Raw genomic sequence first — 72089 nt, 5'->3', positions numbered from 1 at the left:
ATGGACAGCAGTAGTGCATCCAGTTGTGTGTACTGTACCTCTCACCCCTCCCCCATTGCCTCATTACAGCTGCGAGCAGCATGAATCCGGGTACGTGCTGTGGAATACAAATAAGCCCCCTCCCCCTTTTTTCGAAACTGCGGCATCTTGTCTCATATCAGTAGAGGGGTCTCCACACACACAGACCTCTAGTAGTCCAGCACTGCTGCTCTGCTAAAACTTAGTCTGCAGCACCCTCAACTTCCGAAGAGCTGGCATCACTTTCCTGCATTATGGGCACAAGCATGTAGTCCCTGAAACTCTCACCCAATTCAATAACGTCTGTCATTTCTTTGACTTTAATGGATAACTTAACTATGCTGACATTAATATACAACTATTACCATATCTATCTATCTATCTATCTATCTATCTATCTATCTATCTATCTATCTATCTATCTATCTATCTATCTATCTATCTATCTATCTATCTGTCTGTCTGTCTGTCTGTCTGTCTGTCTATCTATCTATCTATCTATCTATCTATCTATCTATCTATCTATCTATCTATCTATCTATCTATCTATCTATCTATCTATCTATCTATCTATCTATCTATCTCATATCTATCTATCTATTTATCTATATCTATCTATCTATCTATCTATCTATCTATCTATCTATCTATCTATCTATCTATCTATCTATCTATCTATCTATCTATCTATCTATCTATCTATCTATCTATCTATCTATCTATCTATCTATCATCTAGCCATCATCACTTTATAAAAGGGGAGCTTGCTTTTTTAATGAATGTCTACAGCAGGGGTCTCAAACTCGGTCGGGTAAGTGGGCCACATATAGAAAAAATGTGAAGTTGACGGGCCGCATTACTTTCAAATTTGATACATTACAAAATTATTGTTAATTCATTAATTAGTTATTTGAACTACTATAACAATACTACATTACTATAATAATAGCGCTAGGTTTAAACTTAACGGAAATTTGTGCGTTTTCTCCACGTACTTATTTCAACAATCCAGTTTTACAGTTTAAGGGCACGGCCAAACGTGGCAGAGTTTTTCCGCTGCAAATGTTGGTGCAGTTTTGGGGCAATTACACAACGAATCTGCGCCAACATTTGCATATTTGACAGGTAATTCAGACGTTGCAGAAAAGACAGCGGACTTGCCACAGATTTCAGTTTTTCGAAAATCCGCAGTGAAATTCTGCTTCTTCTCCGCAACAGACAGTGCATGCTATGGCGGGAAAATTCTGCACCGCAGCGTATAGTCCGCAGCGGCGTTTTCCGCAACGTCTGAACTAACTTTCCTAAAAATTTATTGAAACAAATGTAAAAAACGGCCGCTGGAGAATTCCACTGCGGACTGTCCGCAGCGGAATTCCACAGCAATTCCGCCACGTCTGGCCGTGCCCTTAGTGTCGCTAAATGCAGTCCGGCAACTCATTTGGCAGCATTTGGCAGGCACACATATGACAAAATTAGGCTACCCCTTTTTAGATCGTGCCACAGAGCCCTCTATAGATACTATAATAAACCTACAAAAAACCTCTAAAAAAGGGAAGCGGGGGGTCCCCAAGAAACTATAGAGACAACCGAGAAGCAATGAAGCACGGGGGATAACACACCCCAATGAATGATATTCAAATTATAATAGTCACGTATTGTAAAAGAATATATGGGTCTTTATTAATAAATAACAATACATGGTATCACATAAAATACAATAAACATACAGACAAACATATGGAGAGCAGCAGCACGGTAGACTGATAAGTATACCAAAGGGTTAAGCAAACCTGACCCAGCTCAGAGTCTACCATCCAAAGTCAAATCCCAAAATAAAAGATAAATAATAGATATGTGTTGTAGGAATGAATATATCAAGAGATGCTATGGAGACTGCATGATATGTACGGAACAATAATCTGCTATATAGCTCTGGAGATATGTAACAAAAAATGTGAAGAGAACCAAGCAGGAAAATGGCAGTAACAACAACATCAAATGATGTCCTAATATTAAAAGAGAACACACATACCTAGGGACATGATGGGAGAGAGCTGAGATGGAACACAGGAGCAAAAACGCCTCGACGCGCGTTTCGCCACGGACTGGCTTCGTCAGGAGGCTAACGATATTAAAATAAGGGGGACTATATAAAGGGTAGCTGGCACTAGTAATGATACACACCTGTGGATGCTGCGCAGATCGACGCTCACACCGCATGTTGCGAGACACCTCATCACCAAGGGCGCCAGAGTGTTCGCATGGTGATGACGCATTACGTCAAATGACGCAGGGCGCACATCACCAAGGTGATGCGAACAAACAACGTTGGCACCATGGAATGAGATACTCACAGCGCATGCGTGGAGTAGCGTACATACATACAAACACTAGGTGAAATCAGAGGGCAGGAAAGATATATGCCGAGCAGCTCAAATTGGTAAAGAGCTCGAATGGGGACGATTTGATCAAACTATAATACGGATGACAGATATCGATGTTCAATTTATGCAAGATGTATTAAAAATAATAATAATGATAGACATGAGTGATCTATATGCGACTCAAATTAAATATGATAGCAAAAAAAACAAAAAACAAAAAAAACAACACAATAATGATATGTGTTATATACATGAAAGATATAAATATATAAACAATATATTCCTTCCTTGTCTTTTTACAGTGTCAACATTTATTGATTAATAATGCCTACGATTTCATTATAAATGATACCTATATACACTCTATCAAATAATAATAAATAATGGTTAGAAAAACGTGAAAAGTAAAAAATACGTGAAATAAATGTGGAAATATAAAAATGTAAGAATTTATTATATGAATTCTTTGTAAAACAAAAAATTTAATACAATAAAAGGTGTTTGCATAAATAAGTAGGTGAGTGAAAATAAATATGTATATACTAAACAACCAAAAGCACAGTCAGTGTTTGAAGAAATATATATCTATATGTACAATTTAAATAAATAGTGCAGAGAAAGTATATTGTGAAAAGGAATTTGGACAGAGAATACACAATGATATCACAATAGGCATGAACATTCAGATAACATGCATGTAAAGACATCTACATGACAGATATATACGAAGGATAGTAGTGACATGAAATAAAAAATATAAATCAAATAAAAATATAAATAATGAATAAAAGTGAATAGTAAATAGTGAAAAAATCATTAGTAATTAGTAAATAAGTATAACAATGAAAAATAAAAAATATGTAAACAAAGTACAAGAATTATGAAAATAAAAAATATATTTCTCTTTCCCCTTTCTTTATTGAGATAATGCATAGGAATATGACAATAAAAATAGAAAGAGAATATGCAACTAAACAATATATGTATAGACAACTATACAGCAGAGTAGATTGAAGCTATATATTCTAACTTGATTGCAGAAATCATCCCCCGATGCTCGAAAATTCATAATATATAATATATTCATGAACTGGATATTCGGCCCAAAGGAACATCACAATAGAATAGGCCAGCAGAACTATGGACATAGAACATAAAAAACAAAAATTAGAACAATTAAACAGACAAAGTCCCCCCAAAGAACATTATTGATAAAGAATAAATAATGAAGAAAAATTAAAATTAGCGCAAAAGGTGACAGTTACAGAAAGGGTTTGAAGCTAGTGGCCTCATTCAGGCCAAAAGGTGTGGTGGTATTTAAAAGTGTGATCCACTTCATTTCTTTTTTCAAGAGGGCCTTACGGATGTCACCACCCCTACATCCCAAATGGACCCTGTCAATACCCCGAACTCTTAGGCCTCTGGGGTCGCAGGCATGGAATTCTCGAAAATGACGAGGAACAGGTTGGAGTTGGTCAACACTCTGGCGCCCTTGGTGATGAGGTGTCTCGCAACATGCGGTGTGAGCGTCGATCTGCGCAGCATCCACAGGTGTGTATCATTACTAGTGCCAGCTACCCTTTATATAGTCCCCCTTATTTTAATATCGTTAGCCTCCTGACGAAGCCAGTCCGTGGCGAAACGCGCGTCGAGGCGTTTTTGCTCCTGTGTTCCATCTCAGCTCTCTCCCATCATGTCCCTAGGTATGTGTGTTCTCTTTTAATATTAGGACATCATTTGATGTTGTTGTTACTGCCATTTTCCTGCTTGGTTCTCTTCACATTTTTTGTTACATATCTCCAGAGCTATATAGCAGATTATTGTTCCGTACATATCATGCAGTCTCCATAGCATCTCTTGATATATTCATTCCTACAACACATATCTATTATTTATCTTTTATTTTGGGATTTGACTTTGGATGGTAGACTCTGAGCTGGGTCAGGTTTGCTTAACCCTTTGGTATACTTATCAGTCTACCGTGCTGCTGCTCTCCATATGTTTGTCTGTATGTTTATTGTATTTTATGTGATACCATGTATTGTTATTTATTAATAAAGACCCATATATTCTTTTACAATACGTGACTATTATAATTTGAATATCATTCATTGGGGTGTGTTATCCCCCGTGCTTCATTGCTTCTCGGTTGTCCCTCTATAGATACTGCCACAGTGCCCTCTGTAGATACTGCCACAGTGCCCTCTGTAGATACTGCCACAGTGCCCTCTGTAGATAATGCCAGAGTGCCCTCTGTAGATAATGCCACAGTGCCCTCTGTAGATGCTGCCACAGTGCCCTCTGTAGATGCTGCCACAGTGCCCTCCGTAGCTGCTGCCACAGTGCCCACGGTAGCTGCTGCCACAGTGCCCTCTGTAGATGCTGCCACAGTGGCCTCTGTAGATGCTGCCACAGTACCCACTGTAGATGCTGCCACAGAGCCCTCTGTAGATGCTGCCACAGTGCCCTCTGTAGATGCTGCCACAGTGCCCTCTGTAGAAAATGCCACACACACACCCCTTGTAGATAGTGCCACAAACACCCCCAGTAGATAGCTCCATTGGGGCTCCCTCGTTGCCGACACTTTGGCCAGGGATTCCTCTGCTGGAGGAGCCCCTGATGTCACTGTTCATACACAGTGACGTCAGGGGATCCTCCTGGACCGGAATGTGATGTCAGGGGCAACCCCAGAGCTGGTGTCCCAGAGCGGAACACTAGTATAGGTTCTGCTCCGGAACTCTGGGGAAGCAACTGACATCAGTGTCCATATATGGACAGTGATGTCAGGGGCTTACCCAGAGCTGGAGTCCTGGAGCAGAGCCACTTTTAGCACCCTGCCTGGGATTCCAGCTCTGCTCCTGACATCACTGTTCATATATGGACAGAGATGTCAGGGGCAACCCCAGAGCTGGAGTCCCAGGCAGAGCGCTACTAGCGCTCCTACTGGGACACCAGTTGTGCTCCTGACATCACTGTCCAGCTCTGGGGAAGCCCTAGACATCGCTGTCCATATGTGGACAGCGATGTCAGGGGATTCTAGGGTCCCGGAGCAGAGCCTATGCTAGCGCTCTGCCCGGGACTCAGGCTCTGGCAAAGCCCCAGACATCGCATGTCCATTCATGGACAGCAATGTCAGGGGATTCCACAGAGTCCTGGAGCAGAGCCTATGCTAGCGCTCTGCCCGGGACTCCGCTATTGGGAAGACCCTGGCAAAAACTGTCCATATATGGACAGCGATGTCAGGGAATTCCACAGAGTCCCGGAGCAGAGTCTATACTGGCGCTCTGCCCGGGACTCCGCTCTGGGAAAGACCCTAACAAAACTGTCCATATATGGACAGCGATGTCAGGGATTTCCACAGAGTCCCGGAGCAGAGCCTATGCTAGCGCTCTGCCCGGCACTCAGGCTCTGGGAAAGCCCCAGACATCACGTGTCCATTCATGGACAGCGATGTCAGGGGACTCCACAGGGTCCCGGAGCAGAGCCTATGCTAGTGCTCTGCCCGGGACTCCGCTCTGGGGAAGACCTTGACAAAACTGTCCATATATGGACAGCAATGTCAGGGATTTCACAGAGTACCCGAGCAGAGCCGATAGTAGCGGCTCTGTGTCCCGCGGGCCGCAGATGACAGCCTCAGGGTCCGCATGCGGCCCGCGGGCCGCGTGCTTGAGACCCCTGGTCTACAGTATACCTGCACAACTTGTGGTCTTTGATGCTATTCTGTTTGGCCAGTAGAAGGCAGGGCAGACTGAAATGTGAATGATCTATTCTGTATTGTTTCTTCATGATTGCTTTAATCATAAAAGAATTAGGAAACAATAGAGTACAGTTAAGGGCCTTTTAGACGAGTGATTCTTGTTCGAATAATCGTTCGATTGAGCAAAAGCGATTAACCAGCCTAGGTGTAAACACTGCAAGCGATCGAACGATTAACAATATATCCTTCGTATATCGACAATTGCATCGTTTTAAATGAGAGAAATATTATTGTTCGTCGTCACTAAATGTGCACGTTTAAACTGGTATCGCTCGTCTTTCAACGAAACAGCAGGTGCAAATGCACAAAAAGTTGCCAGACAAGCGACCTAAACATCGATCACAATAACGACTAATTCAATGATAATAGATGCAATTAAATATTGATCGTTCGCTACGGAGCAACTCGCTAACGAATCGCTAATCGTTGGTTCGTTACAATTTCTTGGCTCGTCTAAATGGTTAAGTGTACATTATATCTGCCCAGATGGCAACTGCTCACACAACGTGGCCTAGCTACAAAGAGTATTTTCTATGTAATGACATTTCGCAATTCTCTGACAATGCGCCAAACAACTGGGAAAGATTAAGTTCTCAGTGAGTCAGAGCTTATACTTTTGTCTTATTTTCTGGTGTACTGAATAGTGTAGAGCATAAAATTCTGTATTATAGCATAAGCGAGTGATACAATAATTGTACTGATTGTACTAGTTAAAGGCTATGTACAACTTTGTTTTTGTTTTTTTTAATAAAAATGTCTATCAGTGTGTTTGGTGCAACTTCCAAAATACTTTTTATTAAGAATTATTTTTACTTTTTGAGATACAGCTGCTTTGTATCCTGTATACATAGCAGCTGTATTTAGCACTGACACCTGTATCTACCAGGTCCGCGGGACTGACGGGTTCTGTGACAGCAGGTTCCCACAGGATCGAGCTGTTACCGGTCACATTTAAGTTCATAACTTAGATGTGATAGTTTACATGTGGATCCTGCATGTCAAAGACACGCAAGACCCGCTGACCCTGAACCCGTCAAATCCTACAAAGCAGCTGTATTTTAAAAAGTAGAAATAATTTTCAATAAAAAGTATTTTGAAAGCTGCACCAATCACACTGCTTAAAAAAAACTAAAAAAATAACGATTTCAAAGGTGCACATAGCCTTTAACCCAATACCAACATACCATGTACGTGGTACCCGTTAAGGGGGAGTATGGAGCGGGCTCACGGGCCATATTCAGTGGTTGGTGGCTGTGTAATACACCCGACTCCTCACTGCAACGAGCAGAATCAAAGATCACTTTTATTACACCCGTTCAAAACACCGTAAATGCCACCTAACACTTTGAAGGCATTTAAATTGCTTGAATCAGGGGGGCAGCCCCCACCAATGAAATCAGGGGGTGCCGATAGTCGTCATGGCAGCCTGGGGACCTAATGAAGGCCCCCACGTCTGCCATCTTTGTACTTCTTTGAAGCCCAGGACTTCAAAGGAGACTGTCAGTATCATGATATACTGCAATACATTAGTATTGCAGTATATGATGCAAGCGATCTAACGATCGCTGGTTCAAGTCCCCTGTTAAAAAAACAACCTTTTCCCATTTTTTTCCCTAAAGCAATATAAAAAATAGATAAAAGTTAACATAACTAGAATTGCCGCGTCCGTAAAAGTCCAAACCATCACATCATAGCGTTGTTTAATCCACTCGGTGAGCGCCGTAAAAAATATATATAAAACACGCAAATTGCTGTTTTTTGGTCACTTTAGCTCTCGAAAAAACATGAATAAAAAGTGATCAAAAAGTTGCATGTACCCCAATATAGCATCAGTAAAAACTATAGCTCGCCCCGCAAAATATAAGCCATCACATTGCTAAATTGACAGAAAAATAAAAAGTTATGTCTTTCAGAATATGGCGACTCAAAACTTTTTGTTTTACCAAATATATATTTTTTAAAAGTGGTAAAACATAAAACAAAACATATAAATTTGGTATCGCCGTAAACGTATCAACCTGTAGAATAAGGTGAACATGTAGTTTTTACCGCCTGATAGATGGCGTAAAAACAAAACCCCCAAAAAAATTGCGGCATCGGAGGTGTGCGTGCAACGTGCGTGCGGGCGAGCACGCACGCTCTCACTCACTTTTCAGCTCTCGGCAGACAAGGACAAGACTGTGTGATCTTTCACGAGAGATCACACAGTCTTGTTCAGCTTGTCTGCCGAGAGCTGAAGAGTGAGAGCGTGCGTGCGCATGCTCGCACAGCTCTGAGCTACGTGTGCGAGCGCACACGCTCTCCTCTCCCCAGCTCTTGCTGGGACACTGCCCGTAGCTGATTGGACAGTGTGACAGCGATGTTACACGCCCCTTGCCAATTACACTCCCCATTGACAGTTCAGTAGGTTATTTAAATATCGGGCGCCAAATATAACGACACCGATATCTAAATAATGGAAGAGGATAGGAAGAAAATGTTTAACGTGCCCCAGGGTTTGTGCAGCACTGCCTATTACATGGTGAAAGGTTCTCTTTTAAGGGGTTATTTTTTATTGAAGACCACCCCTGGCCATATGCCATATTACGGAATATAAACATCATAGAGGGGCCCTAAAAAAAACCCCTCAATGGCATCCAAACCACAAAATAAGTCAGCAAGGTACAATTATATAATATTGAGGGCAACCACTCATGTCCACAGAAGTATCCACAAATTCAAATAATATACATCACAGTCTACAAATCAAGTCATACCCATAAACGTCATGTGGATAACATGGAGGTGTCCCCCCAACCAGCATTTCACCACAGTATCGTCAGTTGCGCTTCAGGTAATTGTACATGTCTCCTTTTTAATGTTGCTGTTTTTTTTATATGAGTAATTAATAAAAGTTGACTTTTTCATAGTAATACTTGTATTTGGAATTCTGTTAATATACGCCTCAACTGCTTTTTCTGAAGCATAAGGCCTCAGGTACACGTTTGTAGCACCATATTTTTCCCGCCAGAACCACCACTTTGCTCTGAAGTTCAGTAACGTGATCTGGTACGCCATGAAATAAGTGAATGCATCATCAGGAAATATGTGCTGTGCTACATCTGCAGTTAGCTCAGGAAGAGCAGTGGAGTCTGTAAGTAAGAAGTGATAAATGAATAAACACGACCCTCCCTATGGAATGGCGATTGTTTATGAGATTCTCTGTTAGGCTAAGATCACGTGGCGTATTTGTTGTAGGTTTTTGATGTAGAATCCACTATGAGGCTGAGTTCACACAGGACAGAAATCACTCAGCGTATCCGTCCTGTGCGCCGCAGGGAATTACGGGCGAACAACCGCACCAAAATGATGGTGCAGTTTTTCGCCCGGAATGTCCGTTGCGGAAAATTGCAGCACCAGCCGGCCTTCTAGCAAGTCGGCCTCCTGGGATGACGTTTCATCCTAGGAGACGGCTGCAGCCTGTGATTAGCTGCAGCTGCGGTCACATGGCATAAAGTGTCATCCCAGGAGTCGAGCTTGCTAGAAGGCCGGCTGGTGCTGCAGTTTTCCGCAGCAGACGTCTTCGCCCGTAAGGACGGATACGCTGTGTGCTTTTACGCAGCGTATCCGTCCCATGTGAACTCAGCCTAAAAATAAACAAAGTACAGTGCAACGCAAGTGAAGGGCTTTTACAAAACCCAGTACATATACAGTGCAAAAAAATTGTGTTGATGATTTTACCCATTGTATTGTGTGGAGTAAGATCTGTGGCAAAATCCAAGTTAATAACAAAAAAATCTGCCTTAGGGCGGATTTACATGAAACGTGATATACGTCTGTGCAACGTGCGTGATTTTCACGCGTGTCGTACGGACCTATGCTAGTCTATGGGGCAGTGCAGGCTGTCAGTGATTTTTGCGCAGCGTGTGTTCGCTGCGTGAAACGCACGACATGTCCTATGTTTCTGCGTTTTTCGCGCATCGCGCACTCATTGAAGTCAATGGGTGCGTGAGAATCACGCGCACCACACGGAAACACTTCCGTGGGACGCGCGTTATTCGCGCAACAGCAGTCAAAAGTATGTTTGGAAACAGAAAAGCACCATGTGCTTTTCTGTTTACAAACATCCAAATGGAGTGTCATTAACCCCTTCCCTCTTTAGCCACTTTTGACCTTCCCGACAGAGCCTCATTTTTCAAATCTGACATGTTTCACTTTATGTGGTAATAACTCCGGAATGCTTTTACCTATCCAAGCGATTCTGAGATTGTTTTCTCGTGACACATTGGACTTTATGTTACTGGCAAAATTTGCTCGATATGTTCAGTATTTAATTGTGAAAAACACAAAAATTTTGCGAAAAATTGCAAAAATTAGCATTTTTCGCAACTTAAATGTATCTGCTTGTAAGACAGGCAGTTATAACACACAAAATTGTTGCTAATTAACATCCCCCATATGTCTACATTAGATTGGCATCGTTTTTTGAACATCCTTGTATTTTCTAGGACGTTACAAGGCTTTGAACTTTACAGCATTTTCTGACATTTTCAAGAAAATTTCAAAAGGCTATTTTTACAGTGGCCAGTTCAGTTGTGAAGTGGCTTTGAGGTCCTTATATATTAGAAACCCCCAAAAAGTCACCCCATTTTAAAAACTTCACCCCTCAAAGTATTCAAAACAGCATTTAGAAAATTTCTTAACCCTTTAGACTTTTCACAGGAATTAAAGCAAAGTAGAGGTGAAATTTACAAATGTCATATTTTTTTGCAGAAATAAATTTTTAATCCAATTTTCTTTATAACACAGAAAGTTTTACCAGAGAAATGCAACTCAATATTTATTGCCCAGATTCTGCAGTTTTAGGAAATATCCCACATGTGGCCCTAGCGTGTTACTGGACTGAAGCACCGTCCTCAGAAGCAAAGGAGCACCTAGCGGATTTTGGGGCCTTATTTCTATTACAATATATTTTAGGCACCATGTCAGGTTTGAAGGGCTCTTGCGGTGCGAAAACAGGGGAAATCCCCCAAAAGTGACCCCATTTGGGAAACTACACACCTCAAGGAAATTATCTAGAGGTGTAGTGAGAATTTTGATCGCACAGGTTTTTTACAGAAATTATTGGAAGTAAGCTGTGAAAATTAAAATCTAAATTTTTTTTTTAAAAATGTAGGTTTAGCATTTTTTTTTCTCATTTCCACAAGTACTAAAGGAGAAAAAGCACCACCAAATTTGTAAAGCAATTTCTCCCGAGTAAAACAATACCCCACATGTGGTAATAAACGGCTGTTTGGACACACGGCAGGGCTTAGAAGGGATGGAACACCATTTGGTTTTTGGAGTTCACATTTAGCAGGAATGGTTTGCGGAGGCCATGTCACATTTACAAAGCCCCTGAGGGGACAAAACAGTGGAAACCCCCCACAAGTGACCCCATTTTGGACACTACACCCATTGAGGAAATTATCTAGGGGTATAGTGAGCGCTTTGACCCCACAGGTTTTTTGCAGAAATTATTGGAATTAGGGCCTTAAAATAAAAATCTACATTTTTTCAAAGAAAATGTAGGTTTAGCTAATTTTTTCTCATTTCCACACAGACTGAAGGAGAAAAAGCACCGCAAAATTTGTAAATTAATTTCTCCTGAGTAAAACAATACCCCACTTGTGGTCATAAACGGCTGTTTGGTCACATGGCAGGGCTTAAAAATGAAAGAGCGCTATTTGGCTTTTGGAGATCACATTTAGCAGGAATGGTTTGCGGAGGCCATGTCACATTTGCAAAGCCCCTGAGGGGACAAAACAATGAAAATTTCCAAAAAGTGATTCCATTTAGGAAACTACAACCCTTGAGGAATTCATCTAGGGGTGTAGTAAGCATTTAGACCACATATATGTTTCATAGAATTTATTAGAATTGGGCAGTGAAAATAAAAACAATCCTTTTTCTTCAATAAGATGAAGCTTTAGTGCAAAATTTTTCATTTTCTCAACACATAAAGGAAAAAAAAAAGAACCCAACATTTGTAAAGCAATTTCTCCCGAGTACGGCAATACCCCATATGTGGTCAGAAACTGCTATTTGGGCACACGGCAGGGCTCAGAAGGGAAGGAGCGCCATTTTGAGTGCAGATTTTGCTGGATTGGTTTCTGGGCGCCTGTGGGACCAAAACAGTGGAAACCCCCCAGAAGTGACCCCATTTTGGAAACTACACCCCACAATGCATTTACCTAGTGGTGTAGTGAGCATGTTAACCCCGCAGGTGTTTTGTAGAAATTAGTGTGCACTCCATGTTGCAGAGTGAAAATGGGATTTTTTCCATAGATATGCCAATATGTGGTGACCGGCTTGTGCCACCATAACAAGACAGCTCTCTAATTATTATGCTGTGTTTCCCGGTTTTAGAAACACCCTACATGTGTCCCTAATCTTTTGCCTGGACATTTGACCAGGCTCAGGAGTGAGAGAGTACCATGCGAAATTGAGGCCTAATTTGGCGATTTACAAAGTATTGGTTCACAATTGCAGAGGCTCTGATGTGAAATAATAAAAAGAAACCCCTGAGAAGTGACCCCATTTGGAAACTGCACTCCTCAATGCATTTATTAAGGGGTGTAGTGAGCATTTCACCCCACAGGTCTTTTTTCCATAAATGAATGCGCTGCGGATGGTGCTAATTAAAAATTTATATTTTTCCCTAGATATGCTATTACAGTGGCAAATATGTCATGCCCAGCTTATGACACTGGAGACACACACCCCAAAAATTGTTAAAAGGGTTCTCCCGGGTATGGCGATGCCATATATGTGGAAGGAAACTGCTGTTTTGGCACGCTGTAGGGTTCAGAGCTGAGGGAGCGCTATTTGGCTTTTGGAGAGCGGATATTGCAAGGGAGTAGTTTTGTTTGATTATTGCTGGTGTTTCCGTTTATAATGTGGGGTTACATGTAAGCTGGGCAGAGTACATCAGGGGCATAGTCAGGTGGTATAATAATGGGGTAAAAAAACAATAAAATGATCCATAGATGTGTGTTACGCTGTGAAGCAATCCTTTCTGCACAGGCCGGTGTCGCACTGATATATGGCGTCCTTTCTTATGCCCCTTTTGGTCCACACTCCGCACCTTTGCAGTTTGTGGAATTTTGCTGGGAAAGTGTTGTCCTGGTATAATACGGGCACCCTCGCTTCCAGCGGACATGTTTGGGCCCTCCCTTTCCTGGTTCCCTAATTTTAGGTCCTTGATAAATCGCCTCTTCAAACAACTGCATATTTTTTATTTCCTGACTTATTGGAGCCATAACTAATTTTATTTTTTCATAGACGTAGTTGTATGAGGGCTTTTTTTTGCGAGACGAGCTGTAGTTATTATTGGTACCATTTTGGGGTACATGCGACTTTTTGATCACCTTTTAACCTATTTTTTGGGAGGCCAGGTAAACAAAAAACCGCAATTCTGGCATAGTTTTATTTTGTTTTTTTATACAGCGTTCACCAAGCGTTATAAATTACATGTTAACTTTATTCTGCGGGTCATTACGATTCCGGCGATACCTATTTTATAGGACTTTTTTATGTTTTGCAACTTTTTGCACAATAAAACTACTTTTGTAAAAAATAACATCTTTTTTCTGTCGATAAGTTGTGAGAACCATAACTTTTTAATTTTTTTGTCGACGCAGCTGTATGAGGGCTTGTTTTTTGCGAGACGAGCTATAGTTTTTATAGGTATCATTTTTGGAATACGTGCGACTTTTTGATCATTTTTTATTCCAATATTTATAGGTCCCACAAAGTATAGGAGCACGGCCCGTAAAACACGAAAAAACGGACATGCTCCATGCTCTACGGCACGGACACCCATCCGTAGCATTACGGAAAGGCGTCCGCAACCAATAGAACCGAATGGGTATGTAAAACTGCGGACCGTGGTACGGTCTGCGGTTTTACGGTCATGTGCATGGGGCCTAAGACAAATTATTCAGTATTTGCTGAAAACAAGCAGAGGCAGACTCAAGTAATACATTGATCATCATTATAGCCATGACGATGAAGGGATGGGCCACTGATGACAAGCCTAATACTACATAGCTCAGGGCGGGATGCAGGCTGCCAACACATGTGAGTGCTGAATGCATATTGGGCACAAGAGCAATCAGTAATTGTGTAAGAACTGAAGCTGAAACAAGGCATGTATATAATCCTGTTTATGGAGTATCACTTTGGTTAATGATAAGCTCCAGCTATCCCACAGTTTGACATTGTGGACCCCGCCGTATGACAATCCACAGCTTTTCACAGGTCATAGACATGCTGCCAAACTTATCTCTGATGATATACTATGACTATCTTGTAGGATCTCAGCCTTTAAAATTTCATAAGAATTACGGGCTGTGTCTTAAAGGTCAGGTTTCAGTCTGAGGGCACCTTTGTCAGGGTGATCACTCCAAGTTGTGACTTTAGGGTCATTACTTTTTAGGAACTTGCTAGTAATGCCACTGCAGCTCTAATTTGCTCTACATCATTGCCCCTTGACTGTACCACCCACTTCTCCCCAAATTATGGGTCAAATCTCATGATTTACCAAGAGAATCTTTTGAAAGATCTAGTAGTGCTACCCTGTTAGAGTTAGAGGGCCCCTATTTTTCACTATCCTCACCTCCCAACGATGACATGGATTACAATACATATTAGAAGATAGGTTGTAAGGGTAAGGCCACACGGAGCGGCCCTGACGCGGTCGCAATGTGGCCAACAACCGCGCTGGCACTATGTAGGAGCGGCTGTCAAATACCTTGTTAAAGGGTATTTTGGTTACATGCACATGCGCACTGCCGCTCCATTCATTCTCTAGGGGAGCGCCGGAGATAGCTGAGTGCGGTATTCGGCTTTTTCCAGCGCTGCCATAGAGAATGAATAGGGGGTAAGTTGTAAGTTGTAATTTGCAAAATCGTGCAGCCATAAAGGGTGTATTAATCCATGGCCGCACGATTTTGCAGAAAAAGGGACGGTTTATCCGCGTTAACATGCGACCACTAACAGGCTGTTTGACAGCCGCACCGAACATGGTGTCAGCACGGTTGTTAACCGCGTTGCGACTGTGTCAGGGCCGCTCTGTGTGGCCCTACCCTTAAACCTTATTGCTTTACATTAGACCCCTTATGTTTATTGTTTTAAAATGGGTTGTATGAGATTAAGGCCTCGTTCACATCAGCCAGGTTCCGTTCATGGATTCCGCTAGACCTTTCCGTCGAGGGACCCCATGAACGGAAAGACAAACGGAAACCATAGCTTTCTGTTTGCGTTACCATTTATTGCAGTCGACTGCGCTATTGTTTCCACTAAAAAAATGGAAACCTTATGGAACGGGGAACAACAGAAAGAATTTGCAACGGAAGCATTACCATTGAAATCAATGGTAATGCAAACAGTTTTGGTTTCCGATTGTCTTTCCGTTCATGCCTCCCTCTGACGGAAAGGTCTAACGGAACCCGACGCTGATGTAAACGAGGCCTTAACATGGCTGCTTTCTTGCAGACACAGTGGCACTCTATTGTCCATGGGCTAGTGTGGTATTGCAGCTCAGCCTCATTCAATTGAAGCTGCAATACTAGACATAAGCTGTGGACAATAGACATACCCTGTGGACAATAGAGTGGCGCGGTGTCTGGAAGAAATCAGCCATGTTTTTTTAATCTCATACAACAACGTCAAATATTTTCTCCGCTGGTTAGGGCTTACTCGGAGCATTATGGTGCGCACCGGACATCTATGTAGAAGAATAGAGCTTGACATTTGGTGGTGGGGGAAATTTGGGTCACGAAAGTAACAGTCACTTGGTGCTACAATGTGGAATCCACACTGAATACAGGGAACCAAAAGCTTTTGCAATGTGAGGGTAGGAACACACACACAACCTATACACTGCAGATTTTCTGCATTGGACTTCATTGCGGAAAATCCATAGCTTAGTACAGTAGCAGCATGTCAATCTAGGCTGCGGAATCACTGCCCTTCTGATGCGGGTTTTCAATGAGGAAGTAAAACCCAAAACAAAGAGCTATGTGTTGCGACTTTTGTGGGAGAAACGCTGTGATTCCGCGGAAAAAAAATCACAAATGAGAAAAAATTAAAAAGTTTTTTTTAAATTTAAAATGAATAAAAAAAAATAGTTTATACTTAGTCACGGCCGTTGTTATAGCAACAAAATCCTCTGTTCTGATAGCAACTCAGCCTCCTGCAATGTTCCATCCCCTGTGAATGCAGCCAATCAAGGACTGCAGCAGTCACATGAACTATAGCGTCATCCAGGAGGCCGGGCTGCGCTTAGAACAGAGGGACGCGTCACTATGACAATGCCCTGGTGATAGTTTTTATATTTTTTACTGCAGTATTTCCGCAGTGGATATTCCGCCCGAAAAACTGCAGCACAATTTTTCGGCGGAATTCCCTGTGGTTTCCAAGACGTATACGCTGTGTACTTTTCTGCAGAGTATCCGCTCTGTCCCTACCCTTAACCCCTTCCTGCCGCAGCCCTTTTTCAGATTTTCATTTTAATTTTTTCCTCCCCACCTTCCAAAAGCCATAACTTTTTTATTTTTCCGTCGATATAGTCCTATGGGGGCTTGATTTTTGCGGGACGAGTTGTAGTTTTTCATAGCACCATTTATTGTGCCATATAATGTACTAGGAAATGGGAAAGAAATTATTTGTGGGGTAGAAAATAAAAAAAACAGAGATTCCTCCATTGTTTTTTGCGCGTAGTTTTTTACGGAATTCACTGTGCAATTAAAACAACATGTTAACTTTATTCTGTGGGTCAATACGACTATGGCAATACCAAATATATATAGTTTTTTCTATATTTTACTACTTTTACAAGTGAAAACCTAAGTGTAAAAAATAAAATTTATTTTGTGTCGCCAAATTCCGAGAGCCATAACTTTTTTATTTTTCTGTCGATTTAGGGTATGTTCCCACGATTAACAAAATACGTCTGAAAATACGGAGCTGTTTTCAAGGGAAAACAGCTAGTGATTTTCAGACGTTTTTTGAGCAACTCGCGTTTTTCGCTGCGTTTTCTACGGCCGTTTTAAGAGCTGTTTTCAATAGAGTCTATGAGAAGATGGCTCCAAAAACGTCCCAAGAAGTGTCCTGCACTTCTTTTGACGAGCCGTCTTTTCAGGCGTAATTCGAGGCATAACATTCGTGCCCAACCATTCAGCGCCTAACAATGACGCTGATTGGCAGGGAAGAATGACTTGCCCTGCCAATCAGCGTCTTTCATCAACGCAATGAGGTCATCCCGCTGCTTCTGTTGATGAAAGGTGCTGATTGACGGGGCATGTCATTATGACATGCCAATCAGCGCCCTTCAACGATGCAAGGGTCGTTCAGCCCCAGCAGACCTGCTCAGAAGAGAGCAGGCTTGCATTGACACAGGACGGCTTCAAGGCGAGTATGTAAAGTTTGAGTGGGATTATCGGGGGGGGGAGGAGGGGGGTGCTATATGTGGGACACTATCTACAGGGGGGCTATCTGTAGCACACAATGTATAGGGGGCTATATGTGGGGCACTATATATATATATATATATATATATATATATATATATAAAGCACGATCTACAGGGGGCTGTATGGGAGTACTATCTACAGGGAGCACTGTGTGTGTGGGACACAGTGTATGGTGCTATTATAATAAGAGACACCATGTATAGTGCTATTATAATCAGGGACACAGTGTATGGTGCGATTATAATCAGGGACAGCGTGTATGGCGCTATTATATTTAGGGGCATAGTGTGTGTTAACCCATGAGAATTTTTTCATCGTTTATAGGTGCAGAAATGTTTGAAAAGTGAGAAGCTGAAGACATCTGAGCGGCCAACTGCAGAAATGGGCTGTAGCCGGGAGACGTCATCATAGTGGTCTAGACCGGATGGAGAAGAAAAGAGAAAAAGAACAACTAGAATCTGAAGACGTCACCAGTGAGTCACTTAATGTAAATGTTTATTCTGCCTCTAATCAGTACTGTAGTCACTGTATGATCTGCAGCGTGTGCACATACCCTCAGTGGTATGAGGGCTTATTTTTTGCAGGATAAGCTGTAGTTTTTAATTATACCATTTTGGGGTACATGCGATGGTTTGATCACTTTTTATTTCATTTTTTGTGGGAGATGATGTGACCAAAAAATAGAGATTCTGGAGTTTACTTTTTATTTTATGGCGTTCACCGTGCGGGTTAAATAATGATATATTGTAACAGCTTAGACTTTTACGAATGCGGCGATACCAATTATGTTTATTTATTTTTTTACTATGCTCTAGGGGGAAAATGGGAAAAGGGGGGTTTTTTGAACTTTTAATTTTTGTATTTTTTTTTTTACATTAAAAAAACAACTTTATTTTACAAATTTTTACATTTTTTTATTAGTCCCCCTAGGGGACTTCAACCAGCGATCGTTAGATCGCTTGCACGATATACTACAATACTAATGTATCGCAGTATATCGTGATTCTGCCGGAGGCAGGGCTTAATAGGTGCACAAAGATGGCGGACTTGGGGGCCTTCATTAGGCCCCCCCACGCGGTTGCTTTGCGGGAGGCGCGATGAGATGTTAGAGGGGGTCGCCCCCTCTTTCTAACGATTTAAATGCTGCAATCGCTATTGACCGTGGAATTTAACGAGTTAAACTAGCGGGATCACACCCGAGAGCGATCCCGCTCGTTACTCTGAAGTGTCAGCTGTAACATACAGTCAACACCAGCATCGTATAGAGCGGGTTCACTCAGTGAGCCCGTTCCATACTTCCCCTACCCGACTTTGGCATATGGATACGTCAAATGTCGGCATGGGGTTAAAAGAAAGAACACAAAAACATTGAGGGAAATGTAGAACCAGTAAGCAACTAAAAAAAATTAAATAAAGGCTGTATTGTAATAGCTTGTTTTGGACAACTGTTCCAGTTTTGCTTTGGACTAGTTTTTAGATATTTCCCAGACTATTAAATAAATACACTACATGGACAAAAGTATTGGGACACACCTCGTAATCATTGAATTCAGGTGTTTCATTCAGTCTTATTACCACAGGTACATAAAATCAAGCACCTAACCATGCAGTCTGCCTTTAGAACGACCCATTCTTTTAGAAATGTTTGTAAAGAGCTCACTGAATTGCAGTGTGGTACTGTAATAGGATGACACTGTTGTAACAAGTCAGTTCATGAAATTTATTCCCTCCTAGATATTACACAATCAACCGTGAGGGGCATTACTACAAAGTGGAAGCGTTTAGGAACCACACTAACTCAGCCACGAAGTGGTAACCCACGTAAAGTTACAGAGCGGTGTCACCAAGTGCTGAGATACATGTACTGCATAAAAGTCGCCAGTGCTCTGCTGACTCCATAACTGCAGAGTTCCAAACCTCCTCTGACATTAACATTAGCACAAAAACTGTGATGGGACCTTCATGGCATGGGTTTCCATGGCCGAGCAGTTGCATTCAAGCTTACATCAACAAGCACAGTGCCAAGCGTCAGATGGAGTGGTGTAAAGTGCCACTAGACTGAAGCAGTGGAAACACGTACTGTGGATAGACAAATCCCGCTTCTCTATCTGGCAGTCTGATGGTGAATGCAAGGAGAACATTATCTGCCTGACTGCATTGTGCAAACGGTAAAGTTTGCTGTAGAAGGGATAATGCTATGGAGTTATTTTTCAGGGGTTAGCCTAGATCCAGTAAAGGGGGGGGGGGGGGTGCAGAAATGTTTGAAGAGTGAGAATCTGAAGACATCTGAGCGGCAAACTGCAGAAATGGGCTGTAGCCAGGAGACGTCATCATAGAAGTCTGGACCGGATGGAGAAGAAAAGAGAAAAAGAACAACTAGAATCTGAAGACGTCGCAAGTGAGTTACTTAATGTAAATGTTTATTCTGCCTCTAATCAGTACTGTAGTCACTGTATGATCTGCAGCGAGATGACGGGTGGTATGATTTTTTTTTTTTTGTGAAACAGCAACTCTCAGCAAATCTTTACCATTGTTCGGTTCATGCTAGGAGCTGTCGTTTTACACCATACAAACCTATATGGCAGGGGTAGCCTGGCTGGTAAATACAGAGATGATGGGGTTATTGTGAGGTTGCTCCATCTTATGAAGGGACAGGATTGGATAATAGAATTTATTAGGGAATACCTATATGAAAAGGTGAACCTGAATTATTTCCCCCCTAATCCTGTCACGTCAATACATACGGTAGGAAGGTTGTCTCACTAACAAGGTAATATACTCATGAATAAATGTTAAAGTTTACACATATCAAAGTTTTTATTATATACATTTTTATCCAAGTTCTTTATTGTTTAAATTAACAGGATCCAGCAGAACCAAAACAGCATCTACCATAAAAAGGGTTGGGATTTAGAGAGCGGTGAACAGATTAACCCTTGTGCCGTCCATGTGGTAGCAAAGGGTTTAAAATGAAGGCAGGATCGGGAGCAGCTTTGGGAGTAAGAGAATAAAATCAACACTATTCATTATTTGGTCCATGTTCATTTATCCCGATTAGAAAAGTAGCAGACACATGCGCACAAGGCCTCTTTCCCATATGCCCAGCCTTCATACGGGAAGGTTGCTGATCGTCATACAGCCGGTGCAGAGGAAGGCTCAGTTCTTCAGCACGGTTTCAAAGGCTTGGAAGATGAATGGTGATACCTCAGGTGCCCGGCACTTCAGAGATAGCTGTTAGCAGAAAAACAAATATAATGAGGTGGGACATGATCTTTCTCCACATTAGGATAATACTGTACAGAGCTCAGAAAGCCCTGCACCGACATTGAAGCCAGACAAGAATGCTGGGAGATTTCAGCTCTGAAGGCTGCAGAATTGTAAATACACATCTGGGCTATTGTTCAGATTGAAAATCAGGATCAATTCAGGTAAATGTGACATAACTAATGTAATGTTTGTACAAAATTAAGGTTGCATTTGCATTCTGCAGCTTTTTATCCTTGCATTAAGATGGGTTTACACATTAACATTTTTCCATATACTTGGGAGGATCTTTTGAAGCGGACTGCTCAGACACATTTTGCTGGGATGGAAATAATTTTTACAGTAAAATAAATAAAACACAAAACGCTGCTCTTTTCTATAATGTGGTCTTCTACGAGATCACTGTTCAGACTTGTAAACACTGTAAGACGAGATAACTGATGCAGTGGTGCGCACCGCGCCAGGGCAATATTTTGACTGTTAAACCACACCTCTGAACCTCCCAAATCCCTGTCAATACACGCATAGTCCCCTTTATGCCCCAATACAGTACAAGTGCCCTCCTTTGTGCCACACCCTATTTGTGCCGCACACAGTAATAGAGTCCCAACACAGTGATGATACCTTTTAAGTAACCCCTTACAGTAATGATGCCCTTAGTGCCCCCACACAATCCATAATGCCCTTACACACAGTATAACTTCCCCATAGTACTCCCCCAAACAATATGATGCACCCTTAGTGCTGCCCACACAGTATACCTCCAGCGCCCCTACACATTATAATGCCCCACAGTGCCCCCACACAGTAAAATGCTCTTATAGTGCCTGCACAGTTGAATGCCTCTATAGTGCCCCCACAGTAGGATGCCCCCATAGTGCCTCCCTACACAGAAAGAGTGAAACTAAAAATATAAAATAAAATACTCACCTAACCCCATTCCCACAACGAGTGGCGCAGATCATTCTGCAGGTCTGCTCCGGTCTGCACTGTGTGTGGATCGGCGCAGGCAGGCGCGATGACGTCAATGCATCACACCTGCCTATGCCAAGCAGCTAACGGCAGGCGTCACATGGTGACTGTAGAGCAGGAAGCTGAATGCTCCCTGTTCCACCATTGAATTTCACTGTAACTGCATTCGTAACTGTATAAAACTTTAATTAACGTTTTTGTTTTTTTTTATTAGTTTATTGAACCAGCGTATATACTGCAATATTAATGCATTGCAGTATATTGTCTTTCGGACAGGCTCCTATTAAGCCCTTCCATTATGAGTACTTTTTTAAATAAAGACAGTAATACAGAAGCCAGTAAATATAAGGATGGATTTTACAAAGGATGCACAATTTATCAGACCCCCTAGATGAATGTAATACCAGATACTTTACTTACTGCACAGCTTGGACTTCCAGGCTGCATCCTTAGTTCTGCTAGCACCCAAATGCCATTTGTGAGCTTTATAGACTGGTACAACATGTCCTGACCCTCAACTGTACGCCGTGCCACTGTGAAGACATTGCTGGCCTGCAGCTTGTTGCTAACAGCGTCTGTTAAATCAAAGCAGTATTGTTAAACAAACAGCTCAACAATAAACTTCAAAGCTACAATATAATACAATTACATATAATGTACTAGCAATGTTCTCATTACAATATGAGCGGACACCAAAGTATGTGAAAACTGATCAAATCAGTGATGATGAGGATGGACCTCAGATAAGAACCATACTCCTTTTAAATATTGAAAATAAACATTTCTAGTTAAAATAGCAGATCTCCAAGATTAAGATTTAGTAGACAACAAGTCCCATCAGATGGACTTGTCATTGTGAAACAGGAGACCTTGAAAGGTGTAAAGTACTTTCTTTGCAGCACAATGCAATCCAACATGAAATATGTTTCACCGCCTGGAAGAACGATTAAAAAGTAGTTTATTAGTTAATTTCATAAAATAGTGGCTCTACCAGCCGTTGATACCAGACCAGGCTTAAGCAAGTGATTAGCGACAAGAAAGGTGGTATAGAGTGATTGATGTTTCCTTTCCACCCAAAACACCACCTATCTGCTTGTAGTATAAATAACGCTATATCTTTGCCATTGATAACTGTCTATCTAAATCCTACGCGTTTCATCATCACATACACGGTGATGCTTCCTCAGGGATTGATAGAAGTAGATTTATTTCAAATCTCGTTAAATTCAAAAGTAGTGAAATGATAACAATTTTGCAGCACTGGATAGCACAATTTATGTGCTGATTCGTAACCTCCAGACGCATGCACGGCTCTGATACACTGGCCGTACACGCGCCGGAGATCCTCAGGACTTATAAGGCTGAGAGCCCGCCCTCCAAAGGTCTTCCCCTGAATGAGCCGCCAATCCGCGTATTACACGCCAACCAGTGACGTGCCGGAGGCGGCGTCCTGGGAACCTAGCAACCTAGGAGGGTTGCTGGACGATCAAAGCGTCCATGGTAACTAGGGGATGCTAGACGCGGCTCCTTGGTTGTCAGTAAACAAAAATACATCGTGTGAATATAGTGGTAGCACAAGGCCCTGTGATCAGACAAGGCCGTGTGGATGCAGGAGGAGGGACTCAAAAGTACGGAGGACCGTCTTGTTCAAAGACTATCTTCTAAACTGTGACACCACATGTGTCTTTATAGTATCCTAAATACGCCCGGAATCACAAGGAATAATGTTCCAGGGCATCGTGGACAGGAATAGATAAGGAGAACGCGGCCATATATTACCGAATAATCCACGGGAGGGTACAGCGCCCGGATTAACTTCGTAGCTCATATTAACCTATCCCATGGCGAACTTATGGCAGATATAACCAGCGATAGCGGTGTCATAGGTGGGATAATAGGGTGTTGAATCTGTTGTGTTAAGAGCCAGCAATAGACCTAGTGGAGAATCATGACAAAAAACGCGATGAAACGCGATAAAAAACGCGATCGGAAACGCACAGTGTGCATAAGGACATAAGAATAGCAGGCATAGATGTGTTGGAATAAGATATACGGTACATTATTGGGTAACCAGACCAATATTCAGGTGATGCGGTTAAAGGAAACATGCGTAGGAGATTTGTTCATTTATTCCAAGCGGGTTGATAGTCTGCATTCTGAATATCCATTCTGCCTCTTTTTGGAGTATTTTCCTATCCAGGTCCCCACCTCTAGGGAGGGGTCTCACTTGTTCTATACCCTGGAACACAAGAGCCGTAGCATCCCCGTCATGGCAGGACCACACATGTCTTGATACAGGGGTGTCCACTTTCCTTCTGACGTCCCCAATGTGGTCCCGTATCCTTCTCCTAAATTCCCTTTTGGTCTTGCCCACATATTGCAGGCCACATTTGCATGTCATGAGATAAACAATGCCCTTTGTTTTACAATTTATGAATGACCTGTTATCAAAGGTTTTGCCAGTCTGCGTACTCGTGAAATTCTTGCTGCATAATATCGACACACAGGCTTTGCATGTTCCGCATCTGTATGTCCCTCTAGCACTATTGTCCAGCCAAGTGCCACATTGTGTAACCGGTTGTAAGTGGCTATGGACCAATCGGTCCCTGAGATTCCGTCCCCTTCTATAGGTAATGAGCGGGGCGTCCCCAACAAGGGTCCCCACATCAGGATCTGCCTTCAGTATGCCCCAAAATCGTTTGAGGACCTCCCTCACCTCTCTACTCGCCGAGTCAAAAGTACCAATAACCCTCAATGGTTCTTCATGCGTTTCATTTGGTTTAGGATTGAGCAGGTCATCTCTATTGCATCCCAGTGCATTCTGAAATGCCCCTCTAAGCACCTCACAGGGCCTTGTGCTACCACTATATTCACACGATGTATTTTTGTTTACTGACAACCAAGGAGCCGCGTCTAGCATCCCCTAGTTACCATGGACGCTTTGATCGTCCAGCAACCCTCCTAGGTTGCTAGGTTCCCAGGACGCCGCCTCCGGCACGTCACTGGTTGGCGTGTAATACGCGGATTGGCGGCTCATTCAGGGGAAGACCTTTGGAGGGCGGGCTCTCAGCCTTATAAGTCCTGAGGATCTCCGGCGCGTGTACGGCCAGTGTATCAGAGCCGTGCATGCGTCTGGAGGTTACGAATCAGCACATAAACAGTGCTATCCAGTGCTGCAAAATTGTTATCATTTCACTACTTTTGAATTTAACGAGATTTGAAATAAATCTACTTCTATCAATCCCTGAGGAAGCATCACCGTGTATGTGATGATGAAACGCGTAGGATTTAGATAGACAGTTATCAATGGCAAAGATATAGCGTTATTTATACTACAAGCAGATAGGTGGTGTTTTGGGTGGAAAGGAGACATCAATCACTCTATACCACCTTTCTTGTCGCTAATCACTTGCTTAAGCCTGGTCTGGTATCAACGGCTGGTAGAGCCACTATTTTATGAAATTAACTAATAAACTACTTTTTAATCGTTCTTCCAGGCGGTGAAACACATTTATTACTGAACGACATTCATTACCTATTTTTCAGTGAATTTACTATTTATTTCAATTTAGTGGGGATGGCAGGATTCCTGACGAGTGACATTAATACGGATAAATGGTTTACAGATGCTAGGGAGGTCTTCTCAGATAAAGAACTGATACCACAATCCCAAAATCTAAGTATCACTGCCTCTTTCCGACATCTCACCAAAACATATAAAGACCACATTAGATCCTGGTGGGAAATCCAAACCCTAGAGACATATATCAAAAACAAAATTGTTCCAAGAGGCCTGAGGATTTCCCTTATCCCTGCGGTGAGGGTTCGCTCCCCTGAGCTTCTTAAAAAGTGGGAGAAAGAATCGATCGAATCCTCACTGAGGTTTATGGGAATCCTTTTGGAGGAAGAGCACAGTAGTTTGGCACGTAGCAGTCAAGAATTAAAAGAGTGTATTACTGCAGTTAAAAAATTCAACAACAATTCAGAATTTGAAAGAAAAGAAGCGGTGTTACAAACAATAGAGAAGTTCACGTGTCACATTAAAGAAAGGAGGCATTTCCAATTTGTACGTGACACGGTGGACTTCAAATAAGGAAGGATTTTTGACTATAGTGCCAGGACTGGTGCACCTCAGGAACCAGATACTGATCATTCCTCATCGGAACAGGAACAATCAGACACTGAGTTTGGTAGGATTCCACCCAGAAGAGGTCAGGGAGGTAATGAGACTGGTAGATACCAGACTCGTCAAAATTTCAGAGGCAAAAATAGAGGAAAGAATCAGCATCGGGGGTTTTTTTTAGCCAAGAACCACCCGATCTCAGATTATCTTCTGCGAGACAGAAGGGAGCTATAGGTACCTTGGGGAATAGTGATAGACTTCAGATTGTGAACCTTTCCACACGCAATCTGACAGTAGAAGAGGTGGAGGTGCTGAGCAAGGGTCTTTCATTTGTCCCGACAAATAAATTTAACCTCTTCACGTGGGTTAAGGACCTCAACCTCTTTGCCAGGAAACTTAAGTGGAAAAAGTTTTTTAAGATGCATAACAAACGACAATGCATGGAACTGGGGATCATGGAAGATCTCCCACACTTCAGACTACTAGAGGATCTATGGGAGGAGGGTCACAGGGAGGAGGGCAAGGGCCCATTCACGGAACTAAGGGTCCCATCAACCAAATATGCACCCCTCAGTGACAATACCCCCATTGATGTTTTTGTAAAGGTAGTGGAGGACCAACTTAAATTGATCAATCATAAGGAGCACGGCTCTAATTTTTCCAGCAGAGAGATGGCAGCCTTGTTATCCCTAGAGAGGGATGATGATATCATTATTAAACCCTCGGACAAAGGGGGGAACATAGTGGTTATGAACCGATCACAATACAGCAAGATGTGCTACGACATCCTGGATGATCGAAAGTGCTATGGGGTCTTGGCCAGTAATCCAATGATCACCTTTAAGGACAAACTTAAAAATATTCTTGGTCCAGCAAAAACAGATAACCTCATAAATGATAGGGAAATGAACTTCATGCTGAAGGAGTTCCCACTAACGGCAACATTTTACAGCTTACCCAAGGTACACAAGGGGTTGCACCCTCTCAAGGGTCGCCCCATAGTTTCGGGGATTGACAGCCTCACTCAGAATGCGAGCCTGTACCTTGATCGGGTCCTCAGGCCATTTGTGGTGTCCCTGCCATCATACGTGAGGGACACCATGGATGTGCTGAGAAGACTTGAGGGTATACGGTGTGACGGTCAGACATTTTTGGCATCTCTTGATGTGGAGTCCCTATATAGCTCCATTCCACACAAAGGATGTAGAGCTATTGAACACTTCCTGATGGATAAAGGGGTACAATATCAGGCCCACAATGAATTCGTGATTGAATTACTTAGGTTTGTCCTAGAACACAACTTCTTTCTATTTGATCAAAAGATCTACCACCAACTCAGAGGAGTGGCCATGGGTAGTCCATGTGCACCCACTTTTGCCAACCTCTATCTGGGTTGGTGGGAAAAGGAAGTTGTGTTCAGTGAACTGATGGACAAATGGTCATCATGTATTTTACTCTGGATGAGATTCATAGATGATGTCCTCATCCTATGGACAGGGACCAGGGAGGAATTCAAGGAATTTGTGGAGATCTTGAACGCAAATGAACTAGGCCTTTTCTTCACATCCGAAATTCAGGATACCAGGATTACCTTCCTGGATATCATGATATCCAAGACGGATACAGGACTGTTGGAGACCAACATGTATCGTAAAGAAACGGCGACCAATAGCCTATTACGGTGGGAAAGTTGGCATCCAACCAACCTGAAGAGAGGGATACCAAAGGGCCAATATCTCAGGGCACGGAGGAATTGTTCGACCATCACGGACTTCAGGGTATCCGCACGTGACCACGAGAATAGGTTTAGGCATAGGGGATACCCTAGGGAGGTGCTTAGAGGGGCATTTCAGAATGCACTGGGATGCAATAGAGATGACCTGCTCAATCCTAAACCAAATGAAACGCATGAAGAACCATTGAGGGTTATTGGTACTTTTGACTCGGCGAGTAGAGAGGTGAGGGAGGTCCTCAAACGATTTTGGGGCATACTGAAGGCAGATCCTGATGTGGGGACCCTTGTTGGGGACGCCCCGCTCATTACCTATAGAAGGGGACGGAATCTCAGGGACCGATTGGTCCATAGCCACTTACAACCGGTTACACAATGTGGCACTTGGCTGGACAATAGTGCTAGAGGGACATACAGATGCGGAACATGCAAAGCCTGTGTGTCGATATTATGCAGCAAGAATTTCACGAGTACGCAGACTGGCAAAACCTTTGATAACAGGTCATTCATAAATTGTAAAACAAAGGGCATTGTTTATCTCATGACATGCAAATGTGGCCTGCAATATGTGGGCAAGACCAAAAGGGAATTTAGGAGAAGGATACGGGACCACATTGGGGACGTCAGAAGGAAAGTGGACACCCCTGTATCAAGACATGTGTGGTCCTGCCATGACGGGGATGCTACGGCTCTTGTGTTCCAGGGTATAGAACAAGTGAGACCCCTCCCTAGAGGTGGGGACCTGGATAGGAAAATACTCCAAAAAGAGGCAGAATGGATATTCAGAATGCAGACTATCAACCCGCTTGGAATAAATGAACAAATCTCCTACGCATGTTTCCTTTAACCGCATCACCTGAATATTGGTCTGGTTACCCAATAATGTACCGTATATCTTATTCCAACACATCTATGCCTGCTATTCTTATGTCCTTATGCACACTGTGCGTTTCCGATCGCGTTTTTTATCGCGTTTCATCGCGTTTTTTGTCATGATTCTCCACTAGGTCTATTGCTGGCTCTTAACACAACAGATTCAACACCCTATTATCCCACCTATGACACCGCTATCGCTGGTTATATCTGCCATAAGTTCGCCATGGGATAGGTTAATATGAGCTACGAAGTTAATCCGGGCGCTGTACCCTCCCGTGGATTATTCGGTAATATATGGCCGCGTTCTCCTTATCTATTCCTGTCCACGATGCCCTGGAACATTATTCCTTGTGATTCCGGGCGTATTTAGGATACTATAAAGACACATGTGGTGTCACAGTTTAGAAGATAGTCTTTGAACAAGACGGTCCTCCGTACTTTTGAGTCCCTCCTCCTGCATCCACACGGCCTTGTCTGATCACAGGGCCTTGTGCTACCACTATATTCACACGATGTATTTTTGTTTACTGACAACCAAGGAGCCGCGTCTAGCATCCCCTAGTTACCATGGACGCTTTGATCGTCCAGCAACCCTCCTAGGTTGCTAGGTTCCCAGGACGCCGCCTCCGGCACGTCACTGGTTGGCGTGTAATACGCGGATTGGCGGCTCATTCAGGGGGAAGACCTTTGGAGGGCGGGCTCTCAGCCTTATAAGTCCTGAGGATCTCCGGCGCGTGTACGGCCAGTGTATCAGAGCCGTGCATGCGTCTGGAGGTTACGAATCAGCACACGAACAGTGCTATCCAGTGCTGCAAAATTGTTATCATTTCACTACTTTTGAATTTAACGAGATTTGAAATAAATCTACTTCTATCAATCCCTGAGGAAGCATCACCGTGTATGTGATGATGAAACGCGTAGGATTTAGATAGACAGTTATCAATGGCAAAGATATAGCGTTATTTATACTACAAGCAGATAGGTGGTGTTTTGGGTGGAAAGGAGACATCAATCACTCTATACCACCTTTCTTGTCGCTAATCACTTGCTTAAGCCTGGTCTGGTATCAACGGCTGGTAGAGCCACTATTTTATGAAATTAACTAATAAACTACTTTTTAATCGTTCTTCCAGGCGGTGAAACATATTTATTACTGAACGACATTCATTACCTATTTTTCAGTGAATTTACCAACATGAAATATCTGTCAAATTGTCTGTGTGACCATATACCTGGTTTATACATTATTTCATTCATTTATTATCACCGCAGAACTTACCTGGGCTTGGAGGACAGTCTCTGATCTGGAATTGAGCCTCGTTGTCACTGGGGATGTCTTTCCATGTAGCCAAAAACATCTGTCGCTCTGATCAGATCAAGTGAAAACAATCTAATGAGATTTTGTCCACTATAAAAAAAAAACACCCCATACTGGAGTAATAATGTCTTCTTTGCATTATTATATTTTCTTTATAAGAGGGAACACTTAACATGTCTGGGGGTAAATTCATAGCAACAGCCCATGTGACCACAAAGAGACCACCATAACTGGGCTTGGTGTTTAGGATAACATGGTGGTCTTTCACACAAGTGGAAGTAGTACATAATAGTATTTCTCCTACAAAAAATGATGTAGGCACAGATAGTAGTCTCCCCCTATAAAAGATAGGTCACATATAGTATTGTCCCCATGAAAAGGATGTAGGCACAGATCGTAGTCTCCCCCTATAAAAGATAGGTCACATATAGTATTGTCCCCATGAAAAGGATGTAGGCACAGATCGTAGTCTCCCCCTATAAAAGATAGGTCACATAGTATTGTCCCCATGAAAATGATGTAGGCACAGATCGTAGTCTCCCCCTATAAAAGATAGGTCACATATAGTATTGTCCCCATGAAAAGGATGTAGGCACAGATAGTAGTGTCTCCCTATAAAAGATAGGTCACATAGTATTGTCCCCATGAAAATGATGTAGGCACAGATAGTAGTGTCTCCCTATAAAAGATAGGTCACATATAGTATTGTCCCCATGAAAAGGATGTAGGCACAGATAGTAGTGTCTCCCTATAAAAGATAGGTCACATATAGTATTGTCCCCATGAAAAGGATGTAGGCACAGATCGTAGTCTCCCCCTATAAAAGATAGGTCACATAGTATTGTCCCCATGAAAAGGATGTAGGCACAGATAGTAGTGTCCCCCTATAAAAGATAGGTCACATATAGTATTGTCCCCATGAAAAGGATGTAGGCACAGATCGTAGTCTCCCCCTATAAAAGATAGGTCACATATAGTATTGTCCCCATGAAAAGGATGTAGGCACAGATAGTAGTCTCCCCCTATAAAAGATAGGTCACATATAGTATTGTCCCCATGAAAAGGATGTAGGCACAGATCGTAGTCTCCCCCTATAAAAGATAGGTCACATATAGTATTGTCCCCATGAAAAGGATGTAGGCACAGATAGTAGTGTCTCCCTATAAAAGATAGGTCACATATAGTATTGTCCCCATGAAAAGGATGTAGGCACAGATCGTAGTCTCCCCCTATAAAAGATAGGTCACATATAGTATTGTCCCCATGAAAAGGATGTAGGCACAGATCGTAGTCTCCCCCTATAAAAGATAGGTCACATATAGTATTGTCCCCATGAAAAGGATGTAGGCACAGATAGTAGTGTCTCCCTATAAAAGATAGGTCACATATAGTATTGTCCCCATGAAAAGGATGTAGGCACAGATCGTAGTCTCCCCCTATAAAAGATAGGTCACATATAGTATTGTCCCCATGAAAAGGATGTAGGCACAGATAGTAGTCTCCCTATAAAAGATAGGTCACATATAGTATTGTCCCCATGAAAAGGATGTAGGCACAGATAGTAGTCTCCCCCTATAAAAGATAGGTCACATATAGTATTGTCCCCATGAAAAGGATGTAGGCACAGATAGTAGTGTCTCCCTATAAAAGATAGGTCACATATAGTATTGTCCCCATGAAAATGATGTAGGCACAGATAGTAGTGTCTCCCTATAAAAGATAGGTCACATATAGTATTGTCCCCATGAAAAGGATGTAGGCACAGATCGTAGTCTCCCTATAAAAGATAGGTCACATATAGTATTGTCCCCATGAAAAGGATGTAGGCACAACACTTTTTTTATTAAAAATCCCAAACCAACACTGGTGAATGCCGATCTTACTCACCCATCTTTCCATCTTCCGCATATAGAATGTGAAGTGGATATACAATGCTAAAGTAAAATACATCAATGTTGTTCTTCACTGCCACCTGCAAGAAAACAGCAAAAACCGCATCATGCCACAAAAACATTATAGGAAGGTTCATAAATATTAGATGTTTAACCAGTTCAGGACCGGGCTATTTTGAGCCTTCAGGACCAGACACCGTTTAGCACGTGTTAGTTAAACGGCTATAACTTTTTAATTTGTTGGGCTAACTACATGATTTTTTCGATATTTTTTCCATAGACAATGAAGGTTTCTTTTTTTATCGTTTTTATACACATCCTTTTTGCTATTTTAGAATTTTTATTCTTAAACTTTGAAAATAATAGTAAAAAAAAAAATAAGCCTTTTTACGTTTCAGCTATTTTTTTTTGGTAACAACTTAGTTTTACCCTAAAATAGACCTTTTATTTGAGATCGTCATTGTCTACCGTAAATGTTAATATATTACATGTCTATATTAGGGTAATTGGGTCAGCGCTAGCGTTACAACAATGATTGGCGGGGGGAGAACGTTTTTTTTTGGGGTGGGTAATTTATGTGTATTTATTATTAAAAAAAATTTGTACTTTACTTTATTATTTTTTTATTACTATGGTCTGTCCCTCAAAAGGTCAAAATAGACCTTTGGGGAACTTTATATATATTTTTTCTTTCTTTTTACACTAGGTTTTTCTACTGTAACGGGGGCTGCACAGCAGCCCCAGTTACAGGGGAAATCAGCCCTCTCACAGTGACGATTGTCACTAATAGGGCTGTGCTGGGTCTAGTAAGACCTAGCTGCAGTCTCTCAGTAACGGCACCCGGCGATCATGTGACCAGTCACATGAACACCGGAAGCAATAGAGACATTGGCGCGGCCGCTGCCTCTATTCCTATACACAGCGTTCATTGAGCGCTGTGAACAAGTGATCAGAGAAGACAGAAGCCGCAAAAGCTGATTCTATCCTCTCCTCAGGGTCCCCGGCAGTCACTGACAGCCGGAGACCCGACAGTCAGCTGCCCGATCGCTCGGGCAGCAAGTTAAAACCCGAGCCGTAAAAAGTCTATGGCTCGGATCTTAAAGACCCTGACCGCTGGCCGTAAAAACACAGCCAGCGGTCGGGAACCAGTTAATAGTTATCAAAAAAAATACATAAGTAATTATATTTCAATACAGGCAAAGATTTATATACTGCTGTATGAGTAACAATATATTCCGGCAATTTACCTGTAAGTTATTGAGGGGTTCCATTTTCATGACAGATCCAATTGTATTTAAAGGAAGAGAGACTTCTGTAGATTGGTTGGGAGCCAAAGGAGTAAGAATCTGAAGTGGAGCAGCTGGTGCCAACCCAAAACTGTTAAGTAAATGCAAATAAAAAGATTTAGCTAAAGATAATAATAATTTAAAAGAAAACGTTCCAGAGGCTTTGAGTGAGCACATTCTATACCTGTTGCGATTGAACTGTATAGCGAAATCACTCATGACCTGAAGAGCTCGATTGGTAAACTGTATATCCATGAATACGGCACCGGACCGTCTTGCAAAAGTGCCACTAATTTCCAGGCCTTTGCCTTTAATGGCATGTAACCATACCTGTCATAAGAAAATACAGCGGTCAATAGTTACAGACGGCATAAGAAGGAGTTCTGTCATTTTAATGGGATTTAACACGCATGTTAAGAATATCAATGTTTAAAGTGTAGCTAAACGTTTGACAAACGTCTGACATATCATAGTGACATGTCAGAAGTTTGTATTGATGGGGGTCCGAGCACGGAGACCCCCACCAATCGCTAGAACGAAGCAGCTGAACGCTCGTGTGAGTGCTGAGCCGCTTAGTGTCTGTTCGGCTTTTTCCGGAAAGCCGATGTATCGGTGTACGGGCTCATAGACTTTCTATTGAGTCCGTACACAGATACATTTATTTCCGGAAAAAGCCGAACAGACACGAAGCGGCTGAGCGCTCACACGAGTGCTTCAGCTGCTTCGTTCTAGCGTTTGGTGGGGGTCTCAGTGCTCGGACCCCCACAATCCAAACTTATGACATGTCAGAAGTTTGTCAAAAGTTTAGCTACACTTGAAGGTTCAAACTTTCTGGTAAGCAGAGTGTAAAAATTGTAATCATGAACCCAGATCTTGGGCTGTTCAATTACATATGCACTTATAAAAACAGCCCTATTGAAGTATCCCATTAATACAGACCATCTATATGAGGATGCAGCAATACAACTCCCTAACATCAGTGGTCCCAAGAGACTAAAATGTTTTGCCCAATAGTTGTGTTCTGAAATGTTATCCCTATTAAAAAAAATTCACTTACTGATTTTGGAACCACATAAGATCCAGTCATTGCACCTGTCCCACTACCCAAATCAAAGAGGTCACCAAGTCCTCCAGAGAGTGGAGGCACAAGGGGGGCAGAAGCCACAGGAGGCGCCATGAATCCAGTAGGCAGCTACAAGAAAGAAGCAGAAGGGACATGTATTATTAAGTCACACTATGTAAAGGTAGTAATACAGATTATTTCACAATGATATGGCCAAGCTATGTGTGTATCTATCTATACATTGTGCTATATAGCAGACATATAATATGACAACTGTGGATACAGTCAACTGAATATGGATCATAACAAGAAAAAGGTTTGCTACATAGCTAAATGAGACCAATCACTCAAATGATAAACAAAATGCTGTTTCAAGGCCAAAAAATTAAAAGTGGGCACGGAATCGCACTTACAGTCACATTTGGACCTGTGTCGCCACCCAGCTGTAAAATAAAATAGAATTGTTTAAAACCAGAAATGTTCTGTTGAAGGTGGTCAAATTGACTTGGTATCCATAGAACTACCCTAGAGTCCCTAAGATGTGATGATGATCCCTAGTGAGTGTGCCCCGTAATGTAATTCTGCACAGCTGATGAAACCCTATGGGGTTCAAAACAGCCCCCAACAATCCATGCAGTATAGATGAATAGTTCTCCCTAGCATACCCCTTCTTTGTCTTCCACAATCTTTGGAGTTGAAGCAGATGGGAGGGGAGGAAGAGCACAGGCAACCAGAGAAAGGCAGGGAGCAACACACACAAAAGCCGGAGAGCAGCAGGCGGGAGCAGCACAGGAAAGAACATTGACAGAGAGAGAAGAAAAAAATGATCAGCCCGATACATCATGGAAGAGAGGAATTGTTACATTTCAACCCCAAGCATGAGCGATTTAAAGGCACGATTGTCAATAAATTGTATTAAATAGAGCAGACAATATACTCAATACATTTTCGGGTGCCAATTTAGAATCCCTAAACTTCCATACTCAGCAATTTAGGTACATATTCCGGGGACCAGATCCATTTGAACAGTGCAGAGTCTGTAACTGAGCATGAAGACAATATTCCAAATGTGGAGCACGTTTAGTCCTGTGCTATAAATACATTTTATGGACATACAACCGGAGAATCCCTTTGGACAGTCCCTTCCCACATACACAAATTCAAGTTTTGTTTAGGGGGAATTTAGAGGCAAATTATTATTTTCATACCAGAGTGTCCAGTCCACCACTCAGGAGATCCACTCCACCCATTGGTACAGTACTTGTAGTCAGGGAAGGTCCGCTGACGGGTGGTGTTAAATCAAGGTTTAGGAGGTCACCCAACAGATCGCCTTGAGATGGGATGACTGAAGGGTGGGTTTCTGCTTGGGGTTGCATTGTGGTACCTGCATCTGGACTCTCTGTGCTCTCACTGCTGTAGACAAGAAATAAATTAATAGCAGTCTGTAATTTAATCTACATCCCCTATTGTTTGCTTTAGTATTTCTTAAAATAGGTTCTCATATCGGATTTCTTTGTATCGATGATGGAGAGAGGCTTGGAGTTGGGCAGTTCAGATCTCCGCATATGTGTATTTAGTCCTCCTCTAAGGCTTTCAAGTGTACGAATATGGTGGTCTAAACTGGTGTCAATTTTATTATCTCTCTCAGATACAATCGAAGCACATATTTCAGAAACATTGCTTATACACAAGATAAAAGGGTCATCTACTGCAGGTAAAATGGGCTGTTCAATGCAACATACACTAACCTAGTGCAACCTAAACTGAACAAACCATTCTTGTATTTATTCACAACCTTAGAAAGCCACTGAGTCTCTGTACAGCAGCAGCATGGTACATCAAACCCATAAAAACAACTGGTGATCCAATAAATACTCACGAGGCAGTTCGCGGGGGTAACCTTTTGGGAACAACTCCACGACTTCCCTCTACAAAAGCATTTGGAGGCTTGTGATAGACAGAGGCCAGTGTACCAATGTAACAGATAAGCTCCTCCAACAAAGTGGGCTCAATGAGGTCAGTTTCTTCGGAGATCAAAGGCTTTTCTGCCAGGACCACTTCTTTGGCAGCAACAGGATCTGTGGAGAGCAGTCGCCAGTATATATAGCCACGATCTCGGAGATCCGGGTTATCTGAATCCTATGATAGAGATGATGAGTTAGAGAGACGAAGCATATGCAGCCATAGACTTATGGTTCATAAAGTGACCTATTCTCCAGATCTCTTCAGTTATTTGGGCAACAATCATTAGAAACGGATATGAAATGACTTGTCTTTAGCTTCTACACAGCTCTGTGTTACCATATGTAAGCCTGCGTTACACTCACCTGAGTTGCCAAGCTTAGTACTTGCTGTACCAGCTCTTGTGTCTCTGTTGGCTTCTTTAAGAAAAGCTTCACAATAGCCGTAAGAAGTTGTAGTTGGACCTAAAACAGAAATGAATCGTTTAACCAGTTCAACAGATCGCTATGGAAAACCATTAAAGGGGTTTCACACAAATCGGAGTCTAAAGCCAGCATGCATGCTATTCTAGCAAAGAATCTAGCGGCAACAACTCCAACAAAGCTGGACTGGTGCTGTGCAGATCAAAGAAAAAGCCGTGCCAGTCTGTAGCTCAGCCTGCATTATTAACTAGATTTAACTGAACTTCAGTGAAAAACATTTCTCTTACATAAGACCATACAGATGTTTATGAAGAATCAAGTAGGCATATTGTTTTAAGTTTTAACCTACATATCAGACAGCTCATAGCTTATCCATGTTACCCATACTTCAGTCTTCCTGAAACCAAAGGCAATGCAAGTACCTGTGTGCTCTCATCATGGAATCCCTCTAAGAAGCTTTCCAGCAGCTCATCAGCATTGTCAATCCGCTCAGCATATTCCCCTACTATCCAAATCATGGCAGCCCTTGCCTCCGGTTCATCCAGGGAATCCAGGTTCTCACATAGTGTGGAGATGACGCTCTCATATCTAATCAAAGACAAGTCAATATGAAACTTCGCATCCATTTTAGCAGATCCGTTAAAATATAAATAAAAACAGACAGACTGACTGACTGATGCCACACTGAATGCAACGGAAGGTAAAATATGTTCGTTTTTTTTATGGATCCGGTAAACTGATCCGACCAAAACAGACTCTTTTCTTGCTTTAAGTTTTCGTCTGTGCATGTGCAGAACAAAAAACGGATCCGTTAAACGTAATGCATGACTGATACAAACAGATGGCATATGAGTTTGTATCCGTCATCCATTGTCTTCAACATTAAAAAAACCTGGAAAGCTCTCTTCCGTCAGGTGTCCGTAATTTTTGACGGAAACAATAGCGCAGCAGACTACGCTATTTCGTCTGTTAAAAAAAAAATGAAACCTTACGAAACGGAGCCTAACTGAGCCAAACTGATGCAAAAATACAACCCATTGAAATCAATGTTTTTTTTGACGGAGATGTTAACTTCCGTTCTTGTGGTCCTCTGACGGATACGCTAGAACGGAAGCCACAACGCAGATGTGAACGCAGCCTTAGGCCCCATGCACACAACCGTATTTATGTCCACCCGTAAATACTGGCATAAATACGGGTCCTTGGTCACACGTATTCGACCCGTATTGCACCAGTATTTTACGGACCCGTGCCCGTAAATATGGGTCCGGTGTCACCAGTATTCCACCCGTATTTACGGGCACGTTTTTGGCTGCAAAATTGCACTGCACTAATCGGCAGCCCCTTCTCTCTATCAGTGCAGGATAGAGAGAAGGGACAGCCCTTTCCGTAACAAAAGTAAAAGAAATTCATACTTACCGGCCGTTGTCTTGGTGACGCGTCCCTCTCGACATCCAGTCCGACCTCCCTGGATGACGCGCAGTCCATGTGACCGCTGCAGCCAGTGATTGGCTGCAGCGGTCACATGGGCTGTAACGTCATCCCAGGAGGCCGGACTGGAGGAAGAAGCAGGGAGTTCTGGGTAAGTATGAACATTTTTTTTTTTTTTTTTTTTACAGCTTTATCTATATGGTGATCGGTAGCCACTGTCCAGGGTGCTGAAAGAGTTACTGCCGATCAGTTTAACTCTTTCAGCACCCAGGAAAGTGAATATTTACTGTTGCCTAGCAACGCTCTTGTAATTACGGGTGCACACACATAGTCACCCGTAATTACGGGAGCCCCATAGACTTCAGATAGACTAAGCATACGGGGAGGTACCCGTGGCCAATAGAAGTCTATGGGCCCGTAATTAAGGGAGTTTTTACGGTCGTGTGAATGGGGCCTTAGCATTGTTTTTGCGGTCACTTACTGGAAAGAGATTAGATCTGCATAAAAGGAGAGGTCTTCTAACAATACTGATAATCTGCCTTTCCTTCTAAGTCATTACTTGCCACCAGCAAACATTAAACTTCTTATTTCTATCAAAAAGAAATCCCACATACTATAAAAACACTTCTAAAAGTTGAAAACCCCAAGAAACACACATCACCTGATTGCCGCAATAGGATAAACCTATCTGCAATATAGGCTAGAATATAGTGACACCTACTTGTTTGGGTACTTTCGGAAAATGTCCTTTATCACCACAATGGCTTCTTGGACCACGTAATTCACCTTGGTCTGAATGAGATCCAGCAGGGTGCTCACACAGCGCTCTGCAGATTGCTGAAGGGAAGTTATACATTCACAATTCAGAATCAATCATTGCCTTCACAATACTTTTAGCCTGCAAAACGGCACATTTTATTAAGGAGGCATTCCATACCTCCACCTTAATAGCACAGCGTCCAATCGCTCGAACAGCCTTCCGTACAAAATCTACATCCACCTCTGTAGCGTATTCCTTAAGTTCAGCCAGAACCTAAATGATTTAACGGGGAAAAAAAATTATATTCAAGCAAGTACAGGTATAGCGACTAGAAGGTTTTCTGTACCCTACCAAAAGTTGTACACATGCACATAATACAGCCACTAACCTGGGCAATATTTGCAGGTGATGCCAGTCTGATCATGATGTCAAGTTTTTCAAGTTTAACATAGATTGGGTCATTATATTTAACAAAGAAAACTTTCATTTCATGCTTCAAGATCTCTGGGCTGGAAGAGAAGACCCATAGAATAGGTGTCAGACCCTGGTGTACATAGGGCATATATGATGCATGTCAGTATGGAAACGAATATCTTACCGTTTCTGCACAATTAAGTTGATATTGCGCAGTGCCACATACTGCAATTCAGGCTCTGCAGAGAGCAAAGTGACAAGAGGAGGTGCCAGCTTCTTTAATAGTGTCCCATAATAATCCAAATCTTTTGATAGGAGTTCCATGAGTTTCATGAGTACCTTCACCGCAGAGAGGACCACAGCTGAATTGGCATGTGAAAGACGTGGCGTAACACGTTCACATACACTGTGGAGAGGACACGTGCATCAGATATGGTATAAAATAGCTCATAACGAACATCTATTTTAAGCCACTTCCAACCCACCTCTGAGCTTCTCGGTCATCTTTGGGAACATAGTTGGCCAAACAGTCCAGGATAAAGATCTGACCCCACTCTGTACACTCATTGAGAGCAGTTAGCAGCTTATTGATGGACTGGGGGTTCAGGTCCAGAAGGTTACTATTCGGATGGGACTCTGCAATCTCTGATAGAGCTGCTACCGCATTAGCCACAACCTACAATGAGAAGTCAGAAGGCACATTTACCCTCAGGTATCAGTGTGAACTGCTGCTATGTCCAAACAGAATCCATGATTCGCGTTCTTAGAACATATTGTCTCATAAAATTTCCCTTTACCTGAACATTAACCCAGAATGATCAAAGGACCTTTGAATATTACAAAGGTGCTAAATAAAGTAGGAACATAGTAACACTACTGGAAACCGCCTCACCAGGTATAGCTATGTCCCAACAGCTGGCTGGACCAGTTACTTAATTCTACCCTCTCTTCCTGTACTCTGCCCGTCTCCCAGCCATGACGAAAAACAAGACAGCACAAGAGCAGTTTCCTTACCATAGGATTGGAGTCAGAAATGAGATCTTTTAACGTATCTAGGAATCCCTGATCTTCCACTAACTGAGCATTGATGTCATGAAGTTTGGCGACACACACTGCTGCCGTCTTGCGCACGTATGGGTCCTCATCCTTCAGGCACTTGCGCAGTGGCTCGCAGAGATACTCTGTGATTTTGTCCACACGGATACAGCCCATGGTGCGCACGGCTAGTGCCCGGATCAATGGGTTTGGGTCTTCACAGTCCTGAGGAACCAAGTAAAAATAAAATACAAAACGACACAAGTTGCACTAATTTATTATCTGGGTAAACTAGTAAGCATAACATGACTGCGGCGTCCCAATTAGTATTTTATTATTCCAAGGTGTAAAGGAATAAAGAAGGTAATACATCGTATTCGGGGTCAGAGTTCTGAATTCCCCGCACAATTAAATGTAAGAATTCAATTTAATGGGGTCTGTATAAATCAGTATTCAGAAATCTGTCTCTAGTCGCGGGTGTCTGGAATTATTAGAGTTAAAAGCTCTATGAATTAAGGTTTTATTATTAAACATTTTTTTTTTTTGTGATGTTAAGCACTTTTTGAATTGACTTTTAATAAAAATGTTTTGTTTTTTTTACGATACACTGTCTATGTGTTCTGTATACATATAAGCTGAATACTTCTCTCTCAGATGATTCTGTCAGTTCAGCTGAACGGACGGCTCGGCTGAGAGCGGGTCCCGTGTGTCCCGGATACACAGGATTCACCTAATATCGATCACATCTAAGTTTGTCAATTTGGATTAGGCCCGGTACATATCTGCTTCGAGCTATTCCGTTGCTCTGCTCCGTCAGAGAAGCAGAACAAGGGAATACCAGAAGCAACGGTACCATTGCAACACCGGCAGCTGAGGCAACCCATTGACTTTAATGAGTTCTGTTGGTGTCTGACGGGGGGGCCGTGGCTTTAACTGCGCTATTGTTTCCGGATATCACTCTGGGTCTGTGATGGACGCCCCTGCGCAGATGTGAACAGGCCCTTCGGAGGGATTCCAAGATCATCACTATGGCATAGCATAGAATGCAGTAGTTTGACCATTGCTAAACTATAAGGAGCCCCCACATATATATTGAAGGACTAGGTGAATAAAATGACAGCAGATTAACCTGCTCTGAGGTATTGCAGAGCTGTAACTGAAGTGGTTGCAGCATTTAGAATTAAGCGATCAGGTTATGGTTTTCCTCCCACAAGTGTTATATAACCACAGCGATATCTAAAACATCCATTAGGCTGAAGGAGGACAGTTATCAGTATTTCAGGGCGTGTTTAGCATAACGGCAAAATATAAAGAGTCTATGGCATGTTTCATAATGATATGGTATGTATTACATAGATTAGCTTTACTTTCAACAAAATAGCAAGAAAAAGAAAAAAAAAAAAAGTACAGTGATAACGTATAGGTCAGATGTATTGACCAAACAGGGTTTGAACATATAGCCTTAGTTTGTTAGGGCAATGACTGAATTTTAGTAAAAAGTGAAAAAGAAAAAAGTGATAACAGTAGTTTTACATATATAACATTTATTACTCAATAGGGAGAGACATTGGGGGAAGTTTCACTATGAGAGACCTATTGCCAAATGGCATTCTAGCTTAATTTTGTAGAGTAGGACATGCCATATATCCACACAAGAGTTGTGGTGTATGCTACTGGAAAATGCCAGGAAATAAAACCAGTTGCACCCCGTGAACCTTTAAAGCCAGACGCTTGTGTTGGCAAAAAATATTTGGGGGCTTGGCAGGGGGAGGGTTGCGTTCCCTAACTATAGTGTTGGTATAAACCCATTAAAAGAAATCAACATGGCACCTAGCGGTGCAATATTTTTAACTCAACTGTTTATCATAATTGGAGTGAAATTCAGAATCAAGAAGGTATTTAGCAAAACCTACTTGTTTTCATGTATTCATCCCATATAAAAAAGCAAATGTTTGGAGTTTATATCAATTGTGACAGCAATTCATCACCCACCTTAACAAACGTATTTACAGCCATGATGGCCATATCAGGCTGGCTCTTCGCATAGTTCATTAGGTACAAATACACAAGCTTCTTCAGTTCCAGGTTATCCGTCTGCATACAGTTCACCACATCAGGAAACAGGGCACTGTTACACAAAGAAGAGATCCAGTTACATGGTGACACAATGCCACGCAGAGGAGTCCAGTATTATACCCACTCGCCCGCTAGAGGCTTGCAGATCACTGGGGTTCTCAGAAAGAGCGGAACAAGCACTTTTTATAGGATCACTGTATAGGAAAACTGATAACTTCCCAGCAGCTAGTGAGTGTCTGAAAAACTCCCAATTTTCCACTCATCCGGCCCGACCTTTTTACTGTACTGGACTACACACCATCAGACATCTTCAGTTACACTGCAATGTGAAAACCCACACCTCCGCTCACCTGACATCTTTCCCAACAGTCATGGATGCAATGACTTTCTTCACAGCTTCCTTCTTCTTCTCCTTCTTGTCGCTGTTCAGCTCTGCTTTTAGCTCAAAGATCTCACCTGTAGGTGTAAAATACAAAAATAGCTCAACACCAATTTCTATCACGGCAGCTGTCAGTTTGAGTCTGCCCAGATCTCCACGTCTTACCTTTCTTGGTGGTGGTAAAATACTTGGAGTCCGTCATATTTGCACAGGGATTTCACTCTTAGCTGTAAGGAGAAAAGAGATAGACTAGGTCAGTGTATGAGTAGGGAATGGTTCTATCAGCTGAGGCTGCAGGAAGGAAAAAGCTGCACCACCCCCATCCAACAGGAAAGAAAACAAGAAAAAAGGTCAGAGGGGTAGAATGAAGCAACACCAATTTTATCGTGCCGGAATTCCAGTTTGAAAAAAAATACACACACACATCTATATATATATATATATATATATATATATATATCTCCTTCCCAAGTCAGCAGCACAGTATGTTATATGTAAAGAAACACAACAGCCCTTCCTCTGCAGTTGTGGTCTCCAAGGTCCACTGAGAGTGAACATACAGTGTTTTATACATTTACAGCACATTCAGTGACTAGCATCTGCAAGGAGTGTGTCTGTTCCCATTGTTCATGTAGGTTTCCTCATCCATTCCAGCATATGCCACAATAAGTGTCACTGACACCTGACAGCCTCATGCGCATTTCTATGCATGATACAGAATGCGGAGGTGCAGCGCGAGAGCCGCGCCACGTCACTATTTTTCAAAGTTCCAGCCAATGAAAAAGCTCTTCACCCACAGTCGCTAGCCACAGGCTAGGAGTAGAAAGCGAGCTGACGAGGACTGATGCGATTGCAATAATAGGACTACAGAGCTGCTGAATATATTACACACATAAAATGGGTAACTTGGCCCCTGCAACCTTCTGTAGTAATAATGAAACTCCAACTGCCTTCCAGGTAACACAAGTTCACAGTTCCAGCAGAATGCTCACTGGAGTGTATTAGAGGGGTACAACCGTTTCCATCGTAGCGAGCCTGTCAGAGAAGACAACACACATCAGGACAGACTCGATCTGACACCAAAATGCTAGCCAGCATCATGCCACCATAAGGGTGATAAAAGCTTACTACCTATGACAATGCTCAGCTATAGTTTTAAGCATGTATGTATAGGACTATGTACACACTTGCATGAAGTCACAGGAAACAGGGCGAAGCCCTGTTCCTTGGGGTCTGCTTCACTTTATCACCAATTCTCTAATGACAATGTCATACTTTGGGGGGCATGCAGCCTCAGGCCAGACCCCAGATATTCAGTTCTGTTAAACTCAAGGCAGCTGAAGGGTTGACCCCATAACTGACCCTAGTGTATGTCTAGGAGGCCAAATGAAATAAATGGTCTACAAGAACAAGTGGCTAGACCGGTCTTACAGGTTTTCCTCCCAGGTAAAGTTGCAGCATTTTGGAACTTGGTCACACATGACTCTATTCTCAGTGGTATCGTGACAATAACTGAAACGTAGTACAATCTGCATTATTAATACATTACCGCCCTGTACTGCTGGTTACATAGGAGCTTTATACAAACCAGATAGTCATATTAGCTTAAAGGGGTCAATCTCATGGTACCTGTGGTCCACCTGACCGTCTCTCTTTGCATCACTGCATGAATTAGGTGTCGTACCACTTGCCACAGTGGGCACATGCCCTACAGACATACATCAGCGGGGTCTGGTTAATTGCAGTGGTTGCTTGTGGGCATAGCACGTGAATATTACACCAATGTAAACAGAAACTAGGGGGTCAACTAAACCATCAGCACTTGAATAGCAGGGGATGTCAAAAGGGAGTATGTGCCTATTTGTTATTTTATTTCCTAATCATCACCCATAAGATATTTTTTAAAGTTGTAGAACCCCTTTATATTCACCTTTGAACACCATTTTACAGCTTACTTAGAGAATAAACCTACATACAGAGTAGAATAACTTTGTAAATGCATTATATTACTAATCTTGTTCTGATCCTGACTTACAATCCGTTTCATATTATAGAGCTATATTCACAATTATGCAGACTCCAGAGCTGAAATCTCCCAGTATTCCTTGCGGGATAATTGTAGTGCAGAGATTGCTTTAATGTTGGAAAAAACCTCTCCGCCACTACATTATAGGATTTCTGCTACTTCATTATAGGGGCTCAGCATAGCTGTCAGGCACCTGTCTTAACTTGACCCATTATTAACCGCCAGGATGCAGCTCTAGAGTATAATAGAGGTTGGGGTCAGGGAAATACAGTAAATTGGTTTTAGAAAGGTGGAACCTGTTTAATAAATGTGACACATAATAAACACAACAACTACAATGTCTTCATAAACATGTGAAAATGCCTGGTACACAAGGGTGCCGGAAAGACGAGAGCACAGCCCAACACTGCTGCTCAACCTGGTGTGACCAGATTAACCACTCTAAGGGTATGTTCACATGCAAACTCAAGGGAAAACAGCTCCTGATTTTCAGAAGTTTTTTAAGCCACTCGCGTTTTTCGCAGCCGTTTTTGGAGCGGTTTTCAACAGTCTATGAAAAACGGCTCCAAAAACCTCCCGAGAAGTAACCCGCACTTCTTTTTCACGGCCATTTTGAAAAACGGCCGCGCAAAAAAACGCTGATTTTCCCATTGAAATCAATGGGCAGATGTTTGGAGGTGTTCTGCTTCCGATTTTTCCGATTTTTCCGAAAACCGCCAGAAAATAGGCCGTGTGAACATACCCTTACCAACCAAATGAAAGAACTGATAAACCCCTGGCAGTTTTATGAGAGCGCAGTGTTCGGCATTGCAGATTCCGCACGGAAAATCCATGACAATACAATGCACGTGGATAGGGTTTTCAAAAGCCCATCCAGATGGAGCAGAAAAAATGAGCGTGGAATTAAGGGCATAATGCTAATTTTCACATCTGCAGCATGCCCATTCTATAGCACAAATGCTGCGGATTTTCAGAGCAGATTACACCCGTTGCAATGCAAAGTGTGAAATCCACACCAAATCCGCACGTAACACATGGAGATTTTGCCACGGATTCACGTCTGGACAAACCCTTACTACTAAAGATCACCAGTAATGAAATCTAAAACACTACTTTTTGCAATTTATCTCTATTAATAATTCTCTAGCATTTTCCTGACTTTGTAAATCCACTGTCACTGAGCACAAACTACAGGCCTGTCTTTGGCTGCTTTCACACACAGCATTTTGGACACGTTTTCGGTGGTAGTGTAAAATGCAAACACAAGAGTGATTACAAACACAGCGTTTTGTTTTTTGCAGTCAGTGGCATTTTTATCATGCTTTAGGTATTGCATTTTTTCTGGCTTTTTCTACCAAGTCGTTAATTGGATACGTCGTGAACTGGGGTCACCAGAGTTCATGACGTATCAGCTAAACGGATACTATTATAGTCTATGGGTAATGGATACCAGTATTAATAATCTGTTGAACGGATCTCTCACCCATCGAATATAATGGTATCCATTGAACGGATACGTCATGAAAGCCTATGACGTCTCCATTAAACGGATGCCTGTGTGTATGCCGTACATTGGCATAAATCACCCATACAATCCCATGTTAAAAAAACCTATACCATGAAGTACACATTATTTTGTGGGATCCGCTGGGATAAAAAGGCGTGGTATAATACGCTATTTCATCCTTAAAAAAAAAGTATGCAGACTATACTAGTCCGGAGGCCAATAGGACACTCTTTGGGCCTCTATCGGGCTAAGAGAGTCCCAAGGACACATTTAACTTGCACGTAGATAGCTCTTGATGTGAACATACCCTTACGCCAGAAACCTGACATATATAATTATCTGCCCCATCGTGACTTTGGTGCGACACCTGAATCTGCTCTGAGGTTTATCATACACATCACATTCACCGCCCTGGTGGCACTACAACTCCCAGCATGGCTTGTCCTCTTTCCATAGCCTGCTGAGAGTTGTTGCTTAACAACAGCCTTGGAGCTGCGGGTGACTAGACCTCCTCACATCTGTCTTGAGGAGCAGAGCTGTCACAAATTAATGTCATTGACTGAGCCTTGGGAATGAATGAAGAAAGCCAGTCAGCAGGCTGAATGTACCTCAGGCCGCTACTAACGTCTGGAGTGAGTTGTCATTAACATCTTCCCTGCCAGCCGGTCACCCCCGGAAGCTCTGACCATGTTCATCACACCCCTCAGTCATTAGCTGGTCGCCCACTTCCCGCCCCACTGAGTCCGGGTCTACCGATCGTAAAACAAGGGCAAATGTGGAGTGTGACCTGTGTGAAGGACGCGGGGACCAGTCCCAGGCTGAGGGCTGCTCAGATGTCAGGCGTATACGGAGCTTCTTCCTCCTCCTCCCGGCAGATCACAGCAAAGATGGCCGTCACCTGCTCCCGGAAGTGACGAGAGGAGTGACATCCGGTATCCACGTCTCGGAGCTGCAGTTCCTATGGAAACCTGGAAACTGAGTAAAGGAAGGAGGAGGAATATATGGGATGCGAGGCTGCCAGTGTTATAATAGTGTCAGTGTATGTAGAGCTGCCACCAATGTATAAACGTGGGGTTGTCAGGAAGCCATTGAGATGTCACTATATAAACCTCACTACACTGGTCATTGCAGCATTCAGGTTCCCTCTATAGTCGCTATTCAGGCCTGAGTTTTGTGTCGTTAAACAGTAAGGTGACCTTGAGGTATCCTAATACTGAGGTAACCTAATACTGAGGTATCCTAATACTGAGGCAACCTAATACTGAGGTAACCTAATACTGAGGTAACCTAATACTGAGGCAACCTAATACTGAGGTAACTTAATACTGAGGTATCCTAATACTGAGGCAACCTAATACTGAGGTAACCTAATACTGAGGTAACCTAATACTGAGGCAACCTAATACTGAGGTAACCTAATACTGAGGTATCCTAATACTGAGGTAACGTAATACTGAGGTATCCTAATACTGAGGCAACCTAATACTGAGGTAACCTAACACTGATGTATCCTAATACTGAGGCAACCTAATACTGAGGTAACCTAATACTGAGGTAACCTAATACTGAGGTATCCTAATACTGAGGTAACCTAATACTGAGGCAACCTAATACTGAGGTATCCTAATACTGAGGTAACCTAATACTGAGGTATCCTAATACTGAGGTAACCTAATACTGAGGCAACCTAATACTGAGGTATCCAAATACTGAGGTAACCTAATACTGAGGCAACCTAATACTGAGGTATCCTAATACTGAGGTAACCTAATACTGAGGTATCCTAATACTGAGGCAACCTAATACTGAGGTAACCTAATACTGAGGCAACCTAATACTGAGGCAACCTAATACTGAGGTATCCTAATACTGAGGCAACCTAATACTGAGGTATCCTAATACTGAGGTAACCTAATACTGAGGTAACCTAATACTGAGGTATCCTAATACTGAGGTAACCTAATACTTTGGCAACCTAATACTGAGGCAACCTAATACTGAGGATACCTAATACTGAGGCAACCTAATACTGAGGTAACCTAATACTGAGGTATCCTAATACTGAGGTATCCTAATACTGAGGTAACCTAATACTGAGGTAACCTAATACTGAGGTATCCTAATACTGAGGTAACCTAATACTGAGGTATCCTAATACTGAGGTAACCTAATACTGAGGATACCTAATACTGAGGCATCCTAATACTGAGGTATCCTAATACTGAGGTAACCTAATACTGAGGTATCCTAATACTGAGGTATCCTAATACTGAGGTAACCTAATACTGAGGTATCCTAATACTGAGGTAACCTAATACTGAGGTATCCTAATACTGAGGCAACCTAATACTGAGGTAACCTAATACTGAGGTATCCTAATACTGAGGCAACCTAATACTGAGGTAACCTAATACTGAGGTAACCTAATACTGAGGTATCCTAATACTGAGGTAACCTAATACTGAGGCAACCTAATACTGAGGTAACCTAATACTGAGGTAACCTAATACTGAGGATACCTAATACTGAGGCAACCTAATACTGAAGTAACCTAATACTGAGGTAACCTAATACTGAGGTATCCTAATACTGAGGTAACCTAATACTGAGGTATCCTAATACTGAGGTAACCTAATACTGAGGTATCCTAATACTGAGGTAACCTAATACTGAGGATACCTAATACTGAGGCATCCTAATACTGAGGTATCCTAATACTGAGGTAACCTAATACTGAGGTATCCTAATACTGAGGTATCCTAATACTGAGGTAACCTAATACTGAGGTATCCTAATACTGAGGTAACCTAATACTGAGGTATCCTAATACTGAGGTAACCTAATACTGAGGTATCCTAATACTGTTTACTGGCATTTAAACATTTACATTTTGATTTTCGCGTGACTGACTTTCAAAAGTCGATCAAAAACTGCAAATAACTCCTTAGTGCAGGGAGTCCATCCTTACAGAAGGAGCCCTGCACCCTCTGCGCACAGAGCCCCAAGATGCACTACAATTGATGCAAATCTTCGGGGCTCCATGCACCAAACTAAAAAAATGCTGTGGGGCCCCCACTTTTTTTTTTTCATATTCACTAAGGGTCCCCCCCTTTTTCATAACCAGCCAGATACAATAAAGAAGCAGCAGGCTAGCATTTCCAGGATGGGAAGGTCCACAGTTTTTGGGCATTCCCAGCCTAATAATACCAGCCTGCGACCGTCACGGTACCCGACCATCACTAGATAGTCAGGTTCTGGATTGTATCCGGCTCTTCCTGATATCTGTGGTGCCGGGGTAATAAAGGGGAGTTAGTGAGGCTATATTCACACGACAGTGAAAAAAATCTCCCAACGCACAAGATAAACGTGTTCATTAGGACCCCATGCACACAAACTTATTTTTTTCCTCCCGTAAATGCTGGCGTAAATATGGGTCCTTTGTCACACGTATTCGACCCGTATTCCCCATATTTACTGACCCGTTTTCTCTACACTAATCGGCAGCCCTTTCTCTCCATCAATGCTGGATAGAGAGAAGGGGCTGCCCTTTCGGGCAGAGTTTCCGCAGCAATTGAAAGTAAAAGAAGTTTATATGTACCCCGGCCGTTGTCTTGGTGACGCGTCCCTTTTTTGACATCCAGTCCGACCTCCCTGGATGACGCGGCAGTCCATGTGACCGCTGCAGCCTGTGATTGGCTGCAGCGTTCACATGGGATGAAACGTCATCCCGGGAGGCCGGACTGGAGGAAGAAGCAGGGAGTTCTGGGTAAGTTAACTTTTAATACTATTAACTCCAGCGGTAGTCACTGTCCCGGGTGCTGAAAGAGTTAGGCTGGGTTCACACGACCTATTTTCAGACGTAAACAAGGCGTATTATGCCTCGTTTTACGCCTGAAAATAGGGCTACAATACGTCGGCAAACATCTGCCCATTCATTTGAATGGGTTTGCCAACGTACTGTGCAGACAACCTGTCATTTACGCGTCGTCGTTTGACATCTGTCGAACGACGACGCGTAAAAATACAGCCTCGTCAAAAGAAGTGCAGGACACTTCTTTCAGACGTAATTTGAGCCGTTCTTCATTGAACTCAATGAAGAGCAGCTCAAAATTTCCGGCTGTCAGAGAAGCCTCGCAAAATGCGAGGAGGAGGAATTACGGCTGAAACGAGGCAGCTGTTTTCTCCTGAAAACAATCTGTCATTTCAGACGTAAAAGCCTGCTACCGTGTGCACATACCCTTACTGGCGATCAGTTAACTCTTTCAGCACCCTGGACAGTGACTATCCCCAGACGTCTCCTAGTAATTACGGGAGCCCCATAGACTTCTATGGGCCTGCCCGTGCCGTAATTACGTCCTGAAATAGGACATGTTCCATATTTTTCAGCTGCCCGGGCACCTTCCCGTAAGCAAACGGGAAGGTGCCCGTGGCCAATAGAAGTCTATGGGCCCGTAATTACAGGCGTTTTTACATTCGTGTGCATGGGGCCTAAGCCTCCATTATTCTGATGGAGACCAAAATAGTGTCCTTTTGACCACGTAGGGCTGGTTAACGTCGGTATACTTTTTTTTTGAAGGATGGAATACCCTCCATCCTGAGGGATCCTAAAAAAAACGTATACCACACAGTATACATTTTTTAACATGGGTGACGGATGCAACTGTTTGTCATTCGTCACAGGTATACGTTAAACGTATACCTCGGGCAGGTCCCGATATCACTGTCCAGATATAGACAGTTATGTCAGGAGCAGTGCTGGAGTCCCGGGGTAGAGCACTAGCCGTAGCTCTGCTCGGAGACTCCAGCGAAAGGAAACTCCTGACGTCACTGTCTATATATGGACAGTGATGTCATGAGCATTGCTGGAGTCCCAGCATCTACTAGCTGCTTCTCTGCCGGGGACTCCAGTGCTATGGAAGCTCCTGATGTCACTGTACATATAGGAGCTTCCACAGCGCTACAGTCCCTGGACTGAGAGACAGTAGATGCTCTGTCCTGGGACTCTGGCCCTGGGAAATCTCCTGAAGTCACTGTCCATATATGGACAGTGACTTCAGAAGTTTTCCCACGGCTGGACGTCGAATCCCACTGTATGCCATACAGGGGATGCATTTGGGCTTTTTGTCGGAGGTAGACGTCTGGGGTCTTCCCAACGTATATCTCCGATGGAAGGTCTAAACGTGATGTAAATTGGGGCCTTACCTCTCCAGCTCCAGCTATGCTTCTCCGGACCCAGGTTACTATATTCAAAAGTAGGCTGGTTTACTCTGCTGGGGAGGCTTCGCTTGAGCTGGAGAGGTAAGTATAATAATTGTATTGTTTATTTATGTTTAACCACTTAGTGACCAGCCTATTTTAGGCCTTAACCCCTTCCCTCTTTAGCCACTTTTGACCTTCCTGACAGGGCCTCATTTCTCAAATCTGACATGTTCCACTTTATGTGGTAATAACGTCGGAATGCTTTTACCTATCCAAGCGATTCTGAGATTGTTTTCTCGTGACACATTGGACTTTATGTTGCTGGCAAAATTTGCTCAATATGTTCAGTATTTAATTGTGAAAAACACCAAAATTTAGCGAATAATTAGCATTTTTCTCAACTTAAATGTATCTGCTTGTAAGACAGGCAGTTATAACACACAAAATTGTTACTAATTAACATCCCCCATATGTCTACATTAGATTGGCATCGTTTTTTGAACATCCTTTTATTTTTCTAGGACGTTACAAGGCTTAGAACTTTAGCAGCAATTTCTCACATTTTCAAGAAAATTTCAAAAGGCTATTTTTACAGGGGCCAGTTCAGTTGTGAAGTGGCTTTGAGGGCCTTATATATTAGAAACCCCCAAAAAGTCACGCCATTTTAAAAACTTCACCCCTCAAAGTATTCAAAACAGCATTTAGAACATTTCTTAACCATTTAGACTTTTCACAGGAATTAAAGCAGAGGTGAAATTTACAAATTTCATATTTTTTTGCAGAAATGAATTTTTAATCCAATTTTCTTTATAACACAGAAAGTTTTACCAGAGAATTGCAACTCAATATTTATTGCCCAGGTTCTGCAGTTTTAGGAAATATCCCACATGTGGCCCTAGCGTGCTACTGGACTGAAGCACCGGCCTCAGAAGCAAAGGAGCACCTAGTGGATTTTGGGGCCTTATTTTTATTACAATATATTTTAGGCACCATGTCAGGTTTGAAGGGCTCTTGCGGTGCCAAAACAGTGGAAATCCCCCAAAAGTGACCCCATTTGGGGCATCAGGTTTTTTACAGAAATTATTGGAAGTAGGCCGTGAAAATTAATATCTACATTTTTTCAAAGAAAACGTAGGTTTAGCATTTTTTTTTCTCATTTCCACAAGGACTAAAGGAGAAAAAGCACCACCAAATTTGTAAAGCAATTTCTCCCGAGTAAAACAATACCCCACATGTGGTCATAGACGGCTGTTTGGACATACGGCAGGGCTTAGAAGGGATGGAGCGCCATTTGGCTTTTGGAGTTCACATTTAGCAGGAATGGTTTGCGGAGGCCATGTCACATTTACAAAGCCCCTGAGGGGACAAAACAGTAGAAACCCCCCACAAGTGACCCCATTTTGGAAACTACACCCATTGATGAAATTATCTAGGGGTATAGTGAGCGTTTTGACCCCACAGGTTTTTTGCAGAAATTATTGGAAGTAGGCCCTGAAAATAAAAATCTACATTTTTTCAAAGAAAATGTAGGTTTAGCAAATTTTTTCTCATTTCCACAAGGACTGAAGGAGAAAAAGCACTGCAAAATTTGTAAAGCAATTTCTCCCGAGTAAAACAATACCCCACATGTGGTAATAAACGGCTGTTTGGACACACGGCAGGGCTTAGAAGGGATGGAGCACCATTTGGCTTTTGGAGTTCACATTTAGCAGGAATGGTTTGCGGAGGCCATGTCACAATTACAAAGCCCCTGAGGGGACAAAACAATGAAAACCCCACACAAGTGACCCCATTTTGGAAACTACACCCATTGAGGAAATTATCTAGGGTATAGTGAGCATTTTGACCCCACAGGTTTTTTGCAGACATTATTGGAAGTAGGCTGACTCCTCCCACCCTAAACATATCATTAGGGCTATCCCAAGGGGACAATTCCTTCGGGCTAGGAGGATCTGCTCCACTGAAGATGGGTTTGAGCATCGATCCAAGGATCTGATGAACAGATTTCTCAATAGAGGTTATCAGGAATCAGACGTGAAGCGTGAATATGAGTATGCCAAAACAAAGACCAGAACTGATCTATTCAAATCCCAAGTGAAGGGAAGAAAAGATGCAGATAATGTGAACCGCGGGTACCATGTCCCCTAGGGGTCTGAACGAATCACAAAGTTTTGCATCCTTTTTGTAAATTACTATGTGTAAGACTAATGCTGCTATTAATTTTGCTGTTAGTGTCGATGTAATGGATTCCTGTCGAGAGTGATACAGAGAAAAGAAATTGATTAGTGCCGATGATCATATAAGGAAGATGCGAAGATATTAATATAATACATGGCTGTATCCGTATGAATTATATGTGTATGGTTTTATATATGTATGAGTGGTTATATGGATCATATATTTATATGTATGGAAGATATGTAGAATGTGTAAATATGTATGCACACTATTTAATTATAATAAATTTTGTCACGGAAGTTTTAATGTATATTTACACTAATTGTATATTTAATTATTGATTTATTGATATTTATTGTGTATAAATATATGGGTATATTTATATTATAATTTTTGAGTGGATTCTGATACATATATAAATATAATTAATGGTTATTACTGTGGGGGATACATATGTATAAATGTGTTTGTACTATACTATTAATTTAATTTAATCTTAAATATGATTTATTTTATTTTATTGTAAATATATTTATAAATTTATGTGTATGTAAAGTAGTGTTATTTCATTTCACTTTAATTTCACTTTAATTTTTGGATCCGTGCTGCTCATCCTGATCGGTACCCGTGATTTAATGTTATGGGTTTCGTTTGGGATCAGCATCTATGAATCCAATTACCTACTACTGTGCACTTTACATTTATATACAATTATGGGTCTGGTCCGTTTTTTGGTCCTCTTAAATTATTAAATATTATTTTTTATGGGTGGTTTTAATACACATGATTTGTTATGTTGGATCCTGTATGTTACGTGTAATCACATCTAATCATTATGTGTATGATATATTACAAGTAATGAATTTCTTAGTACTATAGTGAGGGTAATTGTGGTCAGTCATGTATACCTATATTTAGATATTTATATAATTATTTGTTAAGCAATTTAATTTTGGACTTAATGTTACGCTTATTATGATACTTTCGCAATATTCCGGTTTATTATCATGTGCATATACATATGTATTATTGATAGCTTTTGACAGTTGCACGGATAGGATTTAGGACACTTTCCCCTAATGACAGTGTGCTTCCTGCTTCACCTGTTGGGTACTTGATGGGTGCGCATGCGGGTCGCGTGATCTCTCATGCGTCAGACCGGAAGTTGTCTCTAGGTCTGACAACGAGTCCTGGTTTCCAGGTACGAACTTCCGGCCGTGACGCGGATGGTCTGACGCGTGGAGATTGGCGTGACCTGTCATGCGCCGCTTCACATCACCTCATTTGGAGGTGTACTTAAGAGGGGAATCATCAGGAATACTTCACCTCCTGACGAAGGAAGCGAAACGCGCGTCGAGGTGGTCCTTGGATCGGAGTGTGTCTCTTATCATGTCCACTTTAGGTAAATGACTATCTATCTATTTAGATTTTTGTAGACTTTGATACACTTTTGCATTATATTGAGTCATATTTTGCCGTCTTAGTTGATCATTCTAGATATTGGATCTTCTGGCTATTCACTCATATGTCTCATGTTATCATCTTGTTATATCATATGGTCATTTCCGTGGGACTTGATGCACATTCCCATCTGGGGTGTTTTTAGTTTTTTGTATTTTAGATGTATGTTTTTTGTGGGTAACTTCTCCCGTATGGGATAATAAAGATTTACATATTTTATTTTCTGCCTACTTGGTGTTATTTTTTACATCAGGTATATTTTTGGATTTCTATTATTGGAAGTAGGCCCTGAAAATAAAAATCTACATTTTTTCAAAGAAAATGTAGGTTTAGCAAATTTTTTCTCATTTCCACAAGGACTGAAGGAGAAAAAGCACCGAAAAATTTGTAAAGCAATTTCTCCTGAGTAAAACAATACCCCACATGTGGTCATAAACGGCTGTTTGGACACACGGCGGGGCTTAGAAGGGAAGAGAGCGCTATTTGGCTTTTGGAGATCACATTTAGCAGGAATGGTTTGCGGAGGCCATGTCACATTTGCAAAGCCCCTGAGGGGACAAAACAATGAAAATGCCCAAAAAGTTATTCCATTTAGGAAACTACACCCCTTGAGGAATTAATCTAGGGGTGTAGTAAGCATTTAGACTCCATAGATGTTTCATAGAATTTATTAGAATTGGGCAGTGAAAATAAAAACAATCCTTTTTCTTCAATAAGACGTAGTTTTAGCGCAAAATTTTTAATTTTCTCAACAAATAAAGGAAAAAAAAAAAGAACCCAACATTTGTAAAGCAATTTCTCCCGAGTACGGCAATACCCCATATGTGGTCATAAACTGCTGTTTGGGCACACGGCAGGACTCAGAAGGGAAGGAGCGCCATTTGGAGTGTAGATTTTGCTGGATTGGTTTCTGGGCGCCTGTTGGACCAAAACAGTGGAAACCCCCCAGAAGTGACCCCATTTTGGAAACTACACCCCTCAATGAATTTACCTAGTGATGTAGTGAGCATGTTAACCCCGCAGGTGTTTTGTAGAAATTAGTGTGCACTCGATGTTGCAGAGTGAAAATGGGATTTTTTTCAATAGATATGCCAATATGTGGTGCCCAGCTTGTGCCACCATAACAAAACAGCCCTCTAATTATTATGTGGTGTTTCCCGGTTTTAGAAACACCCTACATGTGGCCCTAATCTTTTGCCTGGACATTCGACCAGGCTCAGGAGTGAAAACTTACCATGCGAAATTGAGGCCTAATTTGGCGATTTAAAAAGTATTGATTCACTATTGCAGAGGCTCTGATGTGAAATTATAAAAAGAAACCCCTGAGAAGTGACCCCATTTGGAAACCACCCCTCAAGGCATTTGTTAAGGGGTGTAGTGAGCATTTCCACAGGTCTTTTCCATAAATGAATGCGCTGCGGATGGTGCAAATTAAAAATTAATATTTTTCCCTAGATATGCAATTTCAGTGGCAAATATGTCATGCCCAGCTTATGACGATGGAGACACACACCCCAAAAATTGTTAAAAGGGTTCTCCCGGGTATGACGATTCCATATATGTGGAAGGAAACTGCTGTTTGGGCACGCTGTAGGGTTCAGATGGGAGGGAACGCCATTTGGCTTTTGGAGAGCGGATTTTGCTTGGTAGTAGTTTTATTTGAGTATTGCTGGTGTTTCCGTTTATAATATGGGGGTACATGTAAGCTGGAGTCCCAGCATCTACTAGCTGCTTCTCTGCCGGGGACTCCAGTGCTATGGAAGCTCCTGATGTCACTGTACATATAGGAGCTTCCACAGCGCTACAGTCCCTGGACTGAAAGACAGTAGATGCTCTGTCCTGGGACTTTGGCCCTGGGAAATCTCCTGAAGTCACTGTCCATATATGGACAGTGACTTCAGAAGTTTTCCCACGGCTGGACGTCGAATCCCACTGTATGCCATACAGGGGATGCATTTGGGCTTTTTGTCGGAGGTATACGTCTGGGGTCTTCCCAACGTATATCTCCGATGGAAGGTCTAAACGTGATGTGAATTGGGGCCTTACCTCTCCAGCTCCAGCTATGCTTCTCCGGACCCAGGTTACTATATTCAAAAGTAGGCTGGTTTACTCTGCTGGGGAGGCTTCGCTTGAGCTGGAGAGGTAAGTATAATAATTGTATTGTTTATTTATGTTTAACCACTTAGTGACCAGCCTATTTTAGGCCTTAACCCCTTCCCTCTTTAGCCACTTTTGACCTTCCTGACAGGGCCTCATTTCTCAAATCTGACATGTTCCACTTTATGTGGTAATAACGTCGGAATGCTTTTACCTATCCAAGCGATTCTGAGATTGTTTTCTCGTGACACATTGGACTTTATGTTGCTGGCAAAATTTGCTCAATATGTTCAGTATTTAATTGTGAAAAACACCAAAATTTAGCGAATAATTAGCATTTTTCTCAACTTAAATGTATCTGCTTGTAAGACAGGCAGTTATAACACACAAAATTGTTACTAATTAACATCCCCCATATGTCTACATTAGATTGGCATCGTTTTTTGAACATCCTTTTATTTTTCTAGGACGTTACAAGGCTTAGAACTTTAGCAGCAATTTCTCACATTTTCAAGAAAATTTCAAAAGGCTATTTTTACAGGGGCCAGTTCAGTTGTGAAGTGGCTTTGAGGGCCTTATATATTAGAAACCCCCAAAAAGTCACGCCATTTTAAAAACTTCACCCCTCAAAGTATTCAAAACAGCATTTAGAACATTTCTTAACCATTTAGACTTTTCACAGGAATTAAAGCAGAGGTGAAATTTACAAATTTCATATTTTTTTGCAGAAATGAATTTTTAATCCAATTTTCTTTATAACACAGAAAGTTTTACCAGAGAATTGCAACTCAATATTTATTGCCCAGGTTCTGCAGTTTTAGGAAATATCCCACATGTGGCCCTGCCGTGCTACTGGACTGAAGCACCGGCCTCAAAAGCAAAGGAGCACCTAGTGGATTTTGGGGCCTTACTTTTATTACAATATATTTTAGGCATCATGTCAGGTTTGAAGGGCTCATGCGGTGCCAAAACAGTGGAAATCCCCCAAAAGTGACCCCATTTGGGAAACTACACACCTCAAGGAAATTATCTAGGGGTATAGTGAGCATTTTGACCGCACAGGATTTTTACAGAAATTATTGGAAGTACGCCGTGAAAATTAATATCTACATTTTTTCAAAGAAAATGTAGGTTTAGCATTTTTTTGTCTTATTTCCACAAGGACTAAAGGAGAAAAAGCACCACCAAATTTGTAAAGCAATTTCTCCCGAATAAAACAATACCCCACATGTGGTCATAGACGGCTGTTTGGACATACGGCAGGGCTTAGAAGGGAGGGAGCGCCATTTGGCTTTTGGAGTTCACATTTAGTAGGAATGGTTTGCGGAGACCATGTCACATTTACAAAGCCCCTGAGGGGACAAAACAATGAAAACCCCACACAAGTGACCCCATTTTGGAAACTACACCCATTGAGGAAATTATGTAGGGTATAGTGAGCGTTTTGACCCCACAGGTTTTTTGCATAAATTATTGGAAGTAGGCCCTGAAAATAAAAATCTAGAAAATGTAGGTTTAGCTAATTTTTTCTCATTTCCACAAGGACTGAAGGAGAAAAAGCACCGCAAAATTTGTAAAGCAATTTCTCCTGAGTAAAACAATACCCCACATGTGGTCATAAACGGCTGTTTGGACACATGGCGGGGCTTAGAAGGGAAAGAGCGCTATTTGGCTTTTGGAGATCACATTTAGCAGGAATGGTTTGCGGAGGCCATGTCACATTTGCAAAGCCCCTGAAGGGACAAAACAATGAAAATGCCCAAAAAGTGATTCCATTTAGGAAACTACACCCCTTGAGGAATGAATCTAGGGGTGTAGTAAGCATTTAGACTCCATAGATGTTTCATAGAATTTATTAGAATTGGGCAGTGAAAATAAAAACAATCCTTTTTCTTCAATAAGACGTAGTTTTAGCGCAAAATTTTTAATTTTCTCAACAAATAAAGGAAAAAAAAAAAGAACCCAACATTTGTAAAGCAATTTCTCCCGAGTACGGCAATACCCCATATGTGGTCATAAACTGCTGTTTGGGCACACGGCAGACCTATTGGTACATTCAGGAGAATCCTGTCAAAATACATGTAAAATCAATATGTAAGGGGGGGGCGTGGCTAGCGCAGAGACAGAGAGGACGTGATTTACCGGGGCTCCGGAGATTCGGATAAAAAAAAACCACACATCCCCGGGCCAAACAGCCTCACCTGTACCCTACGTCGCTTCAAGCGGTGCCGACGACTTGCGGGACCCAGCACCGGCGAAATCGGAGTCAGCACTCTGACTTTTGCCGTCGCGGCCTAGTGACACTCGAAGCCGCGGTCTAAATTTCCAGCCGGCACAGCAGTGAACGCAGATCCGGGAAAAAATAAATAAAAATAAAATAAGAAAGAAGGGGCCGTGCAACACACCGGACGGTACCGCTGACCGGGGGGATCCAGTGCCGGTGAGTTCAGAGCTACTGTACCGACTTTTGTGGCGGCGGCCTAGCGTCACCATCGAAGCCACGGGCTAAATTTCTGGCCGGCCCCAGACGCGATCCTAGTCCCGGTGCAGAGGCGCAGAGGGAGTGACCAGAGTGTCACTAGCATAACGAAGAGTAGCAGCAGACCATAACAGTGCAGTGCACAAGACAAACTGCCAAGTCGTGTCTATCTGCCTTCCAGCTCGAGGACTGGGTTCAGACGGAGCTATTTTTTAGCGCTGGGACGCACTGTATATGCAATTAAAAAAGGAAAAAAAAAATTATAATTAAAAAAAAATAAAAAGAAATTAATTAAAAAAAAGAAATAAATAAGGATTAAAAAAAATAATAAAATCCTACCACCATTTATCTACACTACTGAACTTCCTAATTTGGCTCAGTTCTATGCAAGGAAAATATCACATATATTAGGAGCAAAAAAAATACTGTATGTGATATATCAGCTAAATATTTAAACAGCCCTTGTACTGTATAAGGGAAAAAATACCCAGTATAAAGGACAAGCATTGCGACACAAGAGAGCTACTATTCAGCCATCCCATCGCTTACTAATTCTTTAGAACTACTTAAAGAACCCCCAGTGCCATACAAGGAAAACATCCTCAACACAAGAAACAAAGTAATGCGCTCAAGAAAACAAAGTATAAGATCAACTCACCAACACACGACCAAAGCGTAATGAAAAAATAAATCCTACCTCGTTCTCCCCAGCAAAATTACATTCTACCAAACAACCATGGGAAAAACATCCAGAAATCCGAGCGAAGAAAGAAATAGTAAAACCCCAAAAAAAGCATCTGAAAACGACAAACCCAACAAAAAACTGACCTTTGACAACAAACAAGGCAACAGACCAAAGACGGACGATAAAACAAACGAACAATCAATAGCATCTATTTGGTCAGAAAGCGAAAAAGAAGCGGAAACATCACAAGACAAGATGGATCTTAAAGATTACATAAAAACTTTGCCAACCACTGAATGCATCAAGAGCTTATTTAAAGAATTCACTCAAACAGTGAAAGATGACATATCCGAGCTACGAGGTGACGTGAGACAAGTCTTCACAAGGGTTCATACTCTGGAAGAAACTTGCACCCAAATCATCCAACACTCAGAAAAAGTCACAGAAATCCTCCTTGATAAACAAAAAGAAATCTATCTACAAAAACTCCACATAGACGATCTGGAGAACAGATCAAGGAGAAATAACTTACGAATAAGAGGCATACCCGAACTAGTACCAGACAAAGATATACCAATGGTACTGAACCGAATTTTCAACGAACTTATGGGTAAAAAAGAAAACCCTGATATCGGGCTAGAAAGAGCTCACAGAGTCTTCAGACCAAAATCGATAGGCCAAGACAAACCCAGAGATATTTTGTGCTGCCTTCAAAGTTTCAGGGCCAAAGAAGAGATACTGGCAAAATCCAGAACTGCGAAAAAGATCGAATACGAGGAGAGTGAAATTCAAATCTATCAAGACCTTTCAAAACTTACTCTGGACTTGAGGAGACAACTACAACCACTATAGAGCCCTCAGGGAAAGAAACATTATATATAGATGGCTGTTTCCATTTGGATTGATGATCTCCTGGGCAAACAAAACGCTAACAATCAAGACGCCAGATGACCTTCCTTATGTGCTAAACAAACTAGAATTAATTCATATACAGATCCCAGATTGGATTACATCAGAAGAAAAACTGAATTTACCATCTCTTCCCACTTCAGGTGAATGGGAGAAAACGACACCACTAAAAACCAAAAGAATGAAAAAATCAGAGGCGGATCCATCAAAAACCCCCAAAAGACGGGACAGAGAGGAACGAGATTAAAATGGAATAGACTGGAGAACAATACTCCTCTATAGAGTCTACAAACCAAGATATCATTCTTCTCCTGATGATGGAAATATTTTTTCTCTGCTTTCTCTTTGTTCTTTCTCGGTCATGATCCTTCAGGGTCCATGAGCTTCTTAAGAGACTAAGATGTATCCTTTATTCTCTAATGTTAATTGACCTTGAATTTATATTAGTTTATGGTTCACTAGTTATCATAATTCCATGACATAGTTTTGTTATCAATACATGGTATAGCTGATGTTGGTTGTTATTCTTGCTAACTATTTCCTAAGATTTTGCTGGGGGGAGCCCCAGGAGTGTGAAACTCCATTACTATAATTGAGGCCTGACACCCCCCCAAGAATGGTAATTTTTTTTGCAAACTACTCTGGTATGGAAAGAGGAGACCCCTCTGTTTCCAACCAGCTGCATAAAACAATAATTGTTTTCACTATTGAAACATGTTCTTTCCCTTTTTTTCTTCCCGACTCTCCAGAATCAACCTCTCCTATCCTCCTTAAATCTCCCTACACATTGTACCGCAATATCAACATGCTGACTACAAAACTCGGCCGCTACATCTTTCCATTTAGATTATGGCTGAACTGAATATCGTTACGTATAATGTAAAAGGTATCAATATCCCGCATAAGAGACTCCAAATTTTACAATTTCTAGAAAAACGGAAAACTGATATTATATTCTTCCAAGAAACCCACTTTAAAAAATCATACACCCCCCTTACAAAAAACAAAACCTTCACTCAATGGTTTAACTCTTCATCTCCCCTTAAGAGAAATAAAGGAGTATCCATAGTTATTAATAAAAGAACACCTTTTAAGCTAAAAGAAACCAAAATAGATCCAGAGGGAAGATTCGTATTTGTCAAGGGCAGTATCTTTGATAAAATGTTTACTTTCGCAAATATTTACTCCCCAAATGTAGGACAAGTCAAGTTCATTAAATCTACACTCGAGACCCTAGAGCATTTCAAAGAAGGATTAGATACTTCTAACAGCTCCTCCGCGTTAACATACAAACAACTTAAGCTTATCAAAAAATTATTAGCAGAAGCACAACTAATTGACGCATGGAGAATAAAATATCCGACCACTAAGGAGTTCTCCTTTTTCTCACCAGTTCATAAAAAATACTCTAGAATTGACTATATACTAGTACCACACACTATGCTTGGTTTAATAAAAAAAACAAGCTACGGTCTGATAACACACTCAGATCATGCTCCCCACTTTCTCTCATTGGAATTGAACCCTAAAGAGAGACGGGCATTTAATTGGAAATTTAATGAAAGTCTTTTGAAACACACAGAGGACAAAACATACATCTCAGAGTGTTTAAAACACTTCTTCAAAGAGAACTGCCCAGATGGCCTTTGTAATGCTAACATATGGGAAACCCACAAAGCGGTTATCAGGGGATGTTTGATTGAACTAGGTTCCAGGAAAAAAAGAGAAAAAGATAAAGAGATGAACGAATTATTAGTAAAAATCCAAAATCTAGAGCAGTTACACAAAAAAACTCTTTGTCTTAAGACTGAAAAATACTTATTTAGACTGAGATCGGAACTTAAAGATATATTGAATCTCAACACAGAAAAGTACCTATATTATGCTAAGTTTACTTCATATATACACTCTGATAAATGCGGCAAAAAACTTGCCTCCCTGGTTAAAAAACATGATACAACAACCTACATCCCAAAAATAAAGGATAAAGCGAACACCCTCAAACATACAACAGAAGACATAGCTAAAGTTTTTAACGCTTATTATGAAGAACTTTACAATCTAGAGACCAATAAGCAATCTTATCAAGATAAGACACAAAAAATAAATACAGTGTCGGATGGAGTTGAACTACCTAAGATTTCTGACCACCAAAAAACTATACTTAATGCCCCCTTTTCACCCCAGGAAATTGAAGAAATAATTATGAAAAGCCCAAAAGGAAAGAGCCCAGGCCCTGATGGATTTTCAGCTACCTACTATAAAGAATTTAAGGACATTTTGACCCCGTACCTTACTCATTACCTGAATAACACCAATTCGGCCAATCCATTCCGGAAAGAATCTATGACGGCCCACTTAACCCTGATCCCAAAGGAGGGAAAAGACCCTACAGTTTGTAGCAATTATAGGCCAATATCACTAATAAATAACGATGTCAAAATATATGCTAAAGTAATTGCAAACAGAATACAGCCATTATTACCGTCACTTATAAACCCCGAACAAGCGGGTTTTATTCCAAACAGAGAAACAAAAGATAATATAATGAGAATACTCAACATTATTCAATATGCCCAAAGACATAATATCCCGATGGCCCTCCTGGCGACCGATGCAGAAAAAGCGTTTGATAGGGTAGATTGGCAATTTCTAAAATTAACCCTTATAAAATTTGGCTTCCCAGACTTCATACTAGATAAAATAATGGCTCTATATATAAATCCTTCTGCTAAAATTAAGATCAATGGCGAGCTATCCTCATCGTTTGAAATTAGGAACGGCACAGGACAAGGCTGTCCTTTATCCCCGTTACTATTTGTCCTAACAATGGAAGTCTTGGCCCAAAAAATTAGAGACAACCCAAACATTAATGGCTTAACTTGCAACAAAATTGAACATAAAACAGCCACATTTGCAGACGACATGCTTATTATTCTATCTAATCCTCTAAAGTCGCTCAAGAATCTGAGTGATGAGTTCAAAATCTTTAGCTCAATATCCAATTTCAAAATTAATAATTCAAAATCAGAACTCTTGAATATAAATATCAATACGGAAAACTGGAATTCCTTATTAAAACTATCTCCCTTTAAAAAGAATTCTGCCAGTATCAAATATCTGGATGTACAGATAAACCCAAATTTTTCAAAACTTTATTAACTAAACTTCAAACCATTATTGGAAAAAATAGAGAAAGACCTTCATTCTTGGAATTCGATACAAACATCGTGGTTTGGAAGATCTAATATTATTAAAATGATAATTCTGCCAAGAGTCTTATACCTCCTCCAAACACTCCCGATTAGTTTGCCACAATTCTTTTTCACTACGCTCAAGAAATTAACATCTAAATTTATCTGGCAAAATAAAGGACATAGGGTAAAACATGACACTTTAACGCGTTCCAAGAACTCGGGAGGCATAGGGCTTCCAGATTTTGAGAAATATAGTGATTCTGTACATTTAAACAGAATACTTGAATGTTATGTGTATCCCGGCCGGACATTATGGTCAGACATTGAAATGGATATGCTGGATAAAAACTTGGAAAACTACATCTGGACCACCCCATATAATAAATTCCAATATAAATCAGTTGTAAATACACTGACTAATAACACGTTAAGAATTTGGCATAAACTCAATAAAAAATACAATCTCATACCAAAGATTTGTGAGGCCACACCCTTTTCATTCCTCATACCGAATAGATGCAGATCTCTAAAACAAAGACTAACTAGAGATAAAGGCTTAGCGAAACTACCGGTTAGACATCTCATTGCAAACAATAATATCATTTCAGATCTGAAGTCGATACCTAACCTGGATGGCCTAAATTTAACCCCACAAGAAATGGAGATCATACTGGGATCCATCAAACCTTTCCTCCCGGACATTACTGACTTAAATCAGAGGAATTTAATTAATCTTATAAAATCCCAAAATAGACCAGTCAAAGGCCAAATAGCGAAACTATATAAATTTCTTATAGCCCCACAGGCACCCCCATCATATTTATTGAAGTGGGAAAATGACTTAAACACCGCCTTCACGTCGGAACAATCTAAATTGATTCTTAAGAACTCCCACTCGTTCTCAGTTTCTACAAGAATTCAGGAACTCAATTATAAAATCATAACAAGATGGTATAAAACCCCGGACATATTAAATAAAATAGATCAGAATCATTCACCTATATGTTGGAGATGCAATAAAGAAAAAGGTACCATGTTACATATATGGTTTAAATGCTGTGATATTTCCCACTTTTGGCAATCTATTGAATCAATCTTAAACAAATATACTGGAAAAACTATCACTCTTACACCAGAACTGGTATTACTCAATCTAGATACTACTCATCAATATAGTAACTCAAATTCCACTATACCTCACCTTTTGAACGCAGCAAAAACTCTAATAGCGAGACATTGGAAAGATACAAATCCTCCTACAATTCTAGAATGGTTAAAAGAGATCAATCTCATCCAATCCTATGAAAGAAACAAATGGTCTAGGAACCTACAATATGATAAATATATGAGCATCTGGAATGACTGGTCTACATTTTATGGCTCAAAACACATAGAACCCCACTTACCACAAACATAACGAATTAACACCATGTCATAAGAAAATATAGTTCACACATCGGGCCAACAAGCAGATACCTTCTCGACACTCTGTGCAAGTATAACTCTATATATGTGTTCTTCAATTACAAATAAATACGCTAATTAGATAGTTACTGATTATTTGTATTAGTCAGCTAGTTCCCCCAAGGGGAATATGTTTAACATGACCTGTTATTGTGTTACTATCCCACCCATCCCTTGTTTTTTCTTTTCTGTACCCCATCCCCCCCCCCTAGAATACTTTAAAACAAAAAATAAAGAATTTACAAAAAAAAAAAAATCAATATGTAAATCGTGTATAGACAGGAACAATATATAAGCCAAGTAACCTTGGTGCATTGACCCTACCAATTAACATGAAACCTACAGGGTGTGGGGTTCAATTAGCACATAACAATGTTTTATAGAAAAAATGCAAACTTTATTCACAAAATGTAACAATAATGATTAAAAGATGAGTCATGCAAAGCATGAACGAGGTGTCACTCATTGCAAGAAATGTGTATTGACAAAACTATGTAATACATGGGCATAAATAAATAAAGCACAAGGTGCAGAGTGTTATATGTCAGCAGCTAGTCGTCAACTATATCAGCTGTTAGTAACAAATGCAGAGTACAACTGTGCCGAAATATATCGGAACTACCATAACATACCCATGTAATATGTCCTGCAGAAGAGAGACGCCAGACCCGACGCGCGTTTCGGCGGAAATGCCTTCGTCCGTGGGTGGCGTCTCTCCAGTGGGGACCAACATTAAAAGGAAGAATCTGCCAATCGGACACCAAGGAGGCGTTACCATCCATGGTCATGTGTGTGCTGATGGAAGCGTCACACACCAGGTGTGGAGATGGCCGGAGCCGTGTCTCCGTTCGAGCGTCATCAAGGAGGGCGGGGGTCAACGACGTCTGACATCGTCGAACCACGCCCACCCAGATGCAGACGCCCGGACCGCAGCACAATCCAGCCACCGGGGGGCGGTGTGAGCGCGCAGTATTTTTCACAATATATATCTGGTCACATTATCCCATATATGTCCACAATTATAAATTATGCTATAGCGTTCATTGTATAATATATATGTACGGAAAGATCCATCTGTCTAAATGTTTCTCCTTTAACCAGTCAATCGGACACATTCTTATCCACACTTACCTTATATTCAGGCATGGTGCTTTATTTATTTATTTATTTATGCCCATGTATTACATAGTTTTGTCAATACACATTTCTTGCAATGAGTGACGCCTCGTTCATGCTTTGCATGACTCATCTTTTAATCATTATTGTTACATTTTGTGAATAAAGTTTGCATTTTTTCTATAAAACATTGTTATGTGCTAATTGAACCCCACACCCTGTAGGTTTCATGTTTGGGCACACGGCAGGGCTCAGAAGGGAAGGAGCGCCATTTGGAGTGCAGATTTTGCTGGATTGGTTTCTGGGCGCCTGTGGGACCAAAACAGTGGAAACCCCCCAGAAGTGACCCCATTTTGGAAACTACACCCCTCAATGCACTTACCTAGTGGTGTAGTGAGCATGTTTTGTAGAAATTAGTGTGCACTCGATGTTGCAGAGTGAAAATGGTATTTTTTCCATTGATATGCCAATATGTGGTGCCCAGCTTGTGCCGCCATAACAAGACAGCCCTCTAATTATTATGTGGTGTTTCCCGGTTTTAGAAACATGTGGCCCTAATCTTTTGCCTGGACATTCGACCAGGCTCAGGAGTGAAAGCGTACCATGCGAAATTGAGGCCTAATTTGGCGATTTACAAAGTATTGGTTCACTATTGCAGAGGCTCTGATGTGAAATTATAAAAAGAAACCCCTGAGAAGTGACCCCATTTGAAAACTACACCCCTCAAGGCATTTGTTAAGGGGTGTAGTTGTCACGAAGCGGGTTAGTGGACCCACTAGGCCGTACCGCCGCAGCGGGGAGGCAGCTGGCCAAACAACAGGACACCCCAGAAATGCAATGTCCCGCACAAGGGTACCTGAATAGTCCAGATGGTGGCCGCGGCTCTGGCACAGATGAGATGCGTGCAGCAGATGGCGCCAAACGTGGCGGATGACACAGGAGTCGCAAGTTGCGCCAGACGTGGCGGATTCCTCCGGATGTGGCAGATAACACAGGACGTGGTGGATTCCTCCGGACGTGGCGGATTCCTCCGGACGTGGCAGATGACACAGGACGTGGCGGATTCCTCCGGACGTGGCAGATGACACAGAAAGTAGCGGATTCCTCCGGACGTGGCAGATGACACAGGACGTGGCAGATTCCTCTGGACGTGGCAGATGACACAGGACGTGGCACGACTAGATACTAGGGCAAAGCACGGGAAACAGGAACGGGGAACAAGGTACGGGTAACAACAGGAACGGGAAACACTAAGGGACCATTTGCAAGACAGACTGGGAAAACTAACAACGCTCAGGCATCGAACTAGGGGGCTGGACCCCTCTTATAGCCCAGGGTACTCACGGGTCAAAGGTCGTTCAAGATGTCCGGTGCGCGCGCTGCCCCTTTAAGAGCGGGGACGAGCGGAGGTGAGTGGATGCGGAGGTGAGTGGATGCAAGCGCTGGCGTCTCCTGAGGAGGAGGCTGGGGCCAGCGCTTGCCAACTCGTGGCTGCGGCTGTCAGCGGGAGGCTGGAGCTGACAGCCCGCAGCCACGGACATTACAGTAGTGAGCATTTCACCCCACAGGTCTTTTCCATAAATGAATGCGCTGCGGATGGTGCAAATTAAAAATGTATATTTTTCCCTAGATATGCCATTTCAGTGGCAAATATGTCATGCCCAGCTTATGACGCTGGAGACACACACTCCAAAAATTGTTAAAAGGGTTCTCCCGGGTATGATGATTCCATTTATGTGGAAGGAAACTGCTGTTTGGGCACGCTGTAGGGTTCAGATGGGAGGGAACGCCATTTGGCTTTTGGAGCGGATTTTGCTTGGTAGTAGTTTTGTTTGAGTATTGCTGGTGTTTCCGTTTATAATGTGGGGGTACATGTAAGCTGGGCAGAGTACATCAGGGGCACAGTCAGGTGGTATAATAATGGGGTAAAAAAAAACAATAAAATGATCCATAGATGTGTGTTACGCTGTGAAGCGATCCTTTCTGCACAGGCCGGTGTCGCACTGATATATGGCGTCCTTTCTTATCCCCCTTTTGGTGCACACTCCGCACCTTTGCAGTTTGGGGAATTTTGCTGGGAAAGTGTTGTCCTGGTATAATACGGGCACCGTCGCTTCCAGCGGATATGTTTGGGCCCTCCCTTTCCTGGTTCCCTAATTTTAGGTCCTTGATAAATCGCCTCTTCAAACAGAAGAAATGTTCCCCTCGGGCACAACTGCATATTTTTTATTTCCTGACTTATTGGAGCCATAACTAATTTTATTTTTTCATAGACTTAGTGGTAAGAGGGCTTTTTTTTTTGTGGGACAAGCTGTAGTTATTATTGGTTCCATTTTGGGGTACATGCGACTTTTTGATCGCCTTTTATTCCATTTTTTGGGAGGCCAGGTAAACAAAAAAACGCAATTCTGGCATCGTTTTTTGTTTTTTTTATACAGCGTTCACCATGCATTATAAATTACATGTTAACTTTATTCTGCGGGTCAGTACGATTCCGGTGATACCTAATTTATAGAACTTTTTTATGTTTTACAACTTTTTGCACAATAAAACTACTTTTGTAAAAATAATATATTTATTCTGTCGCCAAGTTGTGAGAACCATAACTTTTTAATTTTTTTGTCGGAGCAGCTGTATGAGGGTTTGTTTTTTGCGAGAAGAGCTATAGTTTTTATAGATACCATTTTTGGATAGGTGCAACTTTGTGATCACTTTTTATTCCTATATTTATAGGACAAAGTGACGAAAAAACAGAAATTCTGGTATGGTTTTTTAAGTATTTTTTTTATGCTGTTCACCGCGTGCAATAAATAATATAATATTTTGATACCTTAGGTCGTTACGGTCGAGGCGATACCAAATACGTATGGTTTATTATTTTTTTTCAATAATGAAGGACTTGATAAGTGAAAAGGGGCGATTGTGTAATTTTATTACTTGAAACTTTTATTGTTTTCAAACTTTTTTTTTTTTTCACTTTTTTTTTTACACTTTTTTACACTTTTATTTTTACACTTTTTCTCAAGTCCCACTAGGGGACTTGAAGGTCCAGCTGTCAGATTTATTTTTTTCTAATACATTGCACTACCTACGTAGTGCAATGTATTAGATCTGTCAGTTATTCACTGACAGCAAGCCGATTAGGATTCGCCTCCCGGCGGGGCCTAATCGGCTTCCGTAATGGCAGAGCAGAAGGCCATTGTGTTAATGGCAGGGATCGGAGCAAGCTCCAGTTCCTGCCTTTACAGGTGGATGTCAGCTGTAACATACAGCTGACTTCCACCGCTGATGACGCCGGATCAGTTCCTGAGCCGGCGCCATCTTACCGGCGGCTACGGAAGCTGATAAGGCTCTGCCGCCGGGCGGATCTTGACCGGTTTCCGTGCTAGGCAGACCGGGAGGCCAGTATTAGGCCTCCGGTTGCCATTGCAGCCACCGGAACCCCGGCAATTTCATTGCTGGGGTTCCGATGAGCTGCAAACACCTTAAGTGCAGCACTCGCGTTTGAGTCATCAGGACCCTCCTCTTGCTGCACATGATGCCAAAGGCGCATTCCACAACTTTCCGTGCTCTGCCTAGCCGGTTATTGAAAATGCGCCTACGGTTATCCAAGCCCTTCCGCGCATATGGACGCATGACTTTTCTGCTGAGGGCAAAACCCTCATCTGCAACCATAACATAAGGAATGGGTGGACCGCTGGTGCCAGGGAGGATGTTAGGCTCGGGAACATCAAGTTGGTTCGACATTAGACGCTGGTCCATTCTGGACGAGCGAAATATGCGGGCATCCGCAGAGCTTCCATAGGACCCGATGTCGACGATGGTATAGCAGAAATTACAGTCCGACAATGCCAGCAAGACTATGGAAAAAAACTGCTTGTAGTTGAAGTATCGAGACCCAAAGTGGGGGGGTTTCTGGACACAGATGTGCTTCCCATCGAGTGCACCAATATAGTGGGGAAATTGGGTGTCGGTTTCAAACTGCTGGGCTATTCGAAGCCAGTGTTGGTGTTACGTCCATGGCCGGGGATCGCCGTTCTAACTCACCCCTGACGATCCCGGCCATGGACACCTCTCTGCTCGGCGTCCTCCTCCCTCTGGCAGACGCCGGCACTGTCTTCCTTAAAGGTCCAGTACGCTTCCAGCTGCCAGTCATCAGTTATCAGCTGCTGGACTATAAAGTGGGGCTCTGCCCACTGGTTCCTTGCCTGAGCATTGTTGTATACCCTTGTCTGTCTTGCTAAGGGCGGGTTCACACATGGCGGAATTCCACTTAAATTCCGCTGCGGACACTCCGCAGCGTTAATCCGCAGCGGAGCCGTTTCTCCATTGACTTTCACTTTAAATTAGCAGTGTTCGTTTACACGATGCGTACAATTCCGCTGCGGAGCATAGGCTGCGGAGCGGAATTTGGTGTCCGCAGCATGCTCTGTCTGTTGCGGAGCAGTGGCGGACTCATGGCGGAATTTCTCCATTGACTTCAATGGAGATTCAAAGTTCCGCAATGAAGTCCGCAGCTGTCATGCACATGTCATGTGTGCTGCGGATACGTCTTGCTTTTTTAACTTGACATTTCTTCATTCTGGCTGGACCTATGTATTTCTAGGTCTACAGCCAGACTGAGGAAGTCAATGGGGCTCCCGTAATGACGGGAGCGTTGCTAGGAGACGTCTGTAAATAGTCACTGTCCAGGGTGCTGAAAGAGTTAAGCGATCGGCAGTAACTGTTTCTGCACCCGGGACAGTGACTACCGATCCCAATATACATGTATCTGTAAAAAAACATATAAGTTCATACTTACCGAGAACTCCCTGCGTCTGTCTCCAGTCCGGCCTCCCAGGATGACGTTTCAGTGTAAGTGACGGCTGCAGCCAATCACAGGCAAAGCACAGGCTGCAGCGGTCACATGGACTGGCGCGTCATCCAGGGAGGTCGGGCTGGATGCCGAAAGAGGGACGCGTCACCAAGACAAGGGCCGGTAAGTATGAAAATCGTTTCCTTTCACTAGGGAAAGTGCTGTCCCTTCTCTCTATCCTGCACTGATAGGGAGAAGGGAAGCACTTTTCCCGCAGTCTGCAGCAGCTAGTCCGCATCAATGTACTGCACATTTTG

General features: G+C 42.1%; 2 protein-coding genes across 6 annotated transcripts in view; both read right to left on the bottom strand.

Annotated features, from left to right (window-relative positions):
- RASL10A (RAS like family 10 member A) overlaps window positions 1-161 on the bottom strand; it is an 11099-nt gene extending 10938 nt beyond the window's left edge. For both annotated transcript variants that reach the window (XM_075829958.1, XM_075829966.1), the window contains exon 1: window positions 1-161. This exon is cut by the window's left edge. The gene's annotated coding sequence lies outside the window, so the exon portion shown is untranslated.
- A 20285-nt stretch (window positions 162-20446) lies between these two features.
- On the bottom strand, window positions 20447-47112 carry AP1B1 (adaptor related protein complex 1 subunit beta 1). Of its 4 annotated transcripts, none has more exons than XM_075829920.1 (22): window positions 46980-47111; window positions 42825-42886; window positions 42631-42736; window positions 42197-42332; window positions 40184-40429; window positions 39655-39845; window positions 39354-39575; window positions 39144-39264; window positions 38933-39028; window positions 38717-38832; window positions 36987-37152; window positions 36508-36606; window positions 36060-36319; window positions 35389-35593; window positions 34594-34623; window positions 34175-34309; window positions 33302-33447; window positions 33079-33208; window positions 31827-31911; window positions 29901-29987; window positions 22311-22465; window positions 20447-20885 (listed from the first exon to the last, which is right to left on the bottom strand). In XM_075829920.1, exons 2-22 carry the CDS (start codon window positions 42859-42861, stop codon window positions 20811-20813), a joined length of 2844 nt encoding a protein of 947 aa, XP_075686035.1. In that variant the 5' UTR covers window positions 42862-42886; window positions 46980-47111; the 3' UTR covers window positions 20447-20810. The 4 variants fall into 4 exon arrangements, with proteins under 4 accessions (XP_075686035.1, XP_075686053.1, XP_075686043.1 ...); XM_075829938.1 differs by having other exon boundaries at window positions 35389-35590; XM_075829928.1 differs by lacking the exon at window positions 46980-47111 and adding an exon at window positions 46801-46824.
- Window positions 47113-72089: the final 24977 nt, after the last annotated feature.

Source organism: Rhinoderma darwinii, chromosome 1 (genome assembly GCF_050947455.1).
Source record: "Rhinoderma darwinii isolate aRhiDar2 chromosome 1, aRhiDar2.hap1, whole genome shotgun sequence".
Lineage (NCBI taxonomy): Eukaryota > Metazoa > Chordata > Amphibia > Anura > Rhinodermatidae > Rhinoderma > Rhinoderma darwinii.
This window is presented reverse-complemented; position numbering and strand designations above follow the sequence as displayed.

Excerpts from the sequence above, each read along its gene's own strand:
- AP1B1 (XM_075829920.1), bottom strand. The coding sequence starts at position 42,861 with ATGACGGACTCCAAGTATTTTACCACCACCAAGAAAG. Across the intron at positions 33,448-34,174 it reads CTTATGTGGTTCCAAAATCA|GTATGGTTACATGCCATTAA; the intron begins GTAAGTGAATTT and ends TTCTTATGACAG. Across the intron at positions 20,886-22,310 it reads CTGGAAGTCCAAGCTGTGCA|CTATCTCTGAAGTGCCGGGC; the intron begins GTAAGTAAAGTA and ends TTCTGCTAACAG.